A 72,089-nucleotide genomic window follows, 5' to 3' on the forward strand; every position below is an offset into this window, starting at 1 on the left:
GTTCTGACACATTTTCAACACAATTTAAAAATTCTTTTAATCCATTTCCTTTCAAGTTATTTCCTTTCACATCTTCAAAATTCCTCCAATTTTTTTTCAATGATAGATAAAGACAAAAATTGAGTTCTATTATTCACAACTATTGTGCTTATTGTTGTGAATGCTTGTTGTTGTATCCTGGGAGACTGACGTCCAAAATTACTCAAAGCATCAAGGAGAGGACAAATCTATCTTAAGGAAACTATTCATACATGCCTCAACAAAATTCTTCTTCCTTTTATTCAATTTCATCCGATTACATGCTTTATTCTAATTTTACCTTTTAATATATTTTCAGTGTGTTTTGTTACGTTATTACTACAACATTAAATCAATTTTACTACATGAATGATTTCAAAGTGAGTATATTATTGAGTGGTTATGTCATCAGTGGAGGTTCAATCGATGACAATAACGACAAGCAGTGAAGACCGTCGTGGGTATAGGAGTTTAAATAAAACATTTAAAGTTTTGGATTTTTTAAATTCCTGAAAATTATATTTTTTAAAGGAAATATGTTTTTAAGTTTTTTTAAATAAAATTTTCAAAATTATCAGAATACGACATGTGCCACTTAACAAATTTTTTAGTAACCGTTACAATCAGTGCACTTAAAATGATAACGTTTGTAACAATGATATACTTTTTGGACAGTTATTTTTATATTAAGCCTTTTTCAATATCATACCTATTGTTACATTTTGTTTTCAATTTGGTCACCACCATTAAAAAAATAATGATGATACTGATATGTCACCATAAAATAATGTCACATTATCACTGAAAATTTTAGAAATATGATGTCAACATTTATATTGATTTTTAATGACATGTAATCTAAATGAAGCTAAAATGTAACATTAGATATTATTTAAAAAATAATAGTTAAATAACTAAAACAAAGTAAAATGCTAATCAAATATTAAACGTCAATCTACCCTAAAAATTTACTTCCACTACTTTTTTCATAACTTCGACCATCTCTAAGGGTCTGTTTGTTTCTCTGTAATTGGTTTTTCGGAAAATGTTTTCCTTATTTTCCACTGTTTGGTTGGTGGAAAATAGATGATCAATGTAATTCATTTTCCTGGTCAACTGAATTTCTTTTGTATTTTCTAGAAAATAACTTACCATCTGATTTTTCGTAAGTTATTTTATGAACTTTTCACTTCAAAATATAAACACTCAAAAGATTATTATTTTATATATTTAATATTAATATATTATTTTAATATCATTTTAATAAAATATTAATTATTAAATTATATTTATTTATAATTTTAATAATATAATATAATACAATATTTTATTTTTATAATTATATTATTATAATATATAATATTATATTTTATTTAATAACATATAATAAAGTATTAATAAAATAATATTATTTATTCATTTCATAAAATAAAATACAATATATTTATTTAAATATTATAATTTTCAATATTCTAATAATAGTATTATTTTAATAAATAATTAATATATTTAATAATATATTATTCTTATTTTAATAAATAATTAATATAATTCATAAAAAAATTATTTTAATAAAATATAATAATCATAATATTTTTATTTATAAAATTATAGATATAATATTTTCTTAATAATATTAAATAAAATTATTCTAATATTTAAAAAATAATATTATTATATTTTTCATAAGTAATATTATTTATTGTATATGATGTTTATAATAAAGAATTTAAAAAAATCTCCAATCAGTAAAAATGAATTACAAAAAATTAACCAACCACAGTAAAATGATTTCTAAAAAATATTTTCTAAAAAATATAATTAATTTTATAAATTTCATTTTCTAAAATTTATTTTCCGTAAAACAAACCAACCTAAGATTATATACGTTTGTATTAAATTACAGCATTTATTGTTGCAGAATTTATCTATCCTTCAAGACACTATGATATGTCGAACTAACAAGTGACACATTTGACAGAGCCTGTCCACAGACATCATAATCAAAAGCCGGCGTAATGTTTTTAGTTTAAGTAGTAATTATTATATCAGATGATTCAGAATTTTCAATATAAATAATTAAATAATTATTTATAAATAATAAATAATAAATTATTTAACGTTAACAAATAATTTAAGAATAAACATCAACAGAATTCATATGTAGTATGGCATTCTTATCTTACCACATTGGCAGCATAATTAATAGCCTCACAGATTTGTAATTAATAGGTTGAATATGAAGTATTTATTATTATTTTTTTCGAAATTGCATGTAGCATTAACTCTTAATAGACTACACATTGTTCTATGCATCATCAATGCAAAATTAAAATATTATGTTCTTCATTTGATTAGCTATTTTAAATATATTTTGATAAGATATCATTATGTTTTATGTTTAATTAATTTATAAATTTATAGTGCATAAAGTCTTAAATAATTGTTCTACAACTTGGGGATAATAATGAAAGATTATTCATCGGTGTCTCGAGAATGACGCGTTTTAATACTTGGATATCGAGACTATCAACTTAAAATTTAAAAGAAAAATTAATTAAAAAAAATATCATTTTATATTCCAATATCCAATATATATGTATATACTATATACAAAATTATATAGCTATATTCCAATAATCTCGTTGTTTATTGAATGTTTCAACTTTTAATAATTCTCAATTAGAAAAAAGTAGAATAATGTTTCTCCTACCCTATACATTTTTCTAAAATAAAATTACTGAGTTTTTTATAATTAAATTATCTCTTAAATACCAAATAATAATTGAATACACTATAATTAGACTGATATAATAATTGAAATATATTTTAATATATATAAATATATAATAAGATTTAATCAGACTAAAATCTAACAAAATTTACATAATATACTATTCAAATCCGAATATTCAAAAAATAAATTTAATAATTTAATTATAATATGAAAACATTGTGCATACATGCTTAAAATGATACTGTATAATTATTTTCATAAAACCATATAACATGTTAAATTCGTTTTCAAATTATTTTATATATTCTACTTCTAGTCTATGGAAAATTGTTTAATATATCATATTAATATTCAACATTTTTTGATTTATAGTTATAATAAATTGTTCCATATAAAAGAACCCAAACATAATGAATATTGGTACTTTTCATATCTGCTTTTGTGTTTGAAAAAGAAGAAAAAGACGTTGATTAATTAACATGCTTTGAAAGATTAATTAACAAGTATGTCTCATTGATTCAAATTCTGAAATATATTAAAGAATAGATTAGGGGCTCGTAGCAGCATGTAGCTCCAATGTGTTTGGTCTAAACACATATGCTTTCGTCACCTTAATCTGTTTTCATTAAATTAGTGATGTTTATTACTTCGTAGTTTGTAAAACCTTGGGGTCTGAAAAAGGTATAGGGTTTAAATATTTTTATTATAACATCTCGATGTGATTAATGGGTTTTTCGGATTTGAAAATTCAAACAAATGTATTAGATCTGTATCGTATAGGCTTTGGCATTTTTGTTTTGTTCTAAGAGATGGGATAAATTGGGGTTTAAATCCTTAATCTTGTGATTAGCACCTTCTCAAAATTTAAGTTTATTTTGTTGAGATGCCAAGTTTCTTTGGTTCTGTTGAAGGTTTTTTAAAAAAAAAATTATTTATTAATAAAACATAATTTAACATAAGAAGGTTATCGGTTATAGATTCAAAATTTAAATTCAATTTTTTTTAATAATGTTACATTTCATTAATATCAAAATATCACATAAAATAACCAATAAAATAAAGGACACAATCAATTGTTGAAAAAATAATAAATTAGTTAGATGATATTGATCTTAATAATAAGTCATGTTACTTGATATCTTATATATATATTTTTTTATTATTCGTTATCTTAAAAAAAAAAGTCTAATTTCCTCTCATTGGTGTACCACTAATCTCTTTTTTTTCCGTCATTGTTATTCGACGGCGGCACCAACTTTAATGTTGGTTGCCGACGGCCGGTATTCTTTATTGTAGTTTTCTTCTCTATATCATATTTTTTTTTAAATAAGTCTACTTGTGTTTCAAGTTTTTATATGCTTTTATAGCTTGTTTTCTTATGATGTTTGTCATGTTTTTCGATTCTTTGACCCTTTTTTTATTTATCATTTTTCTAAGGGTTGATTTGACATCACCACGACTAATCAAGATGACGCTTATATGATATCTTGTTGATCTTCCCTGCTTTGGACCCTCGGATTGGATTTGGATACCCGATATGCGTTCGTGGATAGTTTTTCATGTTGTTCGAGTCTCATTTGTGGTTTTGTCGATGTTCTTTAATAACTTGATCTCCTTTTGTGGTTCGTTTGTCGATGTGCTCAGATCTATTTGTATCTATCTTTGTTCGAGTTTCTTCATTAGATTTAATCTTTTATTGTATGGTCCTTATGTGATCTTAAGTTACTATTTTTGTTTCAATGATTATAGTTTCCTAATTATGTGCTTAATTTACGATTCCGATTGTAAATCTTTATTGAAATTTGAGATATTTCCTATTTTAAATAAAATTGTTACTCTTATAAAAAATAATAATAAGTCATGTTACTTGAGGAATAAACATGTTAATAATTAGTCATATCACTTAGTAAATAAACCTATTAATTTTTAGTTTAAAGTTATATTCATTCAATCATTTTTATTAACTTTTTAATAATTCTCTTCATCATATGGTCTTAACCTTTCAACTCGTTTCTTCTTCACAATATAAGGCTAGTTGAGACACAACTTAGACACAATTTTGAAAAGAACAAAACTTGGAAAAAATTCCTTCTAAATTCATTTTTCTCGTAATAAATAAAGGCAAAGTTGTGTTTGATTGTTTATTATTATTGTGTTTACTATTGTGATCGTTTGATGTTGTATCCTAGGAGACCGACATCCAACATTACTCATAACAATAAAGAATGAAAAAAAATTCTTAAGAAAATTGTAACACACCTCAACAAAAAATCTTCTCATGCTTTTCTAACTCTACCTAGTTACAAGTTTTATTCTAATTTTATTTCGATATATTTTTGTTATGTTACTACTATAACATTATATTACGACGACATTTTATTGCATTATTATTAGTACGACACTACATCATTTATTATTGCTATGATATTGCATTGTTACTGTTAGATTATCTTTACTACAACCCTAAATTTTTATTACAATATTAAAATAGAATCATTATTGTAGGTTAATCTAAGTCAAACATATTACGGTGACAACATATTTAGGTTGATTTAAACTTTTATTTCAAATTGTAATTTATTTTTTATTTTTTATTTTGATTCTGATTATAGAAAAATGTCTGATACTTATAAGAATTCATCCAATTCACAACTTGATGCAATTTTTGCTACTCATGCTCTGATAGCGAGTCAAATGTCTATGACTACGAGTCATAATAAAAAGCTTACAAAATTCACTAGAGAAAATTTCGAAAGATGGAAACAGAAAATGTTGGTCTATTTGGCGATGTTGAATTTGACCAAATTTCTAGAGGGTGATCCTCATATTATTTGAGAGGATGAGGTGAACATTGTTACTACCTTCAACATTGCCAAAGCATGGAAGCACTCTGATTTCCTATGTCGTAGCTACATCTTGAATGATTTATTTGATGCACTTTATGAAGTGTAAATTGTAAAGAAAACGACTAAGGAATTATGATAATCATTAGATCATAAATACAAAACTAAAGATATTGATACTAAAAAATTCTTAGTTGTCAAATTCTTAAACTTTGTAATGGTTGATTCTAAAGTTGTGAAGTAAGTGCAAGGATTGCAACTGATCATTCACAATATTAATTTTCATAGAAGGGGTGTTTACAAGTGAATCCTTTCAAGTACAACCATTATTGAATAACTCCTCTTACTTGGAATGACTTAAAAAACTATCTTAAGCATAAGAAAAAGAAAATGACATTGGAAGATCTAATTGTGATACTTTAGATTGAAGAAGCCAATCGAGGTACGACTAAAAAGAAAAACAAAGCAATCAATCCTAATATTGTCAAGAAAAATATGATGGAAGTTAAGAAGGACTTCAAGAAAAGAAAACAATCTTAGATTGAGTCTAAACTAGGATCAAATAACAATGTTTTAAAAAATTAAAAATTTCAAGAAAAAAGCTTTAATTGCAATAAGATGAGACACATGTCATCCGACTATAGGTTTCCAAAAATTCAAAATAAATGAGGCTGATGTTGTGACATAAATTTCCAAGAAGTATTTGAACTTACCTATGTGTTGTGCTCTTTGAAGTCGATTTGGTTGATTCAAAACCAAAACAATGATGTCTTGATATTATTACACATCATATTTATTGTGATAATAACTCTTTTATTGAGTTGATTCACTACAGAACAATAGGTTTTAGTGGCATTTTTCAGTCATATAGTGGTTTTTTTAAGCACCGCTAAAAACCCTTGTGGCGCAAAAACAAACGCCGCAAAAAGACGTGGTGTTTGTTGATTGTGGCTTTTAGCGATATCTTTTTTACGAACGCCGCTAAAGGTTATGATATTTAGCGGCGTTTTCCCAAAACACTGTTAATTATCTTTTCTTTTGTTGTGTTTGTTCCCAAAAACGCCGCTAAATGTTCTGACATTTAGTGGCGCTTTTTGTATAAACGTCGCAAATGATCTAGAACTTTAGTGACATTTTTTTAAAAAATGTTGGTATTGACTATGTATTTAGTGGTATTTTTATACAAACGATGCTAATTAAAACTGATTTTTCAAATACCGTTTTATGCTCTTTTGTTACCCAAATTTAAAATTTTAACATGTAGCATTATTCAATAAACTTGACATCCATAACAACAAACTTGAAATTCATAATAATAAATCAAAGACAACATTAACGTAAAATATAATGTAGTTTAACATTGTTAAGTAGAATAAACAAATCATATATCTAAAATAACACCAAAGATGGTGGACTCTGGGGCTGATTTTGTCGTATCATCTGCATCACAGCTTGAAGTTGATTTTGAAAGTCTTCACATTTTTTTGATATACTGCTTCTCTCTCTGCTTCCCTCGCTTCAGTTTGAACTTTCATTTGAGCAATTTTTTATCCATTTCAGCCAACTATTGTTTTAAACAACTAACTTCTAATTGGGAAGACTGAATGTGTGATGACATGTACGGAGATGAACTGGATCCAAAATATTTGGCCGGGGTAACAAATGATCCTTGATAGCGAACTCAACCATATCTTTCAAGACCCAAAACTTCATTAATAACTTTACTACCAGACTTATTTTCACACAATGTAGAATAAAAATTAAGTCTTGCAAAAAAATAATTAATAATATAAGTAATTTTCGTTACTATGTGCTACCAACTATAAATCACTATGTGAATAATCAATAATACCTCATCATTAGCTATACAAACAAAGCTCTTCGATCCAACTGCGTCAGTGAACTTTTTTTATTGTCTACTAGCAACACCAACATGCTCTATGTCATACAATTTAAAATATTTACTTATAAAGTCAATATTATAATGACATTATATTTTTTTTGAAAAATACGTCACACGTGTCCTTTATTTTAACTCCAAAACCTGATTGCATCTTCCCATTGATACTTGAGCATTCCATGTGGGACAATTTGCAGTTTCTCTTCAAGGCTGAGATCATTCTTGAAAATTTTATTTTTTAAAGAACTCTTGTGTTCTCTCCATTTATTCCCTAACGCTTGCTTCAAATAATCGTATGAGACATCTAAAGAAAATTTCTCCTACAAATAGTATAAGTGTTCAAAGTAAATATAAATTACTATTGAACAATAATATGGATTATCTATTATAATGACATTATTACCTTGAAAAAATTCACAGCCTGATTTTTGTTACTATTTGGCATTTCACATAATGACTCATAATTGATCGGTAAAAGATTAGCATTACATGCAACCATGCCTAAGTAACCGGATAGAAGATGTGCTTCTGGGCCAATAGGTTGACCGACATCGTTTCTTGAAACTTTCACACTGTTCCTAGGAGGAAGTTCGTATAATTTCTTCAACGTTGTGGGTCCTCTTGTCTTGCGTCTTCCACCATTTTCAACTATATAAGAAATAGTTCAATGTAAGTTTTTAAAATCAATCAGCAATTAAAGAAAGTGTCGAACATTGCCTTCAATTTGTACAACTTCTTCAATAGTAATTGGAACTACCGAAGATCCAACACCAATCGATTCCTCATTATTTGTTTCTTTCTCCTCTTGAGAAGCTCGAACAATCCACAAATCACTTAATTTTCTCATGGGCACAATATCTGTAATAAACAAACAACAATTTTAGAAAAGTTTGGACTCCATTTTGATATTCGTCGCTTACCCTTGACATATCCATCCAACTCTTATCCATTTCATATTTCTAGAATATCAATTTCTAATGTTAATTGCTAATATTATAATATTATTTTTTGGCAATATAAATTTATTAGTTTTGTTGAGGTAGTAATGTCTAAGATTGAATAACTACTCCTTTAAGTCAAGATTATTAGAATTCAAGGATGCGGTTTATTTATATTAGTGTAAAATTATATAGTATTACATATTCTATAAAATTATTATATATATAAAAGTTGTGGAACAACCCTAAACATGTATGAACTAAAATGTGAAAAGGAGATATATATACCGCATATTTGTAGAGGACTGCTATAAAAAAAACACAATACTTTGGTGTCTACTTTGATGATCCAGGTACTGTTGGGGACCCAAAATATTGAAGTCAAATCATTCAGAGGCCATATCCCAGCCACAAATGACTTTAATCATCATGAATTCAAGGGCTCAATCCCTGTAAGCAAATTCAGGGCAAACAAAAATCTTTCCAAAGCCTAATTAAAATTCCCCTTGGTTTATTAATGTTTGAACCCCAAACTGCTAAATTTGGAAAATTTTGGCAGTGGTATTTAAGTGTTGGCTAATTTCTGACCAAGAGCTTCACAGCAGGTAATATCATTATCATCCACCTCATTGGTTCATCTTCCGTATTTCATTCAATAATAGATATCAGTCGACTTTGCGAAATTTTATTAAATATTTGTTTTTAAAATCTTATGTCCTAACTTAAATTCTTACGTCCACTCCTGAGAGGTTATCTTACAAGGGTAACACTCGAATCATCTTGAACTAGCATAACAATGGACATTCCTATCATTGGGCTTCAAAAACCAGCATAGTCTCCTTAGATAGTTTAACCCGATATAAAGATGGTAGCTTGATCAAGAAGAAAATCCCAGACATTATGAACTCATTGAGTAGCATTGTCTCCTTAGATTTATGTCTTTGGGAAGAAAGGATTTGATGTGATCCAATTCAGCATCATGTTTACCATGACTATTCCACCCTCACAAGGGAAGAAACTTTCTAACTTTACACATATATATGTTTATTTCAAATGTTATAATATAGTTATTTTCATATATATAATATCTATGGTTATTATAATAACTTAATCATTAATATATGAGATATAAGTTATTATATACTATAGTTCACATTCTTATATTATACATTATATAAGTTTATATACTTAGTTTTGTCGAAACGATTTTTGAACGGTGGGGAGCGAGATTTTGAAAACCGCATCATTTTTAATTATTTTCTTTACAATCTAATTTTAATTAAAAACCATGTGATTTTATAAAACCTCTCGTTTCGAAAATTTGGGAATTCATTTACGATAAAAACACAGGTTCGAAGAGTCGCCACCAATCTTTGATTAGGGTGTGATTGGGCACCCAAAAATATTGTCATTTTAAATAAAAATTAATTTTAATTAAAACAACAAATTTAAGTCCGCGTTACCAGAAAATGAGTTCGGGAGTCGATTACGCGTGGAGAAGGATTAGCACCCCACAACGCCCTACCTCGTCGATTAATTAATGTCTTTGCAATGAAATTTACAAATTCGAGTTTAATTTGGTTTATGATCCCCGACAAAACAAAACATGAATTTTACAACATTCAAAAGCACCAAAATTGATTAAATTAAAATTATCAAGCATTTAGAAAGATAAAGAATATTCGATTATTTACAAATATCGAGACGAGATCTTAGATAAGTTCTATCTACCTTTTCTCGATAAATTTAAATAGCCGAATATTTTTTTTCTTCCGTTCCCAAATTTTAAAACGATAGATCAAAATTTTTTAAAGTGTCAATAATGGGATATACTTTTAATTTAAAATCATCAAAAGCGGATATCTAATCAGTTAAGACAACCCACTTAAAACAATTTTAAATTAAAAGGATAGTACCCTTAATTAAATTATGTAATAAGAGTCAAGTTATGCACGTGAGGGTATCATGTAAATTATGCAAAAATGATGTCATGCAAAGATTAATTAAATAAAAATATATGTTACATCTAAATCCATGCTTATGAACCACGTAATAACATATGCACACATATCATCATCATTCAAACCTAGGATAAGTATACACCCGAAACAAACCCTAACTAACAATACATGCATACACATAAGAAACTTAAACATGGACTAAAACGTAACATGTAGAAACTTGAAGCCCTAATGTCTAAATGACAAAAACAAAATAACCAACATTTATGACTAAAATTAAATAAGCATGAAATACAACGATCAAATTAAAACACAACAGATTAGATTTAAAGACTAAAACGCCAATTAATCCAAAATTACATGCTAAATGCGAAAACAAACAAAAAAAGAAAGAAAAATACACAAACTAATGACTAAAAAAAACTGACAAATATGAAGATCAAATTAAAACCTTGGAAACTTCGATTCAATGACTAAAATCAAATGCACGCAACAATTGATAACAAAATTAAAAAAAGAAAAGTTTCATTCTAGGACTAAAATATAACCTGTGTAAAAGCATAAACAAACAGAAACTAAATACATTATCAGTTAGGACCTAAATTGAATTCGGGTAAAACAGGGTGACAAAATCAGAAGTACAAAAACATCGATTTAAGGATTAAAACGCATAAATATGGAAATTTAAATGGCTAAAACCGAAGATAAACCCTATGCAAAATGGATACCCTAAACCCTCTAAACATCACCATTTTATGCTTTGCCTATAACCCTACTTAAACTAAAATTAAAACCCTACTCATCATTTACCAGCTTCAGCCGCAAACCCCCCTTTCTTCTCAAACAGCACCTCTCACCCCTCTCTCTCACTTACAACGCCGCTCGAGAGCTCCAAAGCTCGCCGGCCAGCATACGTTGGTGGCCTCCTTTCACTCAACCACAATCGTTCACCACCCCAACCTAGGGAGATCAAAACCTCGGCGCAACTCCGGTAAACCTAACACGAAACTCCCTACTCCAGCGAAGACTCAAACCCAAGAAGTAAGCTAAGTTGAAACTCTCCTCTTTGTTTTCTATACTCTATAAAACTAAAGGAGACAACCCTATTTAGAGCAGGACCCCTCGGTTGCTCGAGCCTCTCCACTCCGATGGCTTCAACTCCGGCGTCGAGACCTTCTCTGGATGGTAAGTAATTTCTCTCTACTCTTTGCACAATATATTTATTAAGAACAAAAATGGATATGGCTCTGTCGATTTTAAGAGAAAAAAAAATACCTCTGAAGAAATTACTTGATTTTTGCTGTGCTTTGAATGAGTGAATCAAAAATGCTTTATATTGCTTTGTTATCTTCTTCACAAACAGAAAAGGAAAAAGTGCTTTTCATTCGAAAATGAGAGGAGAATCCCTTAATACATTGTTTTTCGAAATAAAGAAAAAAATCCTGAGTCAAAGCCCCCTCCTAATCCCTTGTTGAATCTGTTTTTGCTTGCTCTTTTGATGTGTCCTCTCCCCTGTTCGTTACAAAGAGTCCCCTTTTTTTTTGCTTTTCTGCTTTAACCCCTTTTGCCGTCCGTTCCCCGTTTCGTGAATCGTTGTTGCTTTTTATCTCCTCCCTTTTAATTGCTTTTTTTCTCTGGTTTCATCCATGACATTGTAGGGTATGGACACGATTAAAGCTGTCGGGCGTGGTGCTCCACGCCGAGGCTTGGAATTGTCACCAACATGGGTCTTTGCCCGGGATACAAAAATCAGCAAGACCAACGTAGCTTAATCAATTAGCTGCTGGAGTCTCCATCGGGGCATGGTGTTGTAGAGCAGTGTGTTTGCTCGGTTGGGGTACTACATTGGAGCATGGGTACATGGCCTTCACGTGGGCAGCATGGGGCTTCTGCAACGCATGGGTCTCCTGTTGTGGATTCATGGGTGGCCGGCAGGGGCTGTTGTTGGGCGTGGTGCTCAAGACTAATGTTTGATCTATACAACTGGTGACCGAGTGACGTGGAGCATAAAAAAGCCTTCAAGTGGGAGCTAGCTGCCAAAACCGGGTCTGGTCTTGAAGCCTGAGTTTGAATGTAATTACTGTTGGGTTTTGTAATTGGATCTATTATTTTGTAATTTGGTTTGAGCTTGTGAGATGGACTCTAGATAATTAATTCGGGGTTGAAATTTAATTTGTCTCTCAATCTCCAAAATGAAACATATACGATCAATCCAATTAAGCACTTCAAGCTTTCAAAAGCAAATGCCCATGATTTATCACTTGAATTAATTCATCATCGAACACAACCTCCAAATTAATTCTCAAGCATATTCAAATGGCCCGAACAAAATTAAGGTATTACAGCTGCCCCTCTTTGCTCGTTGTTGTGAACACAAGAATGTAGCAAAGATAAAAAATAACCTAATTTTGTTTGACCGAATCGTCTATTCCTTTCTTTAGTCTTCTTCTTGACTTTCGCTTCCATCTCACGTGCACAAACCCTTTCAATCGTTTTCCCGCTTCTTCGTACCCGAGAATCTTTGATTTCCTTCCACATCTGATGATCTGATGGTTTGCTCTAACACTCTTCAAAAAAGGCTAAAAATGACTCAGATGACTTATTATCTTGGTGAAAAACATCTTGATTGAAGGTCTTATGGATGACCCGAAGGATTTATTCATCACGCTCGAAAGACTTACTGATGAATTTGCTTCACTACTCTTCTGTGAAGGCTTAAAAATTACCCGAAGGATTTAATCATCACGCTCGAAAGACTTACTGATGGCCCGAAGGTCTTATAGATGGCCCGAAGGGCTTATCATCTTGCTCTAAAGGCTTACAGATGACCCGAAGGATTTAAGCATCATGCTCGAAAAACTTACTGATGGCCCGAATGACTGATAAATTGTGAAATTTTTGAAAATCACATTCTTTATTTTCAAAAAAATTTCATCTTATCAAATCATCATTTTTCTTCATTTTCAAATTCATGTGAAAACATCCTACCCGAAGGTATTACGGATGGCCAGAAGGACTTATCATCTTTCTCTAAAGGCTTATAGATGACTCGAAGGATTTAAGCATCATGCTCGAAAGACTTACTGATGGCCCGAAGGACTTATAAATTGTGAAATTTTGAAAATCGCATTCTTCATTTTCAAAAATTCCATCTTCTTAAAACATCATTTTTTCATTTCAAATTCATTTGAAAACATCCTACCCGAAGGTCTTATGGATGGCCCGAAGGACTTATCATCTTGCTCTAACGGCTTACAGATGACCCGAAAGATTTAAGCATCATGCTCGAAAGACTTACTGATGGCCCGAAGGACTTATAAATTTTGAAATTTTGAAAATCATATTCTTCATTTTCAAAAATTCCATCTTCTTAAAACATCATTTTTTCATTTCAAATTCATTTGAAAACATCCTACCCGAAGGTCTTATGGATGGCCCGAAGGACTTATCATCTTGCTCTAAAGGCTTACAGATGACCCGAAGGATTTAAGCATCATGCTTGAAAGACTTACAGATGGCCCGAATGACTTATAAATTGTGAAATTTTGAAAATCGCATTCTTCGTTTTCAAAAATTTCATCTTAAAACGTCATTTTTTATTTTTCAAATTCATGTGAAAATATCCTACCTGAAGGTTTTATGGATGGCCTGAAGGACTTATCATCTTGCTCTAAAGGCTTACAGATGACCCGAAGGATTTAAGCATCATGCTCAAAAGACTTACTGATGGCCCGAAGGACTTATAAATTGTGAAATTTTGAGAATCGCATTCTTCGTTTTCAAAAATTCCATCTTCTTAAAACATCATTTTTTTTTCATTTCAAATTCATTTGAAAACATCCTACCTGAAGGTTTTATGGATGGCCTGAAGGACTTATCATCTTTGGAAATAGTTTACTAGGTAAGAAACCTTTCTTACTTTTCAAAGATTTCATTTCTTCAAATTTTAATGAGAAATCTTTCTCATTTCCTTTCATAAAACAACTTAATGGTCGGGCCACATACCCTGCTTCAAAGTAATGCTTAGTCTGTGGACTGGACCTCTTAATTCTTCAGGGTATACCTCTCTAAACATGACTTCTTGTGTTTGAGGTTTGAAATCTCCCTTTCAACTTGTTGGGATTTTGACATCCTGTATCTTCTCTTTTCACTGGAAGACCTGTCAAAACCTTGTGTCTATGCATGAAACACTAATGCAACTAAATGTATCAGTGTAATGCATTTTCTTTTATGCAAATGATGCTTTCATGAATGCATAAATATTGAATCAATCTTCACTTGGCTTTAGAGTGGTGATCTTGATCTTCTTCTATTTGATCATTCTTTCAAGGGTCTACTTCATATGCTTGTGTAGCAACCCATAGTTTCCAACTTGAATCTTTGACGAACCCTCTGATCTTCTTCTATCTTCTTGTTGTCTTTGTTTTCTTTCTTCATTTTGGTGAAAGTGTTTTCTCTCTCAACATCTTGCTATAGTCAGAAATACGACTGTGTTGCCCTATTTCCGTCCTTGGCTCGATTATGCTTTACAGAGTTGTTCTTCCAAGACTCTGCCATTGATCAATGCTCAGTTGATTTGTTTTACAAGGTAAGCTCTGCTCAAATTCACGGTCTGCCCCTGACACTTCCAGTTACGAGACTCATTTTTAATAACTTGTTGGTCTGAATGTTTTCATCTCAACATGCTGCGGGTTCAGTCGTGCCCCAACATGGTACGAGCCTTCAAAATGCCCCATCACCTCAAATTGTAAGGCTCATTCTTCATGCCTCCTTGGTCTAAATCTCGTCATCTTAACATGATGTGGGTTAAGTCGTGCCCCAAAGTGGGTATTCATGGATCTCTTCATGTCCAAAATATCTTAACTTGGATGTTCTCATTCTGGTGTCACTACACAATAGTGTTGTCAAGTAGTTTGAGGGCTTCTTTTCATACTACCTAAGGAGTGATCAATTCTTCTCTTCATATAAGCTATGATATGTGCCCCTTTCAAATATGACGGTCATCTATTTCCTTGATGGGTTACTATCGGTCTCACAAGGAAATACTGCCAGTTCTAACTTTCCTCCATTCCGATCTCTCGGACCATTTGCTTCAAGATTGTGGAATGTTTCATGTTCTGAAATTGTTTATTCTTCTTCTCCCATAGAGGCATAATGAGACTCACCAGCTTCAAGGACCTTTCACATTTGAGCTGTCCTGTTTGAAAATGTTTTTCCCCTTTCTCTTATTTTAGGGATAAAAGAATGAAAGAATTTTATAAAATATTGCCCTTTAATTCAGGCTCACAATTGAATCAAATCATAAACATGAGTTCACAAAATATCAAAAGAATTAATAGCTCTTTAATGTTTTCAGGGTTATAGCTCTTTGACAAGTGTCAAAATTGAGGGGTTGGTTTCAGGTTGGCTTCCTATTTTCTAAGGTTTTGGCCACCAAAATATCACTTCTTTCTTGATCATTTTGAACATCGCAACATGCCCATATTTCATGGCTTGGTATTTTAATCGAATGCGGACAAAATGACACAACTAGCACAATCAATTACTAGACTTTCTAGAACCCTTCCATTTCAGTTCTCTGAAATCTTCCATTTGTTTAAGCTTCGTAGACTCCTCTAACCAAGGAAGTGCAGAAATATCGATCTAAAAATGCAATTTCTGAGTGCACGTATGAAACTGACTATAACAGGTGTTCCTTAACTCCCTTAGTCTATCTTTACTGAAACTCCTTATTTATAAAATTAATTTAATTTGCCATTGTCTGGCTAGCTGAAATTAACTTTATTGTAATTTGTCTTTATCGGGCTAGCTGAAGGATTCATCTCATCACAAAGTCTTTGACTTGACAATCACAGTGGAGCATACACCGAATTGCCAAGTACCCGATCAAGGTCATGGTTTGAATATAATCTATTCATAAAGCCAGGGCTTTCGAGTTTCCTCTATAACCAATTGCCTTAGTGGAATAGCTCAGCTTTATTGTAATCACATATTATATATATATATATATATATATATATATATATATATATTGGGTATACGGATTCCATTTCTTAAGCTTGCTGAGGAGAACCTGTTATAGTCTAGGTGTTGTTGAAAGTCAGAAAATCTCATCGTTAGAGTTCAATTTCCAAGCAACTGACCTAAACTAGATTCACCTACTCGACTATTCCATCCGTAAAGATCATAATCATCATTGAACTGTCATAAAAAAAAGTATGTTCTAGACAGTTTTGTAACGTCGTACACAAAAGATTCCCCATGTTGTCCGCTCTTATGCATATCTGAATACCAAGCCTATGGTTTATTTCATTATGATAGAAGAAGGCTATATCGGTCCCTGCAATAAAAAGTATGGTGTTCGATTGTATCTTCTGGGGGTAAGGTCTAGGGTCCTTGTTTTATCAGGTTTCAACCTTGCCATTTTGTCAAAAATTTATAACTCTACTCATTAAAGAGCTTTTAATTCAATTGATATTCAATGAATTTCAAGTCGTAAATTCAATTTAATGCTCACCCTCCTTAAAGTAATATGAATTCATTTAAACATCATTGCAAAAAATTGATGAGAAAATCCAAAAAAACATGTTCAAACAAGATGTTGCAAATGACAAAAAGTTTCATGATGAACAAAATGATTTCTGCGCAGTCAGGATGCCCCATTATTCTTCTGATGCAGTGGCGTTTGATTCGATCGGGTGCTATATATTGTGCTCTAGTGCCCCACTCTAGCTCGTCATCCATTGTTCCACTAGTTCTTGTGTCAACGTCCCATTTTCCACAAGCATCTCTATCTCTTTTAACAATGGCCTACAATTTCCCGTAGAATGCCCCAATGCCCCCAAGTGAAAATCACAAACACCATCTGGATCATAGCTGTAAGCAGAAGGGTTTGGTTGCACTTTCACTAGCCTCGGTGTGAGGTATTGACCTTTAACCAAATGGGGATACAGATATGAGATAGAAGTTTGGAACACTTTCAAAGTATTTTTCAATCTTGGTACCTTCTTTGGATGACTTGAGCAACCAGCTGCCCCTTTTCTCTTACGGTTGTGAGAGCTTTAAACGTGACATTCATTCACCTCATAAACTCTTCCCTCTTGATTTTTCAGGCTTTTGGAAGTGACTTTCAAGTTTCATTTGCTGATTGCATCTTCAATTGATTCTCCAGCCACCATAATATCCTTGAAGCCATTCATCGAATTTCCCAGCATTAACTCAAAATAAGGAGCTGGGAGAGAATCATGAAACATACATGATATTTCTTCTTCTAGCAAAGGAGGTTGAACTTGTGCCGCCACTCCTCTCTATTTTAGGGCATATTCTTTAAAGCTCTCAGTAACTTTCATCCTCATCTTTTAAAGGTGATGACGTTTTGGGGGTAAGCCTTTAACATATCGATATTGCCCCAGAAAAGCATCAGCTAGGTTGACCCAAGTCTTGATATGCTCATTGTTCAGATGATTGTACCATACCACAGCTGGCCCAGCAAGACTATCATGGAAATAATGAATTAACAGATTATCATCATCTAAGTACCCTTCTATCTTTCTGCAAAACATTTTCAGATGAATTAGGGGGCAACTGGTGCCATCATATTTCTCAAAATTAGGTACTCTAAATTCATGTGGGATGACCAAATCAGGGACCAAACTGAGTTCTCTGGCTTCTAACTCCTTGTGAGTGGCATTAACAACTTTCATATTTTTAACGGCTTCATTCAACCACTTAAATTCGTTTTCAAATTTTACATAATTGAAGAGGCTCTTCCCTTGGCTTGAGTCAGATGCTCCGGGGCAAACTATCGCTCTGGATGCATTAACATGATGACATTGATTTCCTTTTTCTTTACCAACAGCTCGTGGTGCCAGCACCTGGATCAATTGATTCGATGCGCCTTGCAGAGAATCTGATACTTGATTCCTCGTACCTTGTTGTAACTCGACCGACTGCTCTTGCAACTGATCTTGCGGTTCCTTATTAGATTGTTCCAATGCTTTCATTTGTTTTTCCATGATGATGAGGAAGTAATATGAATGAATGATCTTGTTATTACTGTCACATAATCTTTCATAAGTTATTTCCATGTTTCCATAATTAATGCATATAACAGGCTTAAATAAATATATGCAATGCAAATGCAAATGCTAAATGCAAATACAAAAGGTGTCATTCCAGAGTGATCATCTTAAAACAACTTTTATTGAACACAAAGGTCTCGGTACATCAAACAAACTTTACATATAATGGACAGCTTTCACTCCTAGCTTTTCTATCTCATTCAAAAGCCAAAGTAACTTCCACTCATGCTCGGGGGTTTAGTTGTCAATCTGCTTCAATTCTCTTGCAAAGCCAGCTAAATCAACCCATTTGTGAGCCACATTGCTTACTTGGGTCATAGCTTCTTTCATGACTTTGTCCCTTTTTTCTATCTTGAGTGCCAATTCTTGGAGCTGCAGACACTACTCTTGATTTTTCCTTGTAAGAAAGTCATTTTGGTTATGAAAATCCTTCATAAGATCACTACAGTCATCCACCATCTTCATCAACTTCTTGCTCTTAGCTCTAGTGGCTTCTAGCTCGGCTTCATTCTCCCGCTTATGGCGTTGATATGAAATTTCCATGTTGGCTATAGACCTATTTAACGTCTGGATTTTAGCTTGATATCTACCCAAATCACCGATAGCTGCATCGTGCCTTTTCTCTGCAATCTATAATTCATAAGAAAACTTATCCGATCGGCCTTTATGCACCTTGCAATTCTTTCTCCACTGTTTAACATCATTCTTCAATTTAGCGACCCCAATTATCCACTCATCTGGGACATTTCCTATGCCAGAAAATTTAAAGGCTTGGCTGATCATTTGAAAACTATCTCGCATTACTTCCATCTCTCTGCTCAATCTATCATTTTTTCTCAAACGATGAATCCGAGCTTCATATCTTGGCAAACTATCTTTTTCTTGGTTGTCCTCACTGATACCCTTACCTTTGGTCTCTTTTGGCTCAAACTCAACAGGACAATCTGTTATCAAACTATGTTGATCTTTCAATTTGAACTCCAATACTCCATGATCTAAAAGATGCTGGATTCGATGTTTGAAGGTAGATCAATTCTCGATAGAATGTCCTTGAACTCCAGCATGATAATCACAATGAACATTGACGTCATACCAACGTGGATATGGAGGCTGCAAAGGTTTCCATAATGTGGGGCCACTTCTCGGGCTTCTAATAGTGCATCATACAACTCCTTATATGATATTGGGATAGAATCAAAACGAGGGCCACCTCTCGACTTGGATTGAGCTGGAGTTTCAAGTTTTATCTCCCCTGATGTGGGGAGTAGACTATCAAACACCAACAAGTTCTGGTTGCATTGCTTCTTTTCAATCTTCTGAACTTCTACAGTTTCTACTATTTCTTTGGCGTTTCCAAACAGCTTGTTGATACGAACAATGATTGTGCGTGGCTTCTCATACTGACTAGAATCAGTAGGCTCTAAAGCAGTCTCCTGCACATTTGACACCTCAAGATCGAGCTCTTTCTTTTCTATTGTAGAAGTCCCACTTCCTTCGGCCAAAGCATCTATTCTATCCATCATCTTCGACATCTGCTCTTTCAATTCTCTTATCTCCCTTTGCCGCTCGTCAGCCATGCGATCTTTGGGCGCAGATCTCTCCACTATTCTCGAAGCTTTCTCAGGATGCCAATTCTTGACCGTGTTATAGCTTGCTTGATCACGAAACCCTTTGTCCATCATGAAAACCTTTTACTATGATGAACACTCACAAATCAACACCTTTTAATTATATCATGATCATACAATGCAGACAAAGAGAAAAACAATATAACAAACAAGTTAGTACAAATGAGATATCAAAATGACAAAAAGTAACAATAGCAAGATAAAATAAATAAACTAATAAGCTAATGTAAAATAAGAATGCCAATGCAAATGCCCAAGGTGTTAATTCCAAAAGTGACCACTATAGAACAACCTTCATTCAGACAACAGGAATTCATTACACCCTATAGTCAAAATACAATTGTGATTCTTCATTTCTTCATTTCTTCGAGCCGTACTTCTAAGTTGTCAGTGTACTTTATCACATTTAATGATGTCGAATGTTGAATATTGAGATCTCCATTTTAATTCAATGCAAAGTGGCCTTTATGTCTTTGCGGAAGGTCTTCTCGTCCTTGGTATGATTCCATCTATCTCCTGAGGGGACATCTTTGGTTTCGGCTCCTTTGAAGGTAGTCTTCAATCAACTTGAAACTTCTTCAATCAACTTGAAACTTCTTCATTCATCAGATGAGTTGTTTGAACATCTTTGGATCTCCCTATTTTGACTACATGGTCAAGAATTTCTTGTCTCATTATGAACAACCTTCTTATTAGTCAATCACTTGTGAATTAACACCTTTGGATGAAGATGAAAATGCGATAAATTCAAAATAAAATAGACAAAACCAAAAATAGGTTAGTACACAAAATATGAACAACAAAATGATGAGTATCATAATAAATAAAACCTACCCTCACATGCTGGCTACTCGATCATGCTTAGTATATTCTACCCAACATGATATTTACCCCCAAGCTTTGTTATTTACAAAAAATTCTAACCGCATGATATCTAATTCACATGATTGTTTGAGAAAATAAACCTAACCGCATGATTTCTAGTTCGCATGCATTTATTCGAAAAAGAAAAAATAAATGACTCGAAAATTTTCCTTGTCTACACTCATCACGGGACTCTTAAGGTTCGGGTTAGGCTCAACCTAAGTTCAAGCTCTATGTTCACTACATGCTGGGTTCAGTTCTAAAGTATTAGGTTCTCGAATTGTCCTTGCCGATGCCCACTTGGGCTGTCGAACCCTCAATCCTAGCCCATCACAGGCTCTTGGGATCGAGTTCAATTTCGAGGGAACACACCTCCTTATGTCCATGCGGAGGTGAATACCATCATGAGGACCATAAGGAGTGAGCTCCAGGACTGATCCATTATCCCATGCGGAGGTGAAAACCACACGAGGGAGTAGTCTCTCACTCCTACTTAATTAGGACGGAGCGGGGTTTTAGCTCATGTTATGCAAATGCAACTGTGCAGTGTGTGAGGAAAAGTGAAAATAAAAATTACACATATTCACATAACACCAAAAAATCAAACCCTTTTATACACATACTTAATCTGAAACCATTAACAAACAGATCAGTACAACTATTTATTTGTTAATCAAATTACAAACAAATGATATTAAAACCAAACAGGGGATCAAAAACCAAATTAAAACGAATTTATAACTTCCAATTGCAAAGACAATCAATTAATTGACTATAAGCCTGACTCTCTAACAAAAGTCACCAGCAGAGTCGCCAAGCTGTCGAAATGATTTTTGAACGGTGGGGAGTGAGATTTTGAAAACCGCATCATTTTTTATTATTTTCTTTATGATTTAATTTTAATTAAAAACCATGTGATTTTAGAAAACCTCTCGTTTCGAAAATTTGGGAATTCATTTACAATAAAAACAAAGGTTCGAAGAGTCGCCACGATTCTTTGATTAGGGTGTGATTGGGCCCCCAAAAATGTTTTGTCATTTTAAATAAAAATTAATTTTAATTAAAACAACAAATTTAAGTCCGCGTTACCAGAAAATGAGTTCGGGAGTCGGTTACGCGTGGAGAAGGATTAGCACCCTTACAATGCCCTACCTCGTCGATTAATTAATGTCTTTGCAATGAAATTTACAAATTCGAGTTTAATTTGGTTTATGATCCCCGACAAAACAACACATGAATTTTACAACATTCAAAAGCACCAAAATTGATTAAATTAAAATTACCAAGCATTTAGAAAGATAAAGAATATTCGATTATTTACAAATATCGAGACGAGATCCTAGATAAGTTCTAACTACCTTTTCTCGATAAATTTAAATAGCCGAATATTTATTTTTCTTCCGTTCCCAAATTTTAAAACGATAGATCAATTTTTTTTAAAGTGTCAATAATGGGATATACTTTTAATTTAAAATCATCAAAAGCGGATATCTAATCAGTTAAGACAACCCACTTAAAACAATTTTAAATTAAAAGGATAGTACCCTTAATTAAATTATGTAATAAGAGTCAAGTTATGCACGTGAGGGTATCATGTAAATTATGCAAAAATGATGTCATACAAAGATTAATTAAATAAAAATATATGTTACATCTAAATCCATGCTTATGAACCACGTAATAACATATGCACACATATCATCATCATTCAAACCTAGGATAAGTATACACCCGAAACGAACCCTAACTAACCATACATGCATACACATAAGAAACTTAAACATGGACTAAAACGTAACATGTAGAAACTTGAAACCCTAATGTCTAAATGACAAAAACAAAGTAACCAACATTTATGACTAAAATTAAATAAGCATGAAATACAACGATCAAATTAAAACACAACATATTAGATTTAAAGACTAAAACACCAATTAATCCAAAATTACATGCTAAATAAGAAAACAAACAAAAAAAGAAAGAAAAATACACAAACTGATGACTAAAAAAAACTGACAAATATGAAGATCAAATTAAAACCTTGGAAACTTCGATTCAATGACTAAAATCAAATGCACGCAACAATTGATAACAAAATAAAAAAAAAAAGAAAAGTTTCATTCTAGGACTAAAATATAACCTGTGTAAAAGAACAAATCAAAAGCATAAACAAACAGAAACTAAATACATTATCAGTTAGGACCTAAATTGAATTCGGGTAAAACAGGGTGACAAAATCAGAAGTACAAAAACATCGATTTAAGGATTAAAACGCATAAATATGGAAATTTAAATGGCTAAAACCGAAGATAAACCCTGTGCAAAATGGATACCCTAAACCCTCTAAACGTCACCATTTTATGCTTTGCCTATAACCCTACTTAAACTAAAATTAAAACCCTACTCATCATTTACCAGCTTCAGCCGTAAACCCCCCTTTCTTCTCAAACAGCACCTCTCACCCCTCTCCCTCACTTACAGCACCGCTCGAGAGCTCCAAAGCTCATCGGCCAGCATATGTTGGTGGCCTCCTTTCACTCAACCACAACCGTTCACCACCCCAACCTAGAGAGATCAAAACCTCGGCGCAACTCCGGTAAACCTAACACGAAACTCCCTACTTCAGCGAAGACTCAAACCCAAGAAGTAAGCTAAGTTGAAACTCTCCTCTTTGTTCTCTATACTCTATAAAACTAAAGGAGATAACCCTGTTTGGAGCAGGACCCCTCGGTTGCTCGAGCCTCTCCACTCCGATGGCTTCAACTCCGGCGTCGAGACCTTCTCTGGATGGTAAGTAATTTCTCTCTACTCTATGCACAATATATTTATTAAGAACAAAAATGGATATGGCTCTGTCGATTTTAAGAGAAAAAAATACCTCTGAAGAAATTACTTGGTTTTCGCTGTGCTTTGAATGAGTGAATCGAAATTGCTTTATATTGCTTTGTTATCTTCTTCACAAACAGAAAAGGAAAAAGTGCTTTTCATTCGAAAATGAGAGGAGAAGCCCTTAATACATTATTTTTTGAAATAAAGAAAAAAAATCCTGAGTCAAAGCCCCCTCCTAATCCCTTGTTGAATCTGTTTTTGCTTGCTCTCCTGATGTGTCATCTCCCCTGTTCGTTACCAAGAGTCCCCTTTTTTTTTGCTTTTCTGCTTTAACCCCTTTTGCCGTCCGTTCCCCGTTTCGTGAATCGTTGTTGCTTTTTATCTCCTCCCTTTTAATTGCTTTTTTTTCTCTGGTTTCATCCGTGACATTGTAGGGTATGGGCACGATTAGTGCTGTCAGGCGTGGTACTCCACGCCGAGGCTTGGAAATGTCACCAACATGGGTCTTTGCCCGGGATACAGAAATCTGCAAGACCAACGCAGCTTAATCAATTAGCTGCTGGAATCTCCATCGGGGCATGGTGTTGTGGAGCAGTGTGTTTGCTCGGTTGGATTGCTACATTGGAGCATGGGCATAGGGCCTTCACGTGGGCAGCATGGGGCTGCTGCAACGCATGGGTCTCCTGTTGTGGATTCACGAGTGGCCGACAGGGGCTGCTGTTGGGCGTGGTGCTCACGACTACTGTTTGATCTGTACAACTGGTGATTGAGTGACGTGGAGCAGAACAAAGCCTTCAAGTGGGAGCTAGCTGCCAAAATCGGGTCTGGTCTTGAAGCCTGAGTTTAAATGTAATTACTGCTGGGCTTTGTAATTGGATCTATTATTTTGTAATTTGGTTTGAGCTTGTGAGATGGGCTCTAGATAATTAATTTGGTGTTGAATTTTAATTTGTCTCTCAATCTCCAAAATGAAACATATGCGATCAATCCAATTAAGCACTTCAAGCTTTCAAACGAAAATACCCATGATTTATCACTTGAATTAATTCATCATCGAACACAAAACCTCCAAATTAATTCTCAAGCATCTTCAAATGATTCAAATGGCCCGGAAAAAGTTAGGGTATTACAAGTTTATTTCTTTATGTTATGCATGTGGGCACATTCGACCAATACTTGGGAGCTACATTGGAGCTAAATGGAGCATGCAACAATAAGGATACTTACATGGGAACGATTAAGAGAGCATAAAGAGCAAATTGGTGAAAAATTGTCTAGAGGCCGTGAGCTCATAGCTGGATTGAGTTGAAGATTTGAGCTACAAGATGACCTCCTTTCAGCTGGGGAGATGCACCATCATCATCACCACTTAGGACACTTCAAATATGTCCTAAGTCAAAATTTGTGAAATCGTACCTTTTCGCGAATAGTTGCCACCTCAAGAGGTACCTTTTCACAAGGAGCTGCCATAGTGTTCACCATGCTACAAGTCACCTATGGCCAGCTCACCTTTAACTCATTTACACCATAAGTAGCTCAAACATTAAGGGTTACCTTTCTCAAACATTGTGACCTTTCATGAATGATGTTGCCCATGAAGATGCCTTTACATCAAGAGCATGCTGGTGAAGACATTGTAATCATTGGAGGCTTAAATTACCATGGAACATGATATAAAGCTTTATATATATTCAGCCACAACACATGATATGCACATGAGAGCATTTGGCGCCAACATGAGGAGATACAAGCCCATTCGGCCACAGAGAAGAAAATGGCGCCAAGATGAACAAGCATGCCTATTCGGCCAAGGGAGATACCTTCCCATCCTTAGTCAAATCATCGAGCCCCTTTCATGAAGGGATAGCCAAACCAACACCAAGCCTATAGACATGTTCTTTTATTTTGAAGCATTATGTATATTCCTAAAGTCATGTATCTAGCCGAAACATCATGTAACCATTCGGCCAAGCCCTCTCATTTCCTATAAATAGAGTGGCTTGCCATCATTTGTACTTATCTCATCTCATATATAAAAATTACTCTTGTGAGTTAATTTCTCTTCAAAGTTCTTTGTGAACTTTATCGATTAAACAAGTATAATTCCTATACTTGTGGCGTCATTCCTTCCATCCTGATTCCTAAATTCCTAGATTAATATCTAGTGGGTTAAAGACACTATCACCACCCCTCAAACAAGTTTGTGAAGACCAGGATTGTGCTCCTTAGCACTATTTCATCTTTGGCGTGTTTGAGATACAACAACAACACCATCTCCATTTTTCAGCATCAACACTATCAACTTCATCCATCAAGACCATCATTTCCGCAACCATCTCTATCCCTACTATTTCATTTCATTATTTATCTTATTATTCCATTTATTATTCCCATATTAATCTTATTTGCAACCGAAGCTTATAATTCAAGGACATCAGTACTTGTCAATCTTAGATCGGGACTTAATAAGACTATCTACTCTCTTCTCCCAAAGCGTGTAGAACACCTTACATCAGGATTGCACCTAATTTGCATCTTATTGATGAAAAAACTAGAAAAGGAAAATAAAAAAGGACTCGAACCTCAAAAGTAAAAACCTATGAGAGAACAAGGACACACCTTACTACCGAACCAAGATTAATATGGGATCATAGTCAACAATATTTTATATATTAATTTAAATCCAATTATTTTCTACAAGTTTAAAAAAATTGTAGTAAAGTACAGACGTTTCTTTCTCCCCCAATCCCACATGGATAGAAAAAGTTGGCATTATATTTTTGCTGGCATTTCCTGGCATTAACTTCAAAAATTATAATTTTAATTTAAAATAGGTGAGTGATTCGGGTGCAATTGTTCAAAGATGAAATATACAGCGCTGAAAGTTTACTTGAAAATAAACGTTTTCAACTAGAAAATCCCTGGAAAATTCCAAGCAAAACGAAAGAGAATAGGAGGGTAAAGCAAAGACAAGAAATGTTTTTTTTTTCCATCCCTTGACATGGCCAAGAGATTATAGAGAGAATCGTGGAACCAATAAATCTAGTTGCATCTAAAATATGAATCCTATAACAGTGTGAAGAAGAGGCAAAGAAATTATAGAGAGAATAGAAGAGAACATGTGAAGAGATTATACCTGTGAAAATGGTGAAATTCGCACCTCAAATCAGAGAGTTGAGCGTTGATGGTGTAACGTTGGAGGCCTCGTCGGCTTCCAGCGACGACGAGCATCAACAGTTTAGTGGGTATTTGGGTATGCAGGGCCGGTCCTGACTATTTTTAGGCTCGGGGAGAAAATTAAAAAAATAGGCCTCTAATATAAAAAAAATTAAGAAATATCTAATATAAATATTTTATTAGATTTTTTAAAATTAAAAAATAGTAATTCATTACAATATAAAAGATGTCAAAAAATATATTTAAGAATACTAATACTTATAAAAAAATATTACATTCGAATATTTTAATGCAAAACCATTGATGATAGTGTCAACATCAATGCTTTCCAACATATTTTTCTCAATACATATCATAACATTTGAAAATGAAAGAACGATCTTTTCTATTTCTAGAATTTGAAAATATATAAAATTAAAAGAAAGAATTTGAAAACATGATCTACCTAGAATTTTAAGAACAATCTTCAATATTATTCAAGCACCATAATCGATAACAAACAATTGTGACTTTACGTGTGATACAAATATGATAAATTAAAAAATGAGAATAATAATTTTTAGATGAATCGTGAAAATGAAAGAGAAAAAAAACATACTAATTATACTTAAATTTTTTTCTCTCATTAAGTTTTGAAAAAAAATAATGTTAATATATATTTTTTCATTGATATGAAAATCGGGAAAGAGATTTGGTGAATTGATAGTGGGAATTTGGAAAGACCAAATTAAAGAGTTCAATTGATTTTTTTTTTTGAATTTTGAGAAAGAAATATTAAATTAGAATTTTATGGAAGAATAGCTTATTTATGTTAATATAAAATTCAATAAAGATAACTGACACCTTAATAAATTCTTGGGCCCCATTATTTTATTGAGTAAATTATGTATTTAGTACCAAAATTATCAGTTTGATATGTTTTAATAGCTAAACTTTTAATTTTTTTCAAAATCATACGTAAAGTTTAGTTTTTGTTTCATTTTAGTACCCACCATTAAAAACTATAGTTTTTTTTTCATTTTAGTATCCATTCAAAATTTAACATTAAGTTTTAATTTTTTTTGAAATTTTAGATACTAAAACAAACCAAAACTGATAGTTATGTACTAAACGCATTAAGTTTTTAACGACGGGTACTAAAATGAAATGAAAACTAAAGGTTATATATGATTTTGTAAAAAATTTAAAATTTAGGTACTAAAACGGATCAAAACTGATAGTATAGGTACTAAATGCATAGATTACTCTATTTTGTTTTACAATCTTTTAATTTATTATCAGAAAAAATAAAAAATATTATACTGAAAAAAAATTATTTTGTGGCCCCTGGGCGGGTGCCCGTCCTGCCCTGGCCCAGGGCCGGCCCTGTGGGTATGTCCGCCGGAGATGGGAAATAGGAAAGGGGATTGTGGGAGCAGATGGAAAAGGGGAAAGGGTTTCACACGATTAAAATGAACAAACATTACGATGTTTTTAGACACAAACGCCACCATTTATCATTCTATAGTGGTTTTCTAAAAAATTGCCACTAAAGTACATGTTTGTCACGACGTTTGTTTAAAAACGCCACTATATATGAAACTTATTGCGACATTTTTAGAAAACGTCACTAAAGTACAAGTCTGTTTCTTCAAAATTGCCACTATATATGAAACCTATTTTGGCGTTTGTGTAAAAAAACGGCATTAAAGTACTAATTTGTTGCGGCGGTTTTCTAAAAACACCATGATATATGTATACCATTGTAGCGTTTGTCAAAAAAAGCTACTATATATGTATCCTATTGCGGCTTTTGTTTAAAAAAGCCACAGAATCCACTAAAGGACGAGTCTGTGGCGGCGTTTGCTTAAAAACACCACTAAAGTACTTATCTATACTTATCTATAGCGGCGTTTGTCAAATAAATGCGTACTAGTTTTAGTGGTGTTTGTTGAAAAACGCCGTTAATGTTACCATTTAGTGGCGTTTTGGATATAAACGCCGCAATATGTATAAATTTAGTGGCGTTTTCATTGAAAACACCGCTAAAAATGCCACTATATATTTGTTTTGATGTAGTGATTCTTTATGGGAAAGGTGAAAACTCTATATGGACAACGCTTCAACTTACAAAATCAAGGAAAACATTACAATTTTAAAGATGACTCATATTTTAGGCACCACATTGTACTCATGTTATAAGCATAATATTATTTCTACTCCTCAGACACTATATTCTTCACACGCACTATATGGAGATCTTCACGCTTCAGGCGTAGATATTTTGTGCCTCGTGCATCCTTGTTCACACTTCGTGTACACTATTCGAATATGCACCACAATATATTGTCAATATTTGTATCCCAAAGTGTCATATTATATTCTGTTTATATATTATAAGGAAGCAAATCATGAGAGAATAAAGAACGATCAAATTGATCTTTTTGTATGAACCTAATTAGTAAAAAATAATCTTTGGTAAAATACACACAACAGCTTTGATGATTTGAAATGGTTGTGAATTGGTGCAGCAATGCGCATTTGATAGCATACATATTTGACAGCAGTTCACGGGGTCAAGGGGAGCCTTGGTTCCCCCAAATATTTGTAGGTTTAACGAAGATGACAATTGATCCATCTAGTAAGCTAGCTCGATAACCTGTTACAAATCCAAACCCTTAAAGAATTACGTGGGTTTTTTTTGGCCCAATAGGGCATACGAGTAAATTATTTGGAAAATTAGGGTAAACAGAAGTTTATTTTGAAATCTATAACATTTTTTACAGTGTTCATGGAACTCGTTAATTCAATGATTTTTTTTCTAAATTCGTCTCCTCGATGTGACGAGTTCTAATAAAATATAATTTATATTAAAATTTATCATATTGAGGTAAAATGTTTGAATAAAATTATTTTTTATTGAAACTCGACACCTCGACGTGACAAGTTCATATTACTATAATGTCGTAGATCCCAAAATAAACTTTTACTTATCATATTGGACTAAATAAAAAACCTGTAACCGTACTGGGCCAATTTCGCCGAATTACATGTCAAATTTAGCCCATAAAAGCCTAAGCCTTGGATGAAGCCCAAGTTCAAGAATATTATGAACATCCCATAATTTATCAAGTCTTCTAGTTTAGATAAAAGAAAGTTTCTATGTAATATACCCAAGTTTTAGGATTTTAGACACATATAAATAGGCTTAGAAATTAAATAAATAATTTTAAAGGATTCTCTTGGCGAGTGTTATTTTTCTTTTATTTCAGTTTTTTTAGTTTTTTTTTTTTTTTTTATGTTTTCAAGTGTGAATTTCCAATTATGTTACGTCGATTATTTAATGTTTTCATCCACATCTGGTTTGCTAAGGACATTTGATTGTTAGAAGGTTAGATGCCAAATAATCTGGCTAAAATATATAACTTTTCCTTGGGTTGTTTTCTTTTGATTTCATGTCAAGTCGTATGAGAATTCTTGAATCTTAACTCTTGATATATGATTTTCAGATTCCTCAAGATTATCAAGGGTTTTAATTAGATCCATGCTGCACTACTTTTAACTATGATTTGAGGAAAAGGCAAAGCATTTCATTTTGTCATAGAGTGCAGATTTTAAAACTGAATCTGAGGATTTCCAGTTCTATACAGCAGGAACTAATCCAGATGAAATTACATCTCAAAATTTATATTAACAAAACAATCAATGATACAGTAAATTATTAAATTGATCATTTCATTTTACGTATATCATGGAGGATCAAAGTTACAAAATCTATCATCTGCAAATTCGATCAGTTTTCCTTATAAAAATGAGTTTGGAAACAGCGGCAATCATGTGCATGGATTCTAATAATTCAATTTTGATCTAAAAGGAAACTATAACGATGAGAAGTTTTTAGTTTGTACTGGAAAAGGAGGAGGTCTGCAAATTGCAAAAGTTGTATGTTTAAGGCCACCACCATATGCTTTGATTTTTCTCTTGTGATGCCGTTCTTTCTTGGCAAATTGTTGTATGTTTCTAACGCTCAACACACGACTAAACGACCGAGATTTTCCCCGGAAATACTTCGAAAGACCTCTCCTGCAGATTAATCACTCGAACCGTAAGGGTTAACCAAGAAAGATTGAATCAACAACTGCTTGAATCCGAGACATCTAAAGAGAAAAAAACACTTTCTTTTATCAACGAAGCTCATGTTAATAATGATATTAATGCATGAACTTACTTGATTGGGAGTTGTGCCATGAGCTCTGATAATTCATATAAAGGTCCATTAGAATTAGTGGAAGTCGATGATGAAGACGAAGATGCGTCGTCTATCATGTCTGATATTGAAGAACGAGTTGTTGAAGAAACTTCCATGGATGATGATTCACAAGCCGAAGTTTCACCGTCATCGTTTTCCATGTTCTTCCACTGATGATCTCTTTGTCTATCCTCTTTCTGATGATGATCAACGAAACCTGGGGACTCGAACAATTCTTTAACATCGTCTTCTTCACCCATTTCTGATAACAATTGAATAAGAAACCAACAAGAAAATGTTCAGCTAATGGAACACATGAAGTTGAAACCTGAAGAAGATTTATATTTATATAAAGAAATAAATGGATTAGGCGTTTTTTTAGAAAAAAAAAGGATAATGATTCCATGACAGCAAATACACAAATTTTTCGTGATGTTCAAGGAGGACAAAAGGAGCTGTTTCACGCAGCATGAGATTTCTAAGATAAATATACTTATTTGCGTGTGGAAGTCTACACTTATTCTGGATATAATTTTATGTAACAAAAAAAATGTTATTTGCTTTTCATATAAATATTTTAATTTTAAAATATCACCATAAAAAATATAATATATATATTTGTATTTTGGGCTATGAGGCTATGATCTAGTTATATTAAATATAAAAATTTTACTTTTATATTTTTTTAAGATTGTTAGATGAATGAAAAAGATAACATAATTTTTTTTTTAATTTTTTTAATGAATATCTTTTTATTTTTCATCGGTAATTTCATTTATGCAATGATCTTAAAAAGAGTTTGAATCAAATGACTTTAGTGATTCCTGAATCAATTATTATGTATATAGGAGTGTTTTGAACGTTTATTGTAAGATGATTATGAATCTTTTGAACATACATTATATTATTTGAAAAAAAATAAATTATAAAAAAATATAAAATTAATTTTTTTTACACATATGAACAGATTCTATCACTTATATTTATTATATATACATAACAATCTATTATAGTTTATATGTATTAATTGAATAATTAAATATATTTATTAACCACAATAAAAAAAATTAATAATAGTGAATAACTTGAAGAGGGTTGGATGAAAATTCCATACACCTTGCTAGTTTGCTTAGGTAGGTCATTGTCAGAAAAAGTAATGCTTCCTAAGCATTTATTTATATTAAAGTGGGTGTCCCTTATCCATATATTCGACATATCTTCTTTTTTTTTAATCTGAATTTATACTCATAATAAAAAGTGGATAAGTTCGCTGCCTTTCAATTTCAATGCCCAATCCTCACTGACTCACCCTCTCATAATCATTAACCGTACATCTTTTTGATTTCTTTCTAATTTTTAAATTTTTCCATTTAATATTAATTAATGCAATTTTTATATATCACAATCGTGTCAACTTGTACTTCAAAAATCAATAATATTTTTTTATTAATTTTAAATTTTGTTTAATTTGAAGGAAAATAAGATGGAAACAATTAGAGATTTAGTTAGTGGAATTTGTAAATGATGTCATGAAAATGATATGAGAATTTGTTTAAATTTTTAGAGATTAAAGTAGAAAAAAAAATATACAAATTAATAAATTTTATAAAACTTGAAAATTAAATATGTCCTTATATCAATTACTAAACGTATGTTTCATCCTCTCATTAAAAATTAACCGCATAATAAATTTAATCCTAATTTTATCTCAATGGTTGTTTAAAATAAGATTAATTTAAAATAAAATAAAGAAAGAAAAATAAAAAAGAAATCACAATACATGGAAGAAGGCGAGGGCGTGTTTCCAGGAAATCAAGTATTTCAATTATATTAAACATGATAATTATATTAAAGATGAGGAAAAATCAGGATGAATTAAAAGTTAAACGGTGGTGTTAAATAAATATGAAAAAGGAATAGATAAAAAAAGGGTAAATTAAAAAGTGGAAAATAATAAAGAAATCAAATTAAGGTAAATTGAAAATGAAAGTGGAAAGGAAAATCAAAACAAATGGAAGAAATAAACGGCAGTACTGAAGAAAATCCAAAAAGATAAGAGATACAGGAGGGACAGAAATGAATTTTCAAGAAAATAATGGGGTATCTATTAAAAATCACAGTTACCCTAAGGAATTTGAATCAGGTCCTCAGATTATTTAATTGAATTTTTTAAAAATAATTATTCATAAAAAAAAGTTGAAACAAAAAATAGGTATGTTAATACAAAGGGAAAAGAGTTAACATGACATAATCCTTCAATCAATTTCACTGAAGAGTTTCAAAGTGAGCAAGATCTCATCAAGATCATTATCACTTGTTCATGAGCTCTTCTCTCAATGGGTTTGCAAATAAAAAAGAATAAAGGACCAAGCGAGCATCAAAGTATTAGCATGAAAGCAAGAAGAACATGAGAAAGATTCAAAAATTCCACCTTTTATTGTTTTTCTTTTTTGGGTCTTCTTACAAGAATTTTCCCATATTTTCACCTTTTTCTCTCTTCTCCCTTCTCTTTTTCCCCATTTTCTTTTTTTTCTTCCGCTTTTACCTCTCCTTTTTTTTGGGATGGAAAAGACATATATCTATAATTGAGCTTTTTTACATCCAATGATCTATAAATTATTTACATTGACGATTAAGATTTACCCATATCATACAGTATCCCCTATCTAAGAACATAATATCCAGTCCTATCTAATTACACAATTAGCATAACCATTTCCTTTGATAGGAGATCACACATATGTCAAGATTCTTCCAAGATATTCTCTGATATGACGATACTTTCATTTTCTTCATGGTTAGTTTGATTGGGCTCTCTAGCATTTCCTAAGGAAAATACATATTTAGATAAGTTTGGAACCTGGAAAAAAAATTATGTATTACAACTGCCCCTCTTTGCTCACTAACGTCGAACGAGAGTAAAGCAAAGACTAAAAATAACCAATTTTTGTTCGATTAAGGCAACTCTGTATTTGCATAAACTTGGAAAATTGATATGTTTCACTACGATTTGGGGAGATATGATCTATGTTGATTTACTTAATTGCCCTTTCGTGAAGATCAAATATAGTCTCCTCAACCGTTTCTTGGGGAGACATGATTCCTTGGTTTAAGGATGTCAAAACTAGGAATGATCTTGCTCCTTCGATTGGAGGGCAACAAGTCACGGTTATCTTAAAACTCATCAAATAGTTGGTGATGACATATAATTGGTGATGACATATATTGGCTCAGAACACTCACAAGATAAGCAATATCAGGATGCATTACAGTAAGACAATTCAATTTTCCAATCAATCTTCTGTACCTTTCAAGATCTTCAAATAATTCACCTTCTTTGGATAATTGTAGGTTGGGGACCATTGATGTACTACAAGTTTTAGCACCCAATTTTCCCGACTCCAATAATAGATCAATCACATATTTTTTTGGGATAGAAATATTCTTCTTTTCCTTCTGTTCACCTCAACTCCCAAAAAATATTTTAACATCTAAAATCTTTGGTGTAAAACTGAGTATGGAGAACAGACTTCAGAGCTAAATTTCCGCAAAAGTCACTTTCAGTTATTACAATATCATCCATATAAACAACTAATAAGATAATGCCCTAATCAGACTTTCTAAATAAAACAAAATGGTCTCACTTATTTTTCTATATCCCGAACTTCTCAATAGACTGACTAAACTTCCCAAACCACGCATGAGGACTTTGTTTCAAGCTGTATAAAGATTTATTCAAACGAAATACTTTCCTATACTCCCCATGAGCAACAAAACTAGGTGGTTGCTCCATATGCACCTCTTCAAGATCACCATGAAGAAAGACATTTTTTATATCCAACTGATGCAAAGGCCAATCAAAAGTGACTACAAGTGAGATGGATAATCTGACCAAAGCAAGTTTAGCAACATGAGAAATGTATCATAATAATCCACTCCATAAGTCCGAGTATATCCTTCGGCAACAAGTCGAGCTATTATTTAACAGTAAACACCCATTTGCACCTAATAACTTGTTTATCAGTAGTTAAAGGTACCAAAGTCTACATACCATTGTCTTCTAGAATAGTCATTTCCTCAAGCATAGCTATATGTAATCCCATATGAGCTAATATCTGTCGAATAATTTTATGGATAGAAATAGTATATAAGGACGTAAGAAAAGCACGAGAAGAGGATAAAAATGATTATAGGAAACAAAAGAAGAAATTGGGTATGCACATGTACGTTTACCTTTTCGAAGGGCAATAGGAATATCAAGATCATATGTGGTAATCGAATATGATGATGAAGATATTGGCTCAATAGGACATGATTGTAGAACCTCTATAACCAGGTTAGAACTGTGCAATTGTGGGTGATGTGAATAGGTAATTTTAATGGAAGCTATCAAATTAAGGCTGAACCAATGTAGAGATGATGAATCCAAGTTTGATAGGATATGATAAATTAAGAAATCATCTTCCTCTTGATGCACAAGACCTTAAGAAAAGTGGAAAGGTGTTTTGTTCTAAAAAAGTAACACCGGTAGACACAATATACATACCCAGACTTGGACAATAACAACGATACCCTTTTTATGCACGAGAATAACCCAAAAATACAAATTTCAAGGACTTTGGATCAAGCTTTGTAACATGAGGATAAACATTCTGAACAAAACAAGTACAACAAATTTTTTTAGTGAGACGGGAAACATATTTTTATTTGGGAGTAAAGTATTGAAAGGTGTTTTATCCAAAAAATAAAAGAAGGCGTACAATTGATGAGAAAGTAAGCGGTTGACACGACATCAACCCAAAAACATTTTGGAACCTGCATCTGAAATAACAAGGGACAATCAGTTTCAAGAAGATATCTATTTTTCTTTCAGCAACACCATTTTCAGAAGGGGTATCACCATACAAGGTTTGATGGAGTATTCCTTGATTATGCAAGTATTTTTGAAAAGGACATGAAATATACTCTTTTGCATTATCACTTTGTAATATATTAACAAATGTACCAAACTGAGTTTGAATTTTAGCATAGAAAGAAGAAAAATGAATAAATAATTCAGAACCTGGTTTCAAGAAATTAAGCCATGTTATACTAGAATAATCATCAACAAAGGTAATAAGGTATAAAAAAAGGTTTAGATATAACTATACTAGGACCTTAAACATCATAATGGACTAACTCAAATAGGGTAGAGACACGTTTATTAACTATAGGGTTTGAACTAATGTGATGATGCTTAGCAAACTGAAAAGATTTGTAATCTAAAGACGTTAAGTTTGAAAATTAATAACAAAGTTTCTTTTAAGAGAGAAGCAAGGAATGACCTAAACGACAATGTTCTTCAAAATGAGTGATCATTCCAGTACAGGCAACAATTTTTAGTTCTTAAGTATCGATGACATAGAGACCATCAGACTCATGTCCATTATCAGTAATCTTCTTCATCAAGAGATCCTGAAACAAACAATAACTAAGAAAAAATGAGCAAAATAGTTAAGGAGACGCATAAGTTTACTTGCTGATAAAATAGATGACAAAGGAAGAGATGGAGTAGGATTCGTAGTGCCAGAGCCAGAGGCAAAACTAATGGGGATATGTGGGGGACATGGCCCCCAATATTTTTTAAAAATTATAATTTTACCCCTTAAAATTTTAAAAAATTGAATTTGGCCCCCACAAATTTTTTAGAAATTTAGATTAAATTTTAAAGTTTTTGAATTTTTTTAATTAAACACCTCCCATAATTTTTAAAAATCTCATTAAGCCTATCAAATTTTAAAAAAAGTTAGTTAGACCCTATTTTTTTAAAATGTAAACTGAATCTTTCAAAAAATTTAAAAAGTTTAATTTAAATCTCTATTTTTTTAAAAAAAATTAAGTTGACCATCCTAAACTCTATCACCAAGTTCCGCCATTGGTTGGAGCCAATAACATTGGATGTGAAACCATCGACTAAAGTAACGAGAGTGATAAAATGATGGGATTTAAAATGAGAAAGAAGAGTGGGGTTGCATGTCATGTGGTATGTTGCACCATAATCAATGACTCATTTCAATAAGGTGAAAACAAGATATGTATTGGATTTACCTGACTCAACAAGGGTAGAAAAAAGACCAGACAATTGTTTCATAATTTCTCGAAGATGAAGGAACTTTACGTACTCATCCGCATATATTGTAACAATCATTGAATAAGTTTTTATATTCTTTTTATTATCCATAAATGTAAGGTAACACACAACCTACAAAATAAACAAACCCAATAACCAAACGATACTTAAAAAAAAGGTGACATCTAACCTAAAATGAAAAACAAACAAGAGGCACGGGTTGGTCGTAGGGTGTCGTCGGAATTACCCAGAAATAGTGGCAGAAGGAATCGACGTCAAAAAATGCGGTCATGTGCCCTTAAATTCTTACGCGTGACAGAGTGACAGAAGCCCCTAGCGGCGCATGAGCTTCACGCGTAGGGAATCCAGTGACTGATCTTTTTGAATCAGTCGATCGACGCACAGTGGACCTCCTGGTGCTGGCCTCCAAAAGTTACTGGTAAAAATGACAAAAAACTCATTGTTTGAGACCCAAACAACCCCAAATCTTTTTCAAACACTCAAATATTTTAATACATCTTAATACATTTTAGAATTATGAAGTAGAATACTCTTTCAATTGTATTTTATTGATTAGTAGAAAGGGGTATATATACAAATCATATGTAACACCCAAATTCTGGGCTAGTAGTTTTAGGTTTATCCGAGAGGTAAGTGGGCCTCATGAAATTTATGAATTAAATTGTTGGGCTTAATTGGGTTAGAATTGGGCCCAATTGGCCATTAAAAAGGGATTATGAATCATAAGGCAAATTGTTAACGACCAAAAGAGCAATTAGACCATTGATGGAAATTGAAGATAATTTTAGGGGTTTTATATCAAGTTGGATGTGAGTTTCTCCCATATGCTCTTCATCTTATTCCTTTATCGTTTTCTTACCACTCTAAGCCTCCATAACCTCAAGTGGTGGTAAGGTTTCATTTTTCCCAACTTTATTATGTCTCAATATGTTCCTCTTACTCCCTATAACATTCTTATGTTAAGGAAATGCTTGCATTGTTGCGGTTAAAGTAAAAAGGGAGAAAATCAACCAAGTTCAAAAAGGAAGGTTTTTGTTAGCTAAAGAAGGTTCATTTTGGGTTTCTAAAATCAAGGTAGTGTATTTCTAATCTTTTGGAGCATTAAGTTTTCATAAATCACAAGAAATTGCTAAGATTTGTGTAGTTTAACATTTAGGGTTTTACTTTTGATTCATACCATAAATCATGAATTTGTCATTTTGTATGTGTTTTATGACACCTTAAGACCCTAAATAACTACCCATGACATGGGTGTATGATTTAGAATCAAAGTATGACCTTTAGGATGATTTTTGAGTATTTTTAACCTAAAATACTCATTTCAGAGTTCGAGTGTCTATACTAGGATGAATATTATCGAAACTGGTTAAATTAGGGCAAAAATTGAGGATTTTGGGCTGGAGTATTGATACTATCAAGGGAGTATCGATATTGCCCCTACAGTATCAATACTCAGGGTGACAATATCGATATTGAGGCCTTAATTTTGTAAAAGACTGCATTTTTGGTACCGATATTCATTGGGGTATCGATGTTTGACCATAGGGTATCGATACTACAAGTAGAGTATCAATACTACTTACTTTGGATGATCATATTTTACCCGTTTAAGATCAGTAAGATCTAAGGACGATTAATAATAGTAGGACTTAGTTCGTAAGGGACACAAATAACTAAGCATGCCTAAAAACACTCATAAGAGTGGGTTACATCAGGTGAAACCATATTAAGGTTAATACGCTAAACTATCTTTAATCGAGGATGTATACAGATAGTTGGGACTGAGGATCGTTAAAGGAGGTATTCAATAAGTGTTACGATGAATATATCATATTTAATGTTAACGAAAAGTATGAGCTTTGTGAATGTCAATGAACCCAGAAAAAGTAAGCCATCATTTTCAGTTCAAGGGGCTATGGAGGGAAGTATGATAAGATCGAGTAGAGCACTTCTACTTAGAAATAAACCCAAGCCAAATGTTGAGCTAGCAGTTCCTCAAATAATAAGTATGTCTTCGCATAACATTCCAAATGTGAGAACGAGCGAAATATCAGCTAGTGTGACATTGACCTCACTTTAGTGAGTCCAACTATGTTAAGGTATACCCAGGTTAGCTTAGTTGCCCTAGTCGGGCATTGTCAATGCGTGAGGCACTTCAGGGGCTAACTAGGCTGTGAGGCCCGAACACTCGCGATGAGTGGGTTAGTGATGTTTGTGTTATGTGTCTTGTGGGCCTTAGATATGCATGGGTAGATATGTCAGTTCAGTTAAATCGGGTAAGGTTTCGATGTACGTAAATTCCATTTCTTACTCCTAGGGTAATCCATATTCATGGTAGACTAGGGTGTTGTTCCCAGATACATGTAAATTTCTCCGATCACACCATCAGACCTACCTCATGACTATTTTTGTCAGTTATGCATGTACAGTCTCATCAATTCAGTACGTCTGATATGTAAAAGCTTGGCTTGAAGGCTATGTGAGACCCGACCAATGCTTCAGTTTGTGCGAGAATTGTATTGATGCTATGTGACACCAGATTCCCCTTAATGATCTACCTAATGACTATATAAGGACCATAAGATTATTTAGTACGTTTGGTGGGAATTACGCTTATGCTATGTGATATAATGTTCCCTCAATAACTAGTGACTGTGAGCTATGTGAGACTAGATAATAGTCAGACTTACATTCAGATAAAACACAGTATGTCAGATTCTCATTCAGATAATGCACGATGTGTTAGGTTTGCATTCAGAGAATGAACATGAGCATCAATAGCGCATTTAAATAATGAGTGGCATGTTTAGTCATTAAGGTTAGAGACCCTTTAGAGGTGTATTCATGGTGAGGCCCTTATTAGAGAACTAAGGGAAGCGTGAGACTCCCTCATCCAAGGTAGAATAGTAAAGCCTAAGTATGTAGCACTTGACCTAGATCATGCATGTACCTACTACTTCGGAGGTTCCGTTAGACGCGAGAGTTGATGGGGTGACCTTCTTCGAAGGTTTCACTTCTAGTTAGTGGATGTCATTCGTAAAGCGTAAACTATACACTTGGCCACCTAGAGTGATGATTTAATTTCGGCTGATCAATGGTTAAAGACAAAGGGCCATCTCTCGACGCTCTTACATTGTCAAGACATGTTTCACCAAGACCCCAGGCAATTTCTCGAAGCTCTTATAGTGTCAAGGAGAAATATTCAAACAATGAACAAAACAGTTATGAGCAAAATCATAATTCATCATTCATAAAGCAAAAAATAATTGTTTAGGCAAAACAAAGATTAACACCAAGTAAGACAATTCATGGCATTATCGAAAAGTCAACCAAGTATCATCATTTTAATACAACCCCAAATGCGTAAAGAAGTTAAGAACATAGGAAGAACAACTCCCAAAATGAGGGCTCTGTTGTGATAATTCTAATCAACACCGCGCTTGCCCTGACGGTCAACCTCTCTCGAGACCAGACTGTCGCTCTACTACAGTCTGGCTATGGAGGACACCAAGGAAGGTCGATTGGTAAACGGTGGGAAAGCACTGTAGTTGTTCGCTCACATTTCAAGTAAAGCTCTTATAACTTTCTCCCCCTTTCTTTTTGGCAGCTCTGTCTGGGTATTTATAAAGGGAAATCTCCTAGGGTTTCGCATAAATAAAGATTCCCTAGATACCCATTATTGTCTTGTCCAGGCTAAAAAAGGAAAGGTGGCTAGATGTTGTCAGAATCTTGAGGGCTTGCCTGCATGTGAAGGAAGTCGTACAACTGGCATATGATATGGGCGATTTTGCCATATCCGCTTCAAACTTTCCAGATAAAGCTTACCTTGGTGAGATAAATATGCTTCTCACTTTCTTTAACTTCTATATCCCATTGGCCCTTACAAATTACGTTGTCGCGATTGAAATTTTCTTCCTAAGTAAATTTCCTGCACAATCCACACAGACCCTTTCTCTTCAGTAGCATCAGTCAAACCAAATAAAAGTTGTCGAAGTAAAACTTATCCACCACAAATATAAGCTATATGCAAATAAAATGTTGTGCATACTTTGTTTAGACGAGCAATAACTTAAGTAAAAAGACTAGAAATTAAGTTTTTTATGGAGTTATCAACGATGTTCTATCCTGCTTGTTAGATAGTAGAGTAGGATTGCCAGGATGCTGATTACGCATGTGAGATGCCAGATATGTTTTCAGATGTCTCATCTTTTTATGTTGCTTCAGTAGGCACTAGTGCATACATTTTTGTGGTGTTAAGTGAACTAGAAAATGGGAGAATTAGTGTGAGGATCTAAGTGTCGAGTTGGTAGACCTAGCATAATATGCAAAGTTATTTTAGATTTTTTTCGAGGGTTCGTGTGATCGACCCGCAGAAAATTTTAAAATCCCAAGTTTAGTGTTGAGGATGAGAATCTCCATGAGTTACCTAGTTAGTATATCGATCACTATGTTATCATGAACATCAGAGTGTACCTCAGTCAGTGCCAAGGCACTTTAGTTGCTAACTGGGTGCAGATGCCCCAAGTACCCTCGAGGAGTAAGTTAGCCAAGGGTATGTTTTGATATAACAGTTTTGAGATTCTTCTGATTTCGTCAGTGTGCATTCGTGCATGTTTTGTAAGTGAATCAACTAAGTGAGCTAAGCTTCGTCATATATGTTTTCGTGTTGGTATATGACTGTGGGCTATATACAACACCTAACAACATGCAGTGTGGTATATCACCATAGATTTTAGTCCTTTAGACTAAAGGAGATCAAGTACATTAAGATTTGTTTGATTAGAGTTAGTTGTAAGTGAACAACTCAGTGGTGGTAAGCGATATTGTGTGTCAGATGCAGGATCTCAGAACCCTTAAGTCAGAGTTTAGCCTTGTGAGATCTCCGCTTTATGATGTGTTCTCTCCGGTAGAGTCAAATGTTGTTAGTTATGCTTAGTAAGTGATTGATTTTTGGTTGTGATCCCTTTAGATACTTGTTATGGTGAACATATCGTATATAGGCTGTAAGGTTTATGAGAATCCACCAGGTATTATGATTGAGTCTTGAATTAGAGTTACGCAACATAAGCATAGAGATCGATGTTGGTCGTAATCTATCACCACCTCTTTGATAGTCAGTATCAAGATAGTGTTGGCAAGTTTCGTAATGTATTAGGGTGTGGCATGATAAGTTGTCTGTGTTTATGAAGAAAAAGAGGTTATTGAGTGAGTTAACTCGATTAAATAAGGTTAACCATAAAAGGGATTTAACAATATCATATCTTAGAGTAGAGCCATCCTTGTGGAACGTTTCGAGCGTACAGTGTCATAAAGGAAGAATATAATTTCAATAGCTTCATACTTCTCGAAGGTTTCTACTTGAAGGTTGATGTTGGTGGCACTCTTTGGAAATCTTAAATCAATTTTACTAATCTCGAGCCGCATGTCAGTTTGTATGGACTTCTTTTTTCAGAATAATTGTTGATATAAGTTTCCTAAGTGTTGATATAACTTAGGATAAGTCGTTGTTTAGATCGAGTAAAATTCGAGGATGAAATTTCTTCTAATGAGAGAAGAGTTGTAACACCCAAAATTTTGGGCTAGTAGTTTTGGGCTTACTTGAGAGATAAGTGGACCTCGTGAAATTTATGAATTAAGTCGTTCGGCTTAATTAGGTTAAAATTGGGCCCAATTGCCCATAAAAAGGGATTTGAATTATAAGGAAAATTTTCAGGGACCAAAAGAGCAATTAGACTACTGATAGAAATTGAAGTTAATTTTGGGGGTTTTATATCAAGTTGGACGTGGGTTTCTCCCATATGCTCTTCATTTTCTTCATTTATCTTCTTCTTACCTCCACAAGACTCTTTTACCTCAAGTGGTGATAATATTTCATTTTCTCAACTTTAGTAAGTCTCAAATCTATCCCTTTTACTCCCTATAATATTCTTATATTAAGGAAATCCTTATATTGTTGTGGCGAAAGGAAAAAGGGAGAAAAATCAACTAAGTTAAAAAAAAAGAAGGTGCTTGCTAGCTAAAGGAGGTTCATTTTGGGTTTCTAAAATCAAGGTAGTGTATTTATAATCCTTTGGAGTATTAAGTTTTCATAAATCACAAGAAATTGCTAAGATTTGTATAGTTGAGTATTTAGGGTTTCACTTTTGATTCATACCTTAAATCACGAATTTGTTATTTAGTATGTGTTTTATGACACCATAAGACCCTAAATAACTACCAATAACATTGGTGCATGATTTAGAATCGAATTATGACCCTTAGGATGATTTTTGAGTGATTTCTAAACCTAAAATACCCATTTCAATGTGTAAGTATCGATATCGGGACGAACAATATCGATATTGGTTTGAACATAATCGATACTGGTTAAATTGGGGTAAAATTTAGGGATTTTGGGTCAGAGTATCGATACTTTCAATGGGAGTATCGATATTGCCCCTACAGTATCGATACTCAGGGTGACAGTATCGATACTAAGGCCCTTATTTCGTAACAAAATACAATTTTTGTATATATATTCCTAGGGGTATCGATACTTGACCCTAGGTTATCGATATTTGAAGTAGAGTATCGATACTACTCACTTTTAATGGTCAGATTTGACCCGTTTAAGATCTGTAAGAACTAAGGACAATCCGTAATAGTTAGACTTAGTTCGTGAAGGACACAAATGATCGAGCATGCCTAAAAACACTCGTAAGAGTGGGTTATATCGGGTGTAACCATATTAAGCATAATACGTCGAACTATCTTCAATCAAGGATATATACATATATTTGGGACCGAGGATCGTTAAAGCAGTCATTCGATAAGCAACACGATGAAAATTTCATATTCAGTGGCAGCAACAAGTATGAGCTTCGTCAATGTCAATGAACCCAGGAAAAGTAAGATGTCCTTTTTAGTTAAAGGGGCTTGAAAGGAACGTACGATAAGATCGAATAAAGCACCGCTACTTAGAAATGAACCCGGGTCAGATATCGAGATAGCTAATTCCTTAGATAATAAGTATGTCTTTGTATAACGGTCTAGATGAGAGAACGAGTGAGATATCAACTAGTGTGATGTTGACCTCACTTTAGTGAGTCCAACTATGTTAAGGTATACCAAGGTTACCATAGTTGCCCTAGTCAGGCATTGTTAGTGTGCGAGGAATTTAGGGGCTAGTTAGAGTGTGAGGCCCGAACACTCGTGAGGAGTGGGTTAGCAATGTCAGTGTTATGTAGCATATGAGCCTTAGATATGCATGGGTATATATGTAAGTTCAGTTCAGTGGGGTAAGCTTCCGATGCACATAAATTCTGGTTTTTACCCCTATGCTTATTAGTATTCATGGTAGACTAGGGTATTTCTTAAGATGCACGTAAATTCCTCCGATCACACCCCCAGACCTACCTCATGTCTATTTGTGTCAGTTATATATGTACAATCTTATCAGTTTAGTACATCAGATATGTAAAAACTTGGCATGATGGCTATGTGAGACCCAGCCAATGCGCCAGAATTGTACTGATACTATATGACACCAGGTTCCCCTTAGTACTCTACCTGATAGCTATGTGAGGACCAGGAGATCATTCAGTATGTTTGATGGGAATTATGCCGATACTATGTGATATTGGGGTTCCCTCAGTAATTAGTGTTTGAGAGCTATGTGAGACCAGATACTAGTCAAACTTGCATTCAAATAATGTACAGTATGTCAGGTTCGTATTCAAATAATGCACAGTATGTCAGGTTTGCATTCAGTGAATGCACAGGAGCATCAGTGTTGTATTTAGATAATTATTAACATATTCAGTCATTAAGGTTAGAGACCCTTTAGAGGTGTACTCATTGTGAGGTCCTTAGCAAAGAACTAAGGGAAGCGTGAGACTCCCTCGTCCAAACAGTAAAGCCAAAGTAGGTAGAAATTGACATATATCATGCATGTACCTACCGCTTAATTCCATGTCTACAACATGCTTATGTTTATGAAATTCTTATACTGCTCTATATTAGAAAATATATTGTTCGGCTTTGTAAGCTCAGCTTTCGGATGTTTTCTGTTGACAGGTCAGTAGCTTGGGCAGTTCGTGGAGCACCGACACAGTAGGACTTCTAGTATCTCCGGTAGAGTATTGTACTGTAGCTTTAGTGGGCATGTGTTTTCACAGAACCTTACTTATGTATTTGAGTTGTAAACTTCAAGATATATTATTTGTTTTAAATTATGCATCACAGAGCTCTGGTTTTGTAAAATGTTTTTATAGCAGTTATTTATGTTTAATTATGATACCATTCAACATGTTTGAAAAGAAAATGAACAGGTTTTCCAATTTTGGGCTTGCCTCGACATCATAATGTGGAACTTTAGGCCCAATTAGGTTTAGGGTGTTACATTTAATCTTGCTAAACTAGGTAACATAATGTAATACCCTAATTTTGTCCAGGGACCAAACTTGTAATATTACCCATTTGAGGGCTATAAAAGCCAATCAAAAACCAAAAAGAAAATCTCGGGCCCCCCGTTTTTGTAAACCCACCAGTTTTGTAGAAAAGAAAAATAAAAGCTAGATCTCTTTAATAATTTTTGGATGCTTGTGTTCTTTCCTCTTTTAGTATTAACAGAGAAAGGTGGTAAACAATTTTTTTGGGTGTTCGGTTTGGATTTTTTTAGAATAGGGGGTATTTTAGTTTTTGTTTTATGGTTCTGTTGTTTCTAGTTTGTGTTTTCGATGGCCACCGTGGATGGTGGCTGGTGAAGGCTTGGCTATGGCCATTTCGGCCGAAACAAAGAGAAAGAAAATGGAGCCTCTTAGAGGATATTTTGCCTCGGATGGGTGGACCCTTCGACCACCCGTGTGAGGTCCAGTGTGTGGCTAGGGAGTGAGATGCCATGCTTGGCAGTCGATGGTGTCGTGGGGCTCTAAATAGGGTCATCGTTGGTTTTGAAAGGGATAACGGTTGTATGTAGAGAAGAAAGAAAATAGGGGTTGTCTGTTTTCACATTTTGGGTAAATTGCATGTAAGCCCTCCACATTTTTGCCCATTTTACATTTTGGTCACTTATTTAGGGGCTAATCGCCCATAAGTCCTCCCAACTTCAACGTGTTCCACACTTTGGTCACTATTGGGGAAAATCACCTTTAAACCCCTATAGTTTAGCCATTTTTGCACTTTAGTCACTCATTTTTTTTATTTATTTCGAATATGCATACAAGTTTCACTAATTTTTAATTTGGTCGCTATTATGTTATGTTATTTATTTCAAACTAACTACTAACTTTTATTTTATTGCACTTTAACCATTGTTATTTATTTATTGTTTCTAATATTCGATTCGACCTTGTGGTGATCTTATCCGGGGTTTTAATCCTCATTATTATGGTTCAGACTCTGCTAACTACTGACTTTTATTTTATTCCACTCTAACCATTGTTTATTTATTTATTGTTTCTAATATTCGATTCGACCTTGAGGTGACCCGATCCGGGGTATGATCCACATTATTATGGTTCAGACTTTGGTAACCACTAACTTTTTATCTTATTTATTTTATTTTATTTTATTTTTTTAAATTATTCAATTCGACCTTGTGGTGACCCAATTCGGGGTATGATCCACATTATTATGGTTCAGACTCTGTTAACTATTAACTTTTTATTTTATTTATTTTATGCTATATATTTGTTTGAATTATTTGATTCGACCTCGTGGTGACCTGATCCGAGGTATGACTCGCATTATTATGGTTCAGACTCTACTAACCGCTAATTTTTCTAACAACTAACTTTTTTAACCGCTAATTACTAACTGCTAACCTTATGTTTATTTATTTGTTTTATTTTATGTTTAAACCATGTACGACCCTGCGACGACCTGCCCTGGAGTATGACTCACATTATTTACGGTACGAGAAAAATAATAAAATTTGATACTAACATTTTATTTTTGTTATTTAACTTTATGCACTTTTAAATTTATGCTTTTTTAATTTCTTTATTTATTTTTAGTATTTACATTTTATTTGCTTTAATGTTCTAAATGTTTATTTCTGTCTCTTTATTTTTCAATACTTTATTTTTTTTCATTTAATTATTGTGTTTTATTGTCTGTTTATTTTAATTTTATAATTTAATTTTTGCATAGTTAGATTTTGTTTCCTTACATTTTTATCATCTATGTATATTGTATATTTGTTCGTATTATTTATGTATGTATATATTATTTGCTATTTGGAATTGGTTTTCAATGATTGTACAAAATGTTTATTTCATTCATTTTTAATGTTTTTTTACTCGAATATTTTCAAGAACACTTATTTGTAGAATGGGCCTAGAGAGCACTGCTTGGTCAAAGTAGTGTGATCCGATACGACATTAGAACGAAATATGAACTTGAAATAAATAGAAGTTATTTTTTAAAGTGCTAATTAATTCGTTTTTATTCAAATGATGCAATGCATATTTTTTAATAATTTATTTTATGCAATTACCGATAGTCAATTTATATTCGATTTTTTCTTTTGACAACACTGAGGAGGGGATATTTCTCGTATAAATGAGAAGTAAATAGGATAGCCTTCCTATTGGACAATGTACAAATCCCGTGTTTTTTTCTCAAATTAAAGAATGTTCCCTAATAATTAATTCGAAGCAAATTACTTAAACTTCAATAAATGGATCATATTCTAACTGTATATTCGATTTATAATTTCCACTACCGCGACAATATATAAGCGACTAAGTACCAATTTTGGGCGCTTTGGGAGTGTTAATCCTTCCCCACTCGTAATCAACTCCCAGACCCGTTAAATTGGATTTTTGGTAAACGCATACCAATTTTTGTCTTTTAAATTATTTTCTGAATTGTTTAAAAGACATTTTTAGGTATTCAACCTACCTAATCTAAAGGTCGATGGCGACTCCAATTCAAAATTTTCAAATTAATTCAAAATCACCAATTTTTTTCAAATAAAAGTCATAACTGTTTTTTAAAATCATATTTAATTGTTTTCAAAAAATGGTTATGACAGCTTTGTGACTCCACTGGGGACTTAGAGAGTCAGTCTGTAAGTTGCTTACACATTGTCATTATGGTGGAAATCGTGATTTTGAGTCTTTAGATAGTTTATGATCCATTTATTGAAGTTTTTATAATTTCTTTAAATTATTGTACTAATGTTTTAATTTATGTTTTCAGCTTTGTCAAGGTTTCTATCAAGTTTTTTCCCTTCTGTGTGAGTCAAAGGTTTGTATGTTCCTCCTCACACACATCACGTGTATCCGCATGACATAAGCTCTATATCCAAGCTTCGTCTCGAGTAAGTAGGGGTGAATGCTTTACTCTCGTAAGAATTTATTCTTCGTATAAGTTTTAGCAAATAACCCCTAGGATACATATGTCTTATTCCTTCGTTGGGATTTATTCATCGTATGGGTATAAGGAAGTGAATCCCCTCAAATTGAGCTCGATCCATTTATGCCTGTAATGGGTTAGGATTGAGAGTTTGGCAGCCCAATGGGGCACTGACATCAAGGACAATTCGAGTACACTTTCCTTATAGAGCCAAAACATGCTAGGTATAGCCATCCCGAACCTCTGTCCATCAGTAGGTACCAAAATAGGTGTACACGAAGGAGGATTATTTCTGAACCTTTACCTTTTGCTTTAAATTCTGTTGAATAAAAGCATGTAAACTAGATACCATGCGGTTAACATCAATTTCTTGAAAACAAATCATTTTGGTAGAAAGCATGTTCATGTAGGATTGATATATAATGAAAGCATGCTCGGGTAGATACCATGATTGGGTATATGTTATATTTAAATAACATCTTTTAATTCTATCGATTATCTTACCTGTACTAACTTGTTTCTTTTCTTTTTGTGCCATTTTCACATTTTTTTTGCATTGCATTTCATCAACATGACATAATGCGAAAGTGTTGGTCCGCAAAGGAATATTTAAGTGAAAATTTTCATAAGTAAAGATAAAATTTTTCAATCAAGCAGTCGCATACGTAGACATGCACCAAGGACTAAAAGGAATTCATATAGTACAAGAAGGAAACTTGCTTGAGCATCATGCAACACTCAAGACTGGAAAGATATCCATTGATCTAAGAAGTAATCCAGTAGTAGAGTCTTATCTACGATCATTCAATCACTAATTACCAATGAGTGACGTGTGACTTCAGTACCGCATAGGGCATTAACGGAGTTAGGTTACAGAGAACTTGAGGGGCATCGTTTTCAAGTATGAAGATCTGAGACAAAACACCGACCTTTTAGACTCAACATCTAAGAGAAAGCATGTCTATAAAAAGGACTATCTTGTAGTGTGAGGGATTTTACTTCTGATGAAAATTGTTCTACGATATTCATCTTTGGGATCAACCTTTTTGCATCTGTATTTGCATCTTTGCATTTTTCACCTGTATTCCATTTATTTAAACATTTTCACATGCATCATTCATTAAAACATGGGGAATAATTCATGGAGAATTCAATGGAAGTGGTCCTAATCATGTGACATACTGAGAGTAAATTTCAAAAAATTGAAGGAAGAACTGCAAGAGAATTTACAGAGAATGCAATGAGATTGGAAAGTTAAATTAGAGCAATCACAAAAGGCTACCATATACCACATCTTGCAAACCCAAGCTAGCGTGGTCGATCAGATTGTTGAGAAATTGGTTGGGCTCAATTAGGAAAAAGGAAAAAAGCATGCCTTTTTATCCATGAAAACCTCTGAGTGTGTGATGGCACAAGCTAATCCATGACTACTTATTTCACCCGAGAGGCTTCCAATATACCAAGTAGGCTTCTCCGCCACTAAGACAACTATGTTTGATCCACAGGATGACTCCATAAATCATAACATGTCAAATCCTGATAGGATAGAAGAATCCAAGAATGAGATCCCTGAGAACTTAAAAATTGGTGCAGAGAGACATTCAAAAGAATGAGAGGAAAAAGCTGTCATATTGAAACAGATGCAAGTGAACTAGTATTGGTTCTTGAATTGGTGCTTCCGCCCAAATTCAAAATGCCCAATTTTAAAAAATACAATGGAACCAATTTCCCTACATCCCATCTCACAATGTTTATTCGAAAGATAACTGGATACAAAAAAAATGATTAGATGTTGATGCCACATGCAGTAATCACATAGGAAGCTCAGGGCAACCCACTGAGAACTGTAGAGTATTGAAGCGTAAGGTCCATAATCTGATTGATTTAGGAGCATGGACATTCGAAGAATAATGAGGCATTCTAATGCTAATCAAGAAGAGATCTTGGCATCTATCAGGAAGTTTTTTTTTTGCAATTGCATTAAGAGCATTGTTTTGTTTGAACTCATTTTTTTCTATCTTTAGTATTTGCTTTAATATTTTTTAAATCTTCTAATGATTGAATTTATGCTACCTTTTTAGGTTGAATAATTGAACGAGTTTTAATCTTGTAGTTCTTCGAATATTGAATGAATTACTGATTCTTTTAGCCTTTCAAGAATTATAGAGTTTTAACATATGGAAAGATTAGACCTTTTTTTATCCCATCTAACCAAAAATAAAACTTCTTGATTCTTTACCCGGAATAATTCATGGTCACTACCAAATAACCAAATTTTGACATCACCTCTCTTGAGACTTTGAAATATAGTCTTTATCTTTTTCGAGACACAAAAAGTCATGCCCTTATCTTCCGTTGAGCCAATAAAGTCACACCATAGTCTTCTTAGACGCAATACCGACATTTTTTCTACCAATAAAACCTAAAGGCATTGAGTACAAGATGTTCATTTGAACTTGAACCTTCCTACAAGAAGAAACAATGTGGAGCATCTCGAATCAATTTTCTGAAGATGAGCCTGAACAATTGAGATATATTGGGAGCAAGAAGAAAAATAAAGGAAATTAATTCAAAATAATTTTATTATACATTAAATACATTGTTTTCATGTGAATGAAATTAATCCTGAAAAAGTATCCCCTTGGGATACCTATTCTGCAAGGACTTCCGTGTATGAAATGATGAACAAATTTCTTTCATTATCTCTTCACAAAATGAGAAAATATATCCCTTGTTGTCCCAATTTGAGCCTAAATATTATTTTCTTCTGATTCAACCCTAACCAAGGATCACCCTCCACACTGAGGGGTAAGGTAAAGAAAATATGCTCGCATGAGTGAAGACCATTAATCTAGATAAGATACTGAAAGGTGAACCAAATGCAAAGTATGAAGATCAATGAAGGCGAGGACAGAAAAGAAAAGAGAGAGAAAAGAAAAAAAAGAAAAAAAAAGGAAAAGAACAAAGAGAAAACCAAAAAGAAGAAAAGAAGAAAGAAAGAAAAAGAAAAAAACAGATCAAGTATTTCAAGATGAGTGACTCGTTAAGCCTCAAGCCATAAGATTGATCAAGTACGATCGGCTCAAAGATCCAGAATCAATTCACCAGAAGACCATAAAAGACATACGAGCATACTCAAATCGAGCAAGATAAGATTGAAGGCATTAGAATGAATTGATACATGGTTCAATTACCCTTAAACACTTGTTTGGGGCTATTTATCCTTTTCTTTCATAATCGTGAACCATAACCTACATTGCGTGCCTTAAAAGTTCCTTCTAATCATATATGGATTTCTAAATAGAAGAGACTATCTTCAGATCTCATCCCGCCCATTAGGATTAATCTTTTATTTATAAAAGGTTTTTTTAAAATATTTAATGTATGATAGAGAAAAAATAACAAAAGGGGGTTCAAGACGTAAAATTATGAATAACGTCTTGAAACCAAAGGAGGATTCGAGTTAAAAACCTGAAAAGGCGACTCAAATATAAAGATCGTGCAATTGTTATACATGAGAAGATCTCACAAATCCCTTGATAAGGCATCGCACAACCCGAATGTGCTCATGAGAGTTGAAAATTGGAGAACACTTCCAATAGATGAGGATAAAAGCTATTCCATCAGATTAGTGAACATCAAAGAAAATAGAATGTCAGATCTCGACCAATTACGACATCCCGAGACACCTTATTCTTTCATTACTTAACCCTACCTCAAACATAGCATTAATCTTGACACTTGTCAAATACCTATAATTTGTTGAAGGATTAAAAGTGTAATTAATTCTTTGATATCCAATGAACTATTGTTTTATGATTTCTCTCAATTGTGAATACTTTTTTCAAAATTTTTTATTAAACATTTTTCAAAATACTTTTAATTAATCTTTTCTAAATTTTTAAAAATAAAAGAAGAAGAAAAACATTTTCAAACAAGACAATCTCTCTGGAGTATATCTTGGTGGTTGACGCATGTCTCCCAAACATAGAAGCTCATGTTTAGAATCAGTGCTGGAGCAAGAAATGGTAAATGTTGGGATATTTTTTAGAGGCTCGTATCATCCAGAAGTACAACATCATTTAATTGAGCGGACATCAATGAGTTAGAAAGGCGTGACAACTAAAAATGGTGAAACAAAGACAGTGGAGCTTATTATATGATTGTTTTGCCCTTTGTCACAACATACAGTTGCATTGTTCTGGTGATTGCCCATACATTAATGTTGGCAAGCCAAAGCGTCCCACTTTCATTCCCACTGAGCTTTACTCTTTAGTGTCCTTGCAATGCTATACAAAAGCTCTGAACACCATGCAAAGAGCTTCCCTGGTTGAAAAAACTAGGCAGAAGCTACAAGAAATGATGAATAAATTGTTGAATATTTTATGAAGTAGAAACAATGTGCTAAACCAATGATTCGATCATATGAGGGATTTTATATTCGATTTCCTCTCAAGTTGAAGTTCATGTTCTGCCTGTGTCAAGGTTAAAAGTTCTTTTCATGGAATGAGCCATGAAATCTTAACAGCAATAAACTAGTTGAGCTAATTAAAAAAAGAGTTGTAGTTAACTTCCTAACATGATATGATACAAATAGCCTCATTTGGGATTCAATTTAGATAGACCCTCTTTTTAGGGTAAGTCAAAATCTAAATCAGAGCAAACTCCACTATCTCATTGTAAGGATTTGAAGAAGTGATTGAAGACATCCAATCTAAGTTTCCTTGAGCTCCACAGTTCCTCCTTTGTGCTTTATCTGATATGAAAATTTTGATCTCTATGAGTCTTGCCAAGTTTGGCATTATCGCACAAGTGTATGGCTCCAACTAGGGTCAATGATCACCACCTTACACATATGCTTCTAAAAGTCAATGCAACGCTTGGAGGACTGAATTTGATGTTAGCAATTGAGCAAACACCATCAATTCCAGTTGTTTCTAAGAGTCCAACAATCATCATTGGCATAAATATGTCCCGTGGCTCTCCTGGGCAGTTTGATATCTCATCAATTATTGAGGTAGGCAGCTTCAGGTAATGGTATTTAATTTCTTGGTACAGGGCAGCTGTGTGTACACGATCTCCAAAGCTTGAAATGATAGATTCTCTTTTCAATCTATCTATCGAGGATAATGATGGCATCAGAAAGGAAGCTCTGTTGGATTTCTACACAAGTTCAGAAAAGATAAGCCAATTTTATCAGGGGAAATTTTTTGTTGTTGGGGAAATTAGAAATTGACACGAATCAATAATTATAAGGATGCACGCTGGTACAAACAAAGAGTGAAGATAATGAAATATTGGATAGAATGAATACTGCCCATGAAATCATTCCCACCATTGATTAAGAAAACATACATCAACATATACATACATGTTACATGAAATGTGCATCTTTGCATCTCATATTCATCATCACATTGTAATAAAAAAAGTTTTTCTCTTCTCATAAGGATACTTTTATAATTGTTTTTGAGAAACTAATTTCGTATTTCTCAAGATCGTATGTCTAAAAACATCAATCTAGTATTTCTTTAGATTGTTTTTCCTAAAATCCTTATTTCATTTTCTTTCAAAGGTCATTTTTCTCCTCTCACGAGGACATCGTCTAATTTCCCTTTCTCAATATCGTTTTCTCCTTTCACAAGGACAAATTCAAAAAAGTCATTTTTATCAAAATAAAAATCAAGTTAAATACATGAAGTCAACTTCATCATAACATCCAAGATAGTCATTCATAAATGCTTCATTTTTATATTGATCTTTTAGGAAATATAAGTTTGGTGATGACAAGATGTCCTCAACACGAATGAACAATGTCATCTAGAGATTTGACATCATGAATTGAAAATTAGATCTTTTAAAGGAACATTACTCAACATGCAGGAGCATGCAATCTCTAATCCTTTGAGATTGTTTTTCTCAAAACAAATTTCGTCTCACTTTAGATGGTTTTCCACAAATTTTGAAAATTTTGAAACAAAATTGATCTCACTTGAGATTTTTTTTTCAAAACAAACTTTGTCTCTCTTGATATAGTTTCATTCGAAACATAAATTTTGAAATTGTTTCACTTGAAACAAATTTGCTAACAATTGAGATTGTTTTTCATCTCGCATGAGACAACTTTCCACAAATTTTTAAATTTTTGAAACAAAATTGATCTCACTTGAGATTATTTTCCCAAATAAATTTCGTCTTGCTTGAGACATTTTCTCTTGAAACATAAACCTTTGATATTGTTTTTCCAAACAAAATCTTGTCTCGCTTGAGACATTTTCTCTTGAAACATAAACCTTTGAGATTGTTTTCCCAAACAAAATTCAGTCTCGCTTGAGACATTTTCTCTTGAAACATAAGCCTTTGAGATTGTTTCTCTAAAAACAAATTTCATCTCGCTTGAGATATTTTTCCCTTGAGATGAAAAATTTGAATTTGTTTCACTTGAAACAAAGTTGATCTAAAAAAAAATGTTGTCTCACTTGAGACACTCTTTGTTGAATAATCGGGTAAAGAAAACAGAAAGAACACAAGAATTTTAACAAGGTTCAAAAATGTGCTTACGTCATCGGCGCCTTACGCGGCACTATAATTTTATTCAATTCAATGTCTCATAGGTTTAGGTTACATCTCCTTTTATAATAAATAAACCCTGGTACATATTTACAAAAATAACCATGTACCATACCGCAGGGCCGCAGCCCCCGCACCCCAACCCACATAATCGTAACCCCCACTACGAGACTTTCTCGGTATATTTATGAGCCATACCTAACAAATCTCCACCTTGGCGATTATCCTTCCCCTTAGGAAACATTCAATGTGGGTTGGGTTACCTTACTTCTTTAACAACTCGAAACACTCAACAAGACCAAGCAATGCATGAACTTGTTTGTCGTAACTGGCTTGGTGAACATATCATCAACATTTTCATCAGTATGTACCTTCTAAAACAAAATATCTTCAGATGTAACCAACTCTCTGATCTTGTGAAACTTTACATCAATATGCTTAGTTCTAGCATGATATACCTTTTTCTTAGCCAAGTGAATAGTACTTTGATTATCACAAAGCAATTGAACTCCACCTTGTTGAACACCCAACTCTTTCACTAAACCAGTGAGCCATAAATTTTCGTTTTCAGCTTTAGCCGCTGCCATGTATTCAACTTCAGTTGTAGATAATGCCACAATAAATTGAATAGTAGACTTCCAACAAATAGGCCCTCCACCAAGAGTAAAGAAATACCCTATCGTAGATCTTCTATTATCCAAAACACCCGCATAGTCTAAATCCACATATCCTACAACCAAAGGATTATCCCGCTGACTACAAAAAAATAATTCCATGTCCCACAGTACCCTTTAAGTACCTAAAGATCCACTTGACTGCTTTCTAATGTTGCTTACCAGGTTTAGATATACACTTATAAACTTGACTAACAGCATGAGCTAAATCAGGATGAGTACATACCATTGCATACATTAAGCAGCCAACATCATTAGAATATGGAACTTTTGCCATATCTTCAGCTTCCTTATCTCTCTTAGGGCACTGTTCTGATGAGAGCTTAAAGTGATTCGCCAATGGAGTGTTCACTGGTTTTGCGCTGCTCATCGCAAACCTTTCTAGCATTTTCTCAACATAACCCCGTTTAGATAGCCACAGTTTCATTGAGTCTATCTCCCTGCAAATTTCAATTCCAAAAATTTTCTTTGTAGCACCTAAATCTTTCATATCAAATTCCTGACTTAATAAAGTTTTCAAACCGATAACATCATCCATTTTCTTCGTATCAATTAACATATGATCAACATACATTAACAGAAAAATAAAAGAACCATCATCAAGGCTCTTAACATAGATACAACAATCTTATTCACATCGTTTGTAGCCAATCTTGATCATATAGGAGTCAAATCGTTTGTACTATTGTCTCGAAGACTGTTTCAACCCGTACAAAGATTTATTCAATCTGCAAACTAAATGCTCATTTCCAGGTTGAGTGAAACCTTCAGGCTGCTATATATAGATCTGCTCCTCTAAATCACCATGCAAAAAAGTAGTTTTAACATCCATCTGCTCTAAATGGAAATCCCAACTAGCCACCAAAGCAAGTACTGCTCGGATTGAAGTGTGCCTGACCACAGGAAAACAAATTTCATCATAATCAACTCCTTTATGTTGTGAAAAACTCTTTGCTACCAAATGAGCCTTGAACTTCTCCCCCTCTTTTTCTGTTACTGCTGGTTTCTTCTTATACACTCATTTGCAACCAATCAGCTTCTTACCCTCAAAAAGGCAAACTAACTCTCATGTACGATTGTGATTCGAAGACTCCATCTCCTCAACCATGGCAGCCATCCACTTATCGTTTTCCTGACTAGTAATAGCATCATGAAAAGTAACCATATCATCACTGCTAACAGTAAGTGCAAAAGAGACCAAGTCTTCAAAACCCAATATGTTCGGAGGCTTTATATTCGTCTGTTTCACCCTGTATCTGGCGAGACTATAATCCTGCAAATCAACCGTAGCGGAACCACCAGGATTCGGTTGAGAAGTTTCTATTTTCTTAACTGGAAACTGCTCGAAATCCACCACCTCGTGTCTTTCTTCTGCTGCAACATGGACTTTTCATAAAAAACAACATCTCTATTGATCACAATTTTCTTCATAACTGGATCCCAGAACTTGAATCCTTTAACACCTTTCTTGTAACCCAGAAAAATGCACTACTTTGATTTTGCATCAGTTTGGATCTCTCATCAACAAATACATGCACATAAGCAGGACAACCAAAAATTCGTAAATGATCAAAGTAACATCATGACCAGTCCATACCTCTTATGCAACTTTCCCATCCAATGATGCCCTTGGTGATCTATTGATAAGATAACACGCCATGTTAACAACCAGAAGTGTTTGGGAAGCCCCGCATTCAACCGCAAATATCTGGCTCTTTCATTCAATGACATGTTCATCCGTTCCAAAACACCATTCTTTTGTGGTGTCTTGCGCACTGTAAAATATCTCTTAATCCCATGCTCCTTACAGAAGTTTAGAAACTGTGAATTTGTGTACTCTGTACCATTGTCAGACTACAAACACTTGATTTTCCATCCTGTTTGGTTTTCTACCTCAGCTTTCCATAGCTTAAACTTCTCAAAAATGTTAGACTTCTGTTTCAAAAAATACACCCAAAATTTTCATGAAAAATCGTTAATAAAAGTAGCATAATACCTAGATCCACCCAAAGACGATGTCGTGAAAGGCCCCCATACATCAGAATGCACATTATCAAGAATCCCTTCAGTTGTGTGCTTCACAATCTTGAAACGAACTTTAGTCTGTTTACCAAGAACACAATACTTACAAAAATCGACCTTACATCTTTTAACACCATGCAATAGATTTCTTTTATCTAATTCAACCATACCACGTTCACTAAGATGAGCAAGACGCATATACCACAGTTTAGTAGCATCATCACAGGACTCAACAGAATGAACTCCACCTATAACGGTACTCCTTAACAATCTGTAAATATTCTCTGCAATCATCTTTCCTTTCATCACAGTCAAAGCTCCTTTAACAATCTGAATGGTTTTCCTATCCTCATCAGCCTTAGGGATAAAACCATTCTTGTGCAAAGTGCCTAAAGAAATCAAATTCTTCTTCAAATCTAGGATATGTCAAACACCACACAACGTCCGAACAATACCATCATATATCTTAATTCTGACATCACCAATACCAACAATATTAAAACATCGATCGTCACCCAAATTAACAAAACCAGAATTAACCGACCTGTATGTCGAAAACCATCCCATATTTGGCGTGATGTGATAAGAACATCCAGAATCAAGAATCCAGGCATCCGTTAGTTGAGTCGTTGAAATAGAGAGCATATCACCCTCACTGCAATCAGAATTGTCATCCTCGACCACATTCACAGACTTGGATGAGTCATCACGCTTCTCATAAGTCTGGTTTTTCAACTTCGGACAGTCTCACTTCATATGTCCCACCTCCTTATACTTGTAATAGTGAATTGTCTTATTATCCCTAGATTTGGATCTGAAATTTCGCTTCCCATACCTTGCCTTCTCTGGCTTTCGTCCACGGTCTCGATTACCCTTGACATATAAGCCATCAGCTTGAGAGCTTTCCCCTGCATTCTACTTCCGCTAGTTGTGAGCTGACAAGGCTGCAGTAATCTCCTCAACTTTGGTAGTCTCTTTCCCATATGTAAGAGCAGTCACCATGTATTCGTAAGAGGATGGGAACAAACAAAACAAAATCATCGCTTTATTTTCATCCTCAATTTTCACATTAAGCCGAGCCAAATAAGAAATGATTTGATTGAAGACATTTACGTGTTGCGCCAAATCATGATCATCCTGAATCTTCAGCCCATACAGCCGCTGCTTTAGATACAATTTAGATGTTAAGGATTTGGAAATAAACTGACTTTCTAACTTATTACAAATTTCATCTGGAGACGACAGATGCATGACGTGATACATGACCTCATCCACCAAACATAATCGTATGGTTCCTATCGCTCACTGTTGCAATTCTTCGTAATCTTCCTCCTCCATCGACGTCGACTTTGTAGGTCGCAAAGCCTTCAAGATCCCTTGCTGTGCCAACAGATCCTTCACCCTTGTTTTCAATAATCCGAAGTTACCCTGACCATTGAATTTCATAACTTCGAATTTGGCTCCTGACATCTGATACCAATTGTTGAATAATCGGGTAAAGAAAACAGAAAGAACACAATAATTTTAACGAGGTTCAGCAATGTGCTTACATCCTCGGTACCTTAGGCGGTGCTAGAATTTTTATTCAATTCAATGTCTCGTAGGTTTAGGTTATATCTCTTTTTATAATAAATAAACATTGGTACATATTTACAAAAATAACCCTGTACCATACCACAAGGCCACAACCCCCACACCCCAACCAACATAATCGTAACCACCACTACGAGACTTTCTCGGTATATTTATAAGCAATACCTAACAGAATTCTTTGAGACACGAACACTTGAGATTGTTTCCCTCAAAACAAAATTTCATCTCGCTAGAGACATTTTTTCTTGAAACAAAATTTTATCTCACCGGAGATAGCTTCTCTTAAAATAAATTTCTTTCTACTCATTTATTTACATTCACATATTTGACAAGAATTCAACGTAGCAAAGAATTCATTCCACAATTCCATGTTGGAAAAGAAGATTTCATTTCAAGTCATTCACCATCAACCAACCAGATCTCCTCAACGCGTAGCAGTAGCGTCATCCTCTGATAACTAGACTTCCTTATCGCGTAGGAACTGTGTTGTCTCCAAATTATCCCTAACAATAGCTAGACATCCTCATCACGAAGGAACAATGTTGTCCACCAACCAGATCTCCTCAACGCGTAGGAGCAGCATTATCCTCAGATAACCAGACTTCCTTATCGCGTAGGAACCGTGTTGTATCCAAATTATCCCTAAAGATGGCTAGACATCCTCATCATATAGGAAAAATGTCGTCCACCGAACATATCTCCTTAACACGTAGGAGCAGCATCATCATCAGATAACCAGACTTCCTCATCGCGTAGGAACCATGTTATCTCCAAATTATCCCTAAATACGGCTAGACATCCTCATCACGTAGGAACAATATCATCCACCAACTAGATCTCCTCAACGCGTAGGAGCAGCGTCATCCTCAGACAATTAGACTTCCTTATCACGTAGGAACTGTGTTGTCTCTAAATTATCCCTAAAGATGGATAGATATTCTTATCACGTAGGAATATTGCTTCCACCAACCAGATCTCCTCAATATGTAGGAGCAGCGTTATCCTCAGATAATCAAACTTCCTCATCACGTAGGAACCGTGTTGTCTCCAAATTATCCCTAAAGACGGCTAGATGTCCTCATCACGAAGGAACAATGTCATCCACGGACCAGATCTCCCCAACACGAAGGAGTAGCGTCATCCCCATATTGACTCGACTTCCTCAACATGAAGGAACAATGCCATTCTTAAATCCTCTATTTTCAAACAAAAAATTAGAGCTCTAGATGCGGAGCAAACATCATAGTTAGATAAAATTAGGCCGTTATTTATCTTTGCTTCGTCATTGTTTACACAACAGACGAGCAAAGAGGGGCAGTTGTAATACCCTAATTTTTTCTAGGGACCAAACTTGTAATATTATCCATTTATAACTTGGTGGGGCTATAAAAGTTAACCAAAAACCATAAAAAATCTCGAGCCCTTGTTTTTGTAAGCCCCCGGTTTTGTAGGAAAAAAAGAAAATAAAAGCTAGATCTATTTCATATTTTTTTGGATAATTGTGTTCTTTTCTCTTTTAGTATTAACAAAGAAAGGTGGTAAACAATTTTTTTGGGTGTTCGATTTGGCTTTTTTTTAGAATAGGGGGCTAGTTTAGTTTTTGTTTTATGGTTCTGTTGTTTCTAGTTTAGGTTTCCGGTGGCCACCGTGGATGGTGGATGATGAAGGCTTAGCCATGGCCACTTTGGCCGAAACAAAGAGAACGAAAAGGGAGCCTCTTAGGGGCTATTTTTCCTCGGTTTGGTGGACCCTTCGACCACCCGTGCGAGGTTCAGTGTACGGCGAAAAAGTGGGCTGCCATGGCTTGGCAGTTGATGGTGCCGTGGTGCTCCAAACGGGGTAGCCGACAGGGTTAGTTTTGAAAGGGATAACAGTTGCGCGTAGAGAAGAAAGATAACGGGGGTTGTCTGTTTTCATCTTTTGGGTAAATTACATGTAAGCCCTCCATATTTTTTCCTATTTTACGTTTTGGTCACTTATTTTAGGGGCTAATCGCCCATAAGTCCTCTCAGCTTCAACGTGTTCTACACTTTGGTCACTATTGGAGAAAAATCACTTTTAAGCCTCTTGTATTTTAGCCAGTTTTGCACTTGAGTCACTCAATTTTTTATTTATTTTGAATATGCATGCAGATTTTACTAATTTTTAATTTGGTCATTATTTTGCTATGTTATTTATTTCAAACTAACTATTAACATTTATTTTATTGCACTTTAACCATTGTTATTTATTTATTTATTTATTGTTTCTAATATTCGATTCGACCTTGTGGTGATCCGATCCGGTGTATGATCCACATTATTATGGTTCAGATTCTGCTAACTACTGACTTTTATTTTATTGCACTCTAACCATTATTTATTTATTTATTTATTGTTTCTAATATTCGATTTGACCATATGGTGATCGATACGGGGTATAATCCACATTATTATTGTTTGGACTCTGCTAAACACAAACTTTTTAACTTATTTTATTTTATTTTATTTGTTTATTTTATTTTATTTGTATATATTTGTTTGAATTATTCGATTCGACCTTGTGGTGACCCGATCTGGGGTATTATCCATATTATTATGGTTCGAACTCTGCTAACCACTAACTTTTTATTTTATTTAATTTATGCTATTTTATTTATATATATATTTGTTTGAATTATTCGATTCGACCTTGTGGTGACTTGATCCGAGGTATGACCCGTATTTTTATGGTTCGGACTCTACTAACCGCTAACTTCTCTAACCGCTAACTTTTCTAACCGCTAATTATTAACTGCTAACCTTTTGTTAATTTATTTGTTTTATTTTATGATCGAACCATGTACGACCTTGCGACAACCCGCCCTGTAGTATGACTCGCATTATTTACTGTACGGGATAAATAATAAAATTTGATACCAACATTTTATTTTTATTACATTTTATTTCAGTTATTTAACTTTATGCACTTTTAAATTTATGCCTTTTTATTTTCTTTATTTAATTTCAGTGTTTACATTTTATTTTCTTTAATGTTCTTATCATTTATTTATGTCTCTTTATTTTTTAGTATTTTAATTTTGTTCATTTAATTATTGTGTTTTATTGTTTGTTTATTTTATTTACATTTTGTTTCATTACATTTTTATCATGTATGGATATTGTATATTTGTTCGTATTATTTATGTATGTATATATTATTTTCTCTTTGGAATTGGTTTTGAATGATTGTACAAAATGTCTGTTTCATTCATTTTTAATGTTTTTTTACTCGAATGTTTTCAAGAACACTTATTTGTAGAATGGGCGTGGAAAGCACTGTTTGGTCGAAGTAGTGCAATCTGATATGACATTTGAGCAAAATGTGAACTTGAAATAAATCGAAGTTATTTTTTAATGTGCTAATTAATTCATTTTTATTCAAATGACGCATTGCATGTTTTTTTAATAATTTATTTTATGCAATTACCGATAGTCAATTTATATTTGATTTTTGTTTTTGACAACACTGAGGAGGGGACATTTCTCATATAAAGGAGAAATAAATGGGAAAGCCTTCCCATTGAAGGATGTGCAAATCCCGTGATTTTTTCTCAAATTAAGGAATGTTCCCTAATAATTAATTCAAAGCAAATTAATTAAACTTCAATAAATGGATCATATTCTTACTTTATATTCGATTTATAATTTCCACTACCGCGACAATATATAAGCGACTAAGTACCAATTTTGGGTACTGTGGGGCTGTTAATCATTCCCCACTCGTAATTGACTCCTGGACCAGTTAAATTGGATTTTTGGTAAACGCAAACTAATTTCTCTTTTTAATTATTTTTCTAAATTGTTTAAAAGATGTTTTTAGGTATTCGACCTGCCTAACCTAAAGTTCTATGGCGACTCCAATTCAAAATTTTCAAACTAATTCAAAATGGTCAATTTTTCAAATAAAAGTCATAATTGTTTTAAAAAAATGGTTATGACACATAATATATTACATTAAAGGTAATTAGCCTAATAATCAACCTACCAATTAGCCCAAGAATCTGTAACACACAATATCCATTATCTAAGGAAATAACATCCAATCTTATCTAATCACATAAGAGATCACACTAGATATGTCAATATTCTTTCAAGTTATTCTATGATATGATTATACTTCTTTTCTTCATGATTAGTGTGAACGAGCTCTCTAGCATTCCCCAAGGAAAGGGCTCGTTCAGATAAGTTTGGAGTCCAGACAAAACTTGGGTATACAATTTTCTTTAAAATAAATTCAAGTGACAAAAGCTTAATCTTACTAATTGTATAGTCCAATGACTGTTATGTTAGAACTAAATCATAATAAACATAAAATCAATAATTTAAGATTTAGCATGTCAAATGATTGAAAATAAAATATTAGATACAAAAGCGTACCTGAATTAATTAATAGATTGTAATCATTGAATATTTCTTTAGTTGTGATCTTCTAAGAAGATAAGTTTTCTCTCACCGTAAAAACTCTATGACGGGTATAGGAGTAATAAAAGTTAACCTATTTATTGAGGATCACTATTTCTCTATATAGACTAAATATTAAATCAATCTTTTATGTATATTTAAGACTTAATATAAAAAAGTACCCAAACTATATCCATTTTTCTATTTAGGCACCAAAAATTTTTTTCGGTCAATCCAAGTGTCTAACATTATAAATCTTACCATTTTTAAGTGTCTCAACCGTAACGATAACTAAAAATACTATTAAGTGACATGTTTTGTATTATGATAATTTTGAAAATTTTATCATTTTTAAAATATTATATAAAAATATTGTAACCCCTAGATTCGACCTACGTGTTACGACCAAATCTAGCGGACTACGATAAAGTTTTCCAAAACATTTTCAATAATTTAAAACCATATTCTGAATAAACATCTTTAACAATAGATTTGATAATATTAAAATTTAATTTCCGTAAATAAAAGTCGTCGTATGGACTTAATAAAAATAAAATATTCCAACATCAGTATCGAAGGCAATATAAATCATAAAACCAACATTTTCAAAATATAGGAACATGTCACCTAAAATAAATACAGCTCGAAAGATAAATACATTACAACAAAATATCATTGTACTAATGTGTTGATCCTCCAAGTGCAAAGTCTAGGATGCGTATCCAAAATATTTGAAAAGAGACAAGTTTGAGGGAGTGAGCTAGGGAGCTCAGTATGTTCCAACAGTGCAGAAATAAACATATAGTTTATATTTCAAAATTAGTTCATTAATAAAAACATAAATGTCAGTAGAGTTCCCAAAATAAGTTCAGTTCCAAATTGTGAAAACGCTAGTAGTGTTTTTAACTTAAAACACATAATCGCCCTCAAACCGAACACCATATGCAGTTCCCCAGAACTGCATCCATAAAGACTTACCCTAGGCCCAAAGAACGTAGGTGTCAACCTAAGGGAGCACCTTGGGTCCATAACCCTAGCCGAAGCGTAGGTGCCCGCCTGAGGGGTGTGCCCTCAGGCCTATAAGGACTTACCCAATGCACACAGCAGATGAGCCACCCTAAAGGAGTACCTTAGGGTCCATAATGTCTTATCACTAGGCCCACTGAGCCTAGGAGCCCACCCAAGGGTCACCTTAGTTCCATAAGGAATTACCAGTTCGATCAATATGAACCTATATAAGGAATTACCAGTTTGACCGAGATGAACCTGCAGAGACTTCATACTAAATCCCAGAGTACCCCAGAGAAAAATATTTTTTAGACAGTAACCAGTGGTAGCAGGAAATCATAGTTCAGACATATTTATTTATCAGTAAAAATAGTAACCAAAGAACAGAAATCAGCCAATCAGGCTTACTTTAGTAAATCAGAAATCAGACTTTAAATCAGATAATTCATACGGAATCAAGTCAAACAGATAGACACATTGTAAATCATATAAAACAATCATGTGCACATGGTATTTCAAACATATATTTAAAACATATATATGACACACAAGGAACACACATCACAAAAAGAATCATTCCGGGAGATCTATCGAGCATCGACTTCAATACGCTCTTCTGATGTATGAGAACCTAAGTCATATCAGAACTGGGTTATAATCAGAGTAATAATCTAAATCAAATATTTAACAGGGTTACAGATCTATACGAGAAATCATGGGATTGCAAGGACGGACGGATCAGGAGGAACCGGGTCGAGCAGACGAACGATCAGGAGATCCACAAGTACATTAAATAAACGATAACATACTTCAGTTATTGACCTTAAATTAAATGAACTTAATTAAATTTCTTAAATTACATATGCACTTTCAGGTTTAACGATCAATTCGAAGGATGTTGGCTTTGAATTTGGAAAACAAACTTCAGATCTGGACTCAAGACGTCAAAAAACATAAAATATGACTTTTCAGAAAATTTGACTTTTTGGTCAAAGTCAACGGTCAATAATTAGGTCAACGGTCAGGGGCAGGTCAATGTTTCGGGTCATGGTTAATTGATCAAACCAAGTTCTGGTTGACTCAGCTTGGTCCGAGTTGACTCAGACCAGTTCGAGTTGATTTGGTCCGGTTGGACCGTTTCTAGAACGTTTCCAAGAGAAAAGACGAGTCCCATGCACACGCGACGGTGCGTGACGATGACGACGGGTCTAGGGACAGTTGCTAACTACTCCAAGATCATCCAAACATCAAATACAAGCAACAACAACGCTCAATTTCAACTAAAACCACCGAAACAAAAGAAAAAAGATCGAAACGCTTACGTATGTCGGGGACAAGGAAAATGATGATGACAACTCAACCCACCAGTCGGGTTTTGAGCGGAAGGAGGTGGGGAGTACGGACGTGATAGCGATGTAGCCAATCGATAGCTAGAATGGTCGGAATCGAGGGAAAAATGGTGGCAACACAAGGGTTTTTGGTCAACTCTTCGGCTTAAATCACGATGATCGATGATCAATCTCATTGAGGAATACGAGGGGTTTTGGCCGCACGAGGTCGCCGGTCACGTTGGTAGGGTCGGGGCACTGTAACGGAAGTTGGAGAGGGGTAAACCGTAGAGGGGTACGGCGACTAGGGTTGGAGAATAAGAGTTTAGGATTTAGGGTTTGATGCACGAAGGGGGTTCTACCTTGGATCTAGGTTATAACCCAATCTAAATTATAATAAATATATATATATTCATAATTTAAGTCACAAATAGTGACCTAGGCCGGTTGGTAAGGTGATGGTTGGCTACTTTATGGTCAGGGGTTCGAACCCTTCCAATCACCCCTTATTTTATTTTTTGTGCCAGGTGGTTTATGGCTAATCCTAAACGTCCTACATATTCAAATTTAACCCATAAATCTCCAGAATTATTTATTTTGGTCCCTTAATTAATTAAATAAATTATTATTTTTAAGTAAAATTTGGGGTGTGACAAATATTATTATATTTAAAAATAATCTAATTTCTCTAAAATTTTAAAAAAATCCTTAAAAATCCCTAACCATAACCTTACCATCTCCCTTGCTGACCACTGCCATCGCTGCCACCTTTTCCATCTCCCTTCTTAGCAGTCATCGCCCTTATCATCGATTTCGTCAGGCAACGTGGATTTGTTGGGTTCACCTAGTTTTTTTATAAATATTTTCAAAGTTTTGAGAGAATTTGTCTGATTCATCTTTTTTTCAGGTGAAGCTTCGATCAGGTGGAAGTTCAACAGCAATGGCTACAAACAATGATGGTCAGTGTGAGTATAGGGATTGGAATTAAGATTTTCAAAGTTTTGAGTTCTTTTTTGAGATTTTTGAAAATTTTGGAATCTTTTAAAAGAATTTATATTTTAAAATTTTTATTTAAAAATTTTTTAAAAAATTTCTAAACGTGACATGTGACACTAAACGGAATTTTTTAATGATCGTTACGGTCGATGCACTTAAAATGGTAATGTTTGTAACATTATACACCTAAATTAATCAAAAAAATAGTTTAGGCACATAAATGGGAAAAAGAGTATAGTTTAGGCACTTTTTATATTAAGCCTATTTATAATTCTGCCTCTCATCCAACTATAAATATAACTTATGATATCTACACTTTTTTCTATGATACTTTAGGACAATGTTATAATTTGTACGTATATACCTACAATTATTGATTTTGATCCAACATGTGAATGTAGTTCACTCTAAATAAAATGATTAAATTAGATTGAGCATTCACTTGACATGAATGTCTCACGTTGGAACCAATTCGAATCAAATTTATATATTAAAGATAATCTAACATCAGATTTGATATTGTATTTATTAAATATAATAATATTAAGGTTTAATGAATAAGTAAACGTTTCAGTCATTTTACCAATTTAAATTCTCTAGATAAGTATTGTTTGATTGATCCACTCTATTGGGGCATACATTAGTGAATTGAATTATCCAACTTTTTTAAAATAAAATATTTAATATAAATTTCAAAATATATTTTTTATTAGTTAAAGAATAATAATATTGATCAATATGATCTCTCCGATCCAAATTACAAAAGTTTCTCATCTAAGATAAGAGAAAATTCAAATCAATTTTATATATTATAAATCACCTAGCATCATATTTGATAATATACATGTAATACTTCAATTAATAATAAAATTTTATTTTTCGAACATTATGAGTTGGAACGTATTTTTCTTAAATATTTGGGGTGATTCCGATAAGAAATCGTAATTTGAATAGATGCGTGAATTTAAATTTAATTTTTTTTAAAATTATTCTTTTAAATAAGATTCTTGAAAACCATGAATTTAAATCCAGCCCATAATAAATTGATTTAAAATTTTCAAAAGAACACGATACAATAATAATATGACTTCAATTTTAGAAAGATATATAGCCCTAAATCAAATTCCACTAATACCATAACATGAAAGAAATCCGAACAACATACTATATATTATAGTGAGTTGCCAAAATCAGAGAACAAAGGGAGAAACATAGAAAAACCAGGAATCATTAGCATGATTTATTATCATCAATAATTCCAAAAGAAAAAAAATAAATCAAAGCCAGTTAATGGGAATGGAAGAGAGAGATGCAAAGGGGGGAAAAAGCAACAGGAAATCAAAAAGGCTTGGGGGAGGAGAGGGGTTAAAAGGGCTACATACCCTGATCAACAAGATAGTCACCCAACCCCTCAGCCACCATGTTGCACTGTCCGGGAGTCACCGGTTCTTCATATATGTCGAAAATCAACGCTTGCCCAGTCTTCTTCACGGTCACGCCCTCCGTGCCCTGAAAGATTAATCACAACCATTTCTAAATATATTAACAGCACAAATTTTTAGTATATAACTTTTATATATAAGTGAACACAATCAATAAAATAGATAATTAATTAAAAAAATATTGCCAACAAGCAACAATAAGTAATATAATTCACAATTAAAGATGATAAATGAAAGAGTACAAGGATTGACCTTCTTCCCACGAACCACAGCTCTTGGTTCTCCCTGGATCACCATGTACTTAGCGCCACCAAGGTGCAGCCCAGTTGGTGCCAGAGAGCCAGGCTCATCAAAATCTTTCATGATCGCGGTGATCTCTTCGGGCTTAAACTGTCAACGAAAGAGTGAAGATCGAAAGAAAATATACATCATGAAAGAAGATGATGATGAAGAAGAATTGAAGAATAAGATGAGACTCGAAGAGAGAGAGACCATGGGAAAAGCGGAGCTCTGGGCTCAAACACTTCCGTCGAGACCGATGATAGCGGCGGCGGTCAAATGATTGCCGTTCTCGATTTCGCACATCAAGTGCTCATCAACGTAAGTTTGCCACGACATTCTTGTTCGATCAAAAGTCAAAAACACCCACGATTTTCACTTCCTTTTCAGCTTTTTCGAAGGGCCGAGAGCAGTATAAATACAAGGGTTAGTGGTTTCAAAAGGAAAAGGGGAGAAGTTGCACCCATGCAAAAAGGAGTTAATCGTGGGACGGATCTGCTGTCGTGGCTGCACATCGTCTGGCCACCTCATCATGTATGGATTTGTTAAAAACAGCCCTGAACTCGCCGATCCAATCAGTTAATTGCCTTTCCATTCTTTCTTCTATATACCTTTTTTTTATTTATTAACAATTTGGATGTGGTATATAAATTCAACTTTCCTTTTTAGTGAATAATGATATTATTTTTTAAGATTTTATATTGTTTTCATATAGTGTTTTCATGTGAAAACCAAAAGAATAAATAATAATAATAATTTTTCATATGTTCTTCACTGAATTTTCTTCTCCTTCCATATTTGTCCTGTCAAGTAAACAAGCATTATGAATCTATTGAGGTAAACAAGCATCCATTACCACAAAGATTTAACAAGGAAAAAACAGCCTATTAAACTTATTTTTTTACTTAAAATGTTTTCCCCTCAATCCCGAATTTAATGACAATAAGAGATTCCAAAGTGTTTATCATGTTGCTAGAGTTCAACTGCTAGGCGTGTTTAGTTTGTCTTATGGAACCACACTCTTTAAGCTGTCTTCTCACATTTTCCAACATCATTGATTTGAAGTTTGAACGAGCATAGAAGGTTGAAAATTTCCAAAAAACTTGGCGGAGAGAAATACAAAATATTTCATTTAGTTGATAAGTATTGTATCTTGTGACATTGATCCAAACTGGGAATTGATAAAGATCAATGAGCTGAGATTCAATATCTACGAGTATTAAAACAAATTCCTTCCATTTTGTATGATTCCATGACAATTTAAATTGCGGTTGCGGCCACATTTTCGGTTGTGTTGCATTTCATGATTGTGGCCATAATAGATACTATTGCGATCATTGTGGGTATTCTGATCATATAATAACAATTGTGAATAGCACTATTATCACTATATAACGTTCATTGTTATGTTGGTGGAACGCTATTTAAACCTTCATCGTGAAAATATCGTAACTTTGGATGAATCTAGGGATTATATAAAGTAGACTTAGGAGTTTAATAATATATATGTATCGTTTGCAAATTCACTTGCCAAAAGAGAAGCATAAACATGTGGTAAGCAATTAGAGTGGGGGTGGCTTTCAATATCACGCTTTGAGTTGAATCAAGGAGACACCCAAATTGGCTGATTTGCACTCTCTCAGTCTTAGAGATTACATTAAACAAAGAGTTATATATAAAAGCTCCAAAAAAAAACAAAGCTTTTTAAGTGCAGAGAATACATTAAACAAAGAATAAAGTGATCCTAATCACTACTTATGTCCCTTCATCCTAATCATAAGTGCTATAACTACAAAGCTTTTGGACCTGAATTCAACTCTAGATTACAGAAGATATAACGATGAAACTGATGATTAAGGGATTTGGGATTATTTTCTTTTGTATGTTACTGATTTGTGATGAATTATGAAAGGATGAAAAGATCATGGGTGGTGGATATGATTAGGTTTTAAGAAAAGAAAATTATGTTTTGCCTTGGGACCTAAGTTTTCTAGTGCCTTGACTTGTGACCTAAGGAACTTCAGGTAATTTGCAGCCTCATCAAGCATTGATGCGGTATCCATCTTGTTCCCACCAGGTACCAGCCTCTGCAAAACCCTAATTCTCTCACTTATCCTTTCCCTCCTTTGTCTTGCAGCCACGGTTTGTGGATCAGTCGAGATCCTAACGTTCTTCCTCTTCGGTTTCTCCACCACTTCCGTGCCTAAGTTTACAGGCCTGAACGCTGCTGCTCGATAAATCACCTCTTTCATTTGTGCAATGGCTTCCGGATCGGGCTCATCGATGGAAGATGATGCTGATGAACAACTTGGAAGCTGAAACTTTATGTTGGGTGACCTTGGGACCGCCTTTTCTAATCTGGGTTTCTTTGCTTTTGGTTGGTTCTCAGTAACGAGCTTGAAACCACCTTCTCTTGTAGAAGAATCAGTGTGAAGAAGATTAAAGTAACCAAAGTTTAGACCAGATTTTAACTCTCCATTGCCTCTCTTTGAACAACCAGTCTTGATGTATTGATCTGAAGAAATCTGAGACATTATCTCGTTGCCGGCGTTTGCGCCATTGTTTCCGGACTCTCCTGCAGCAGCAGTACTGGTAGCAACAAAGTTCCATAAGCTCTTACAACCAGAGAATATCATTGAAATCCCATCATCTCCAACTGATGCATCAGTGTTGCTATTAGTAGCTGAGAGCAAGCAGTCAAGGGACTCAACAGAGCTTGTTTTCGTAGCACCGGTGATGACTTGCGAGTGAACCTCCATGCCCATATCAGAAACTGAAGCTGATGATCTATTCAAAAAGGGAGAAGATCAACATTCTTGTGCTAACCTATCTCTCCATTTCAGCATATCAAAGTTTGTGGCAACATTTATTGAATCTGAAGCAGGAAGTAGTGTTTGTGGATGCATTTCAGATACTATATCTGAATCTGGTCTTATATGGAGTTGTTGAATTGGATTAATGAAGATATCTTCTGTTAGGTTCATCTTGTCAACATAAATGGAAGAGCCTGAGTTGGAAATTAAGAATCTTTCTTCCACTTCTAAGCTATCCCAACCCAAGCCATCCATGGCTGAACTGAAAC

The 72,089-nt window shown here is 33.8% G+C and overlaps 3 protein-coding genes and 1 long non-coding RNA gene across 5 annotated transcripts; 1 reads left to right on the forward strand and 3 right to left on the reverse strand.

The window, feature by feature from the left end:
• Positions 1–12,271: 12,271 nt before the first annotated feature.
• LOC120193297 lies at positions 12,272–24,270 on the forward strand. The gene is made up of 3 exons (XR_005522853.1): positions 12,272–12,365; positions 21,443–21,445; positions 24,251–24,270. It is a non-coding gene; the product is annotated as an uncharacterized LOC120193297 (long non-coding RNA).
• Positions 24,271–30,699: 6,429 nt separating this feature from the next.
• Positions 30,700–31,658, reverse strand: LOC120193276. 2 transcript variants are annotated; one of them, XM_039195813.1, is made up of 2 exons: positions 31,184–31,654; positions 30,700–31,038 (listed from the first exon to the last, which is right to left on the reverse strand). In XM_039195813.1, exons 1-2 carry the CDS (start codon positions 31,462–31,464, stop codon positions 30,834–30,836), a joined length of 486 nt encoding a protein of 161 aa, XP_039051744.1. In that variant the 5' UTR covers positions 31,465–31,654; the 3' UTR covers positions 30,700–30,833. The 2 variants fall into 2 exon arrangements, with proteins under 2 accessions (XP_039051744.1, XP_039051745.1); XM_039195814.1 differs by having other exon boundaries at positions 30,955–31,112; positions 31,184–31,658.
• Positions 31,659–68,660: 37,002 nt separating this feature from the next.
• LOC120193277 (profilin-3-like) lies at positions 68,661–69,346 on the reverse strand. Its single transcript, XM_039195815.1, has 3 exons — positions 69,251–69,346; positions 68,981–69,118; positions 68,661–68,795 (listed from the first exon to the last, which is right to left on the reverse strand). Exons 1-3 carry the CDS (start codon positions 69,344–69,346, stop codon positions 68,661–68,663), a joined length of 369 nt encoding a protein of 122 aa, XP_039051746.1.
• A 1,583-nt stretch (positions 69,347–70,929) lies between these two features.
• LOC120193279 (transcription factor bHLH87-like) lies at positions 70,930–72,017 on the reverse strand. Its single transcript, XM_039195816.1, has one exon. The coding sequence runs from the start codon at positions 71,770–71,772 to the stop codon at positions 70,930–70,932; it is 843 nt and encodes a 280-aa protein (XP_039051747.1). The 5' UTR covers positions 71,773–72,017.
• Between the last annotated feature and the right edge of the window lie 72 nt (positions 72,018–72,089).

Source organism: Hibiscus syriacus, unplaced genomic scaffold (assembly GCF_006381635.1).
Source record: "Hibiscus syriacus cultivar Baekdansim isolate YM2019G1 unplaced genomic scaffold, ASM638163v2 tig00116994_pilon, whole genome shotgun sequence".
In the NCBI taxonomy this organism is placed as follows: Eukaryota; Viridiplantae; Streptophyta; class Magnoliopsida; order Malvales; family Malvaceae; genus Hibiscus; species Hibiscus syriacus.

Excerpts from the sequence above, each read along its gene's own strand:
- LOC120193276 (XM_039195813.1), bottom strand. The coding sequence starts at position 31,464 with ATGGGTGAAGAAGACGATGTTAAAGAATTGTTCGAGTCCCCAGGTTTC. Across the intron at positions 31,039-31,183 it reads ATGGCACAACTCCCAATCAA|GAGAGGTCTTTCGAAGTATT; the intron begins GTAAGTTCATGC and ends ATTAATCTGCAG.
- LOC120193277 (XM_039195815.1), bottom strand. The coding sequence starts at position 69,346 with ATGTCGTGGCAAACTTACGTTGATGAGCACTTGATGTGCGAAATCGAG. Across the intron at positions 69,119-69,250 it reads TCATCGGTCTCGACGGAAGT|TTTAAGCCCGAAGAGATCAC; the intron begins GTTTGAGCCCAG and ends TTTCGTTGACAG. Across the intron at positions 68,796-68,980 it reads CTGTGGTTCGTGGGAAGAAG|GGCACGGAGGGCGTGACCGT; the intron begins GTCAATCCTTGT and ends TTAATCTTTCAG.
- LOC120193279 (XM_039195816.1), bottom strand. The coding sequence starts at position 71,772 with ATGGGCATGGAGGTTCACTCGCAAGTCATCACCGGTGCTACGAAAACA.